The 72,089-nt window shown below is 32.3% G+C and overlaps 1 protein-coding gene across 1 annotated transcript; it reads left to right on the plus strand.

Annotated features, from left to right (window-relative positions):
• The first annotated feature begins 3,940 nt into the window (after window positions 1–3,940).
• On the plus strand, window positions 3,941–41,514 carry LOC123562457 (lateral eye opsin-like). The gene is made up of 2 exons (XM_053527967.1): window positions 3,941–3,989; window positions 40,694–41,514. The coding sequence occupies exons 1-2, from the start codon at window positions 3,941–3,943 to the stop codon at window positions 41,512–41,514; spliced, it is 870 nt and encodes a 289-aa protein (XP_053383942.1).
• The last annotated feature ends 30,575 nt before the right edge of the window (window positions 41,515–72,089 follow it).

Raw genomic sequence — 72,089 nt, forward strand, 5'->3', positions numbered from 1 at the left:
GCTTAAAATGTCATATGTTATTTACAAATTCCGTTCTATTACATAAAGACGTTTAAGCAGTTCAACCATAAAAACATTCTAAAGAGGTAGACTTTCAGTTCTTTTCTGAAGGATTGTTCATTTTTTCATATCTTTAAGGTCACCGGGAAGATTGTTCCACCATTTTGGGCCAACAACAGCAAAGGATCTATCAGCGAGTCTCCTTCTTGTTCTTGAGACAGTTAAGTCATTTGAAGATAGTAGTCTGTAATTTCCTTGAGCATACTTTAACGAAACACTCAAATAAGATGGAGCTTTTCCTTGCATAGCACGAAATACATACAAGATGTCGAACAAGAATTTTGAACATAACTCTAGCTCTCACAGGCAGCCATAAAAAACGAAACTTTAGGACAACGCATATATACATCAACTTAACCATAGCTAATCTGTAAACACTCACGCGCAATAACGTTACATTACTTAAGTCTAAAGAGAATTTAAATGTTACTGAAGTGCGATATATTTTGCTGTCAACCTGCCAGATGTTTTGCTATATATGAAGACAAATGTTTACGACTTTTTTGTTCAAAAGCGACATATCTTACCTTTCCGCCTTATCTGACAAGAAATGTGAATGGCAAAATACAAGAAATGTGAATGGCAAAATAAAAGCTACTAAAAGTTTAATTACATTTGAAAAGTATACTTGAATAAGAACAGAACAGAACAGAAATTTTATTTTTGACTTAAGCATACAGCTCATCGTCATATAGCATAACATTACATGGCAGTCACAGTTTTACAATACATCTGTTACACATCATATATACATATAGCATTCACATACATTTGGTAAAGATTTGAGAGTGATCACCTTTTACAGTCGTTACATATGTAGAAAAAGAGTTAAACCAAGAATTGATGTGCTTGAGGCATGTTGTGAAAATATTGCAATTAAAGCGCGGGGGTAGGGAAGGGTAGGTGTGTGTGTGGGGGGGGGGGGGGGGGGGGGGGGGGTGATATTCAAGCATAAAATTGGCGTATTAAAGTAATAAAACAATAAATTATTTAAAAAATTTAGTAAAAATTGTCTGAAGATTCATATTTGAAGATATGAACTATATCTTTATAGTATCTTTAAGTTAGTAAACACAAAATAACGTAATAACATGTTTATATGTATAAACATTACTGTGCAAAAAGTATCAAATCACACACGCTTGAAACTTGTAAAGCTACGCACAGTTTAAGTGGTTGTACAACTCAATTTTAAAAGATTTTTCTTAAAAATGACTGTTTTAGATATTTAATTGTGTTTATAGCCTTACAAACATTGTTCGTTTATATATTTAGTCAAGTTCAATCCATCTGAAGAGGATTTTTTGCGTTGTGTATCTCAATTCTAAACTATTTCAGCGAACTTAAAGATATGCATAACGTACATTGGTATTCGTTGTATCACTTCTTTTAATGAAATCTGGAAAGTTACAAAGGCTCAAGAAGACAAAAACAAAAATCAATATTACCGCAAGCTTATCATTAAGTCATTTTCTAGGCATATAAAGTAATTCTGTAATGATTAGGTTTAGATTACTTCATTATACTAGATTATTGAACGTACGGTGATATGTTGGACGAGTCTCAGTTTGAAAAACAGAACATAACTCATATTGTACGGGCATAGATGGGTGTGTAGTATTTTTTCGGATTGGCACGAGTTCAAAGAGATCCCTTATTGTACAAAACAATGGTATATGATATTTTTATTCTACACTTATTTTCTCAGTGAAAAGGGAAATACGATTCCCTTTATAAAACGTACACCAGAACATTGTGTCAAATGTTTATTAGCATTGAATTTCATCCGTCAACGGCATTCGAAACAAAGTTATTACATCGTGCAATATTGTATATTAAGTACTCAACACCGAAATATATTGGACGGTCACGTGGTAAAAACGCAAATCGCTAACTGGAAGAGAAAAATAGGTATGGAATGAATTGAATGTTTATAAATGAGCCGCTCCATGTGAAAACCAACATAGTGCGTTTGCGACCAGCATGGATCCCGTCCAGCCTGCGCATCAGCGCAGTCTGGTCAGGATCCATGCTGTTCCGTAACGGTTACTCTAATTGCAGTAGGCTTTGAAAGCGAACAGCTTGGATCCTGACCAGACTGCGCGGATATGCAGGCTGGTCTGGATCCATGCTGGTCGCAAACGCACTAAATGGATTTTCTCATGGCGCGGCACAAATAAACATTTTTGACTGTGACTAAAACAGATCTGGTGCGCCTGTATAAAGAGGATTCAAGCAATTTAAAAGACTAATATCTTTAATGTATAAATTTTGTAATCCTAACCCTAACCTTTAGTCAGTATATTATACATATTATACACTAAATGCGAGCGGACATGCACAAATTTGCGTATTTTTGTCATGCGCTCTGGTGATGATGATTTTGTGCCATGCACAGAACGACTGCACCAGATCTGTAATGAGAAACATCGAACAGTTTTATTTTCATTATACTGTCGAGTTCACTTAGTTTCATCGAAGTTATTATTCCATTACTCACTTTTATAAGTGGGACATACTGCTTTTTTGCGAAAATACTGGTACATAAAACACTCTTTTTATATGTACATTAGGTTCATTTACCTCCCATCTAATATTTTAGATTAAATATCCATGAACCATCGTTTTTCGTTAAGTGTCTACAAAAATAAAAATCTGCTAAGTAATCAGTCTACTCTGTGTTATAGAAGTGAAAAAGTTTTTTCGTCGAGACATAACGTCTCTAGAAAATCGCTCCTGTGTTCTAGAAGTTCAAGGGAGGTTAAAAAACCTTTAAACCGTTTAACTATAATTCTTTATGGTAATTATTGCAAATTTTAATTCTGTTCCATATTTGTAATAACTATTATTAGACGAAATAATGTGGATGAATATTTTCCGACTTTCGGACTTTTTCAGAATCCTGTACTGGAAAGTGTAATCTAGAGGCGAATAAGTGTTAGGTATTAAATGTTTGAAACCGTATCTTTTATTATAAACAGTTTTGCAATATTCAGTTAATATGATACAATAAATAAGAAGATCATTTAAAGGTGGCTAATCAGATTTTGGCTAAGTAACGGATTTGTTTTAAACTTTAACATCTGATCATTTACACTCATTTATGCTCAGTTAGCGCATAATACAAGTTAGGTTTTCACTGGAGATATTTTTAATAATTGGTTTTCCTATTGCAGTTGCCCAACCAAGATCGAGTTATTTTATCATAAGTATAAATGTGATAAACATACTTTACCTAAGAAAATGTATAACTAACCGATATATTGTATTACATTCGTAAAATAATTGCATTAACAATTACATATATAGATTGAATTCACTAGAAATGCAAGTTTGAAAAATTATTATTACCTCCCTTTGCCTATCTTGGTTGCGCAAAAATGAAATTCAGAAGCTACATGCATTTTAAAACCCACCTTTTGATTCAGATTGTTAAATATTTGGTATATCTATCCAATGCGAATGTAAAACTCGGAATTATATGGAAATAAAAAGAAATACCAAGCATTTTAAATATTTTCATATTAAAGGGGAGTAATTACAGATTTTTATGAAAATCAATAAAGTATACATTTCTAACAGGGATCTAACCCTAAGTAATGGGTATTTTTGTTTCTTAAATAAATCTCTAACAGAATATACAAAAAGTAAAAAATGTCACTAAATTTTGCTTAAATGTGATTGACACCTTTAAAGCATTGATGGTGATATGAGTTTTAATGAAACGTGCAATATCCCTCACTCTGAATTATATTATTATAATATTAAAGTTAAATAGACTCTATGATCCCAAAGAACCAGACAGTAGGCCTAATATGAGTATAACAAAACTGAACCATAAGTACATCATCCTCATATCAGCAAGCTAAGCACGTGAGAGATGGTAAAGTCACGTGATCGTGAAATGGCAGCACGCTTGGCCACGCCTGGTAAATCACACGCTTGCTGTCAACTACACACATTGTAATTTATGACAAAGCCTGTACGTTTATGTTTTGTTGTAAGGTAACAGTTGAACCAAAAACAGCAATTTATTTTATGTTTTCCAGTGAATTATAGAGTTTTCTCAGTGAAATAAAAGTGATAATCCACAGTTTTGAAACAGCAGATTATCATTTTTATTTTTCACTGTTTTTGCCGAACTAGTTCCGGTCCTCCGTCGCGATTGATGTCAAATTGTATACCGAGCGTTATGAATACCGGGGAACATAATGACGATGACGTCGTTAAAATGACGTCATGTGTGTTATGCTTTCAGCTGACCTTTCCCGCGATTTTCGACATTTTTATAAATTACACAACAAAAGTAGAGTTTAACACATGAAATAAAAAGAAAATTTGTTTGTGTCAGTGAAATATCAATTTTATTTCACTCGTGAGCACCAAATATCCTCTATTTATTTTATGCTTATTGGTGAAATACTGAAAAATAGCAGTGAGATATAAATTGATATCACTCACAGTGCCGAACTTCTTTTTTTTCCAGATAAATTATCTCCCTTGAAATATATTCTTTAATTACCTCCCTTTGCTGCCTTTAAAATTACTGGATTTTACTAATACTCAAGCCATACACGAGTCATGAACTGCTAGACAATCCTATATAGAACAAGCTAGCTATAAAATTAAATTTGCAAAAGAAATAATGTTACCTTTGTCAGCTTGGTTGCTAGGCCTTGCCATTCATGTAGCTACAGATATATGTGTGTTTCCTCTACTTTTTTCCATTGGATCACTATCGTGTGGTAGATTTTACTGGCGACAGCACATTTAGTTGGTTTTTGTATTAGTTAATTATCACAAGACATCAACTCAACCTTACGTAATATGCCAGCATTTTCGTCGAAGTATTCCCACTCCAAGACCCAACTCCAACTCCAAGCCCAGCCAGTGTTCCAACTTCCATCCATTTTGTTATGCTATGCAGCTCCTAGATCAATATTTCCTAGCTATTTCTATTGAATCCATGATGATATTTAATTCTGCAGCTTGGTTTTCCAAGGACTTACGCATATTCCACAGTTGTTTAGATTTTTCGTGTTGTTTTTTCAATCTGACCTTCAGCGTGTGTGTTTTGGTAAACAAAGCAAGCTTCCGGTTATTCAACGAACTGCCGGATTGACCCGAAAAGTTTTAAATATGCTTCTACTTAATTAACTACCGGCATTTGTCAATGTCTCTGTTAGCCGCGGACTGTGTTTTTACACAAAATATTTAAATGCAGTTTTTGTTTTTAAAAACAAAATGGCGTCGTGTTGATTTAATGAACCTAATCACCAATATTCGATATTAATGTGCCTAAGTGTCCATGGTAATTTAGCGGATGTATCAGATGTAACACGGTAGCTTAAATAAATCCAAATTTAGTCATGAAATATTGGATTTATATGAACATTTATGCACGTAATAAACAGAAAATTCGTTGATCTTCACAAACTAGCATAAAATAAAAAGAAAATTTGTTTGTTTGCAGTGAGATATCAAAATATATCATCACCGATAAGGGAGACAATTCTGATATTTTCACGAAGGCCCTCCGCCTTCGTGAAAATATCAGAATTGTCTCCCTTATCGGTGATGATATATTTTGATATCTCACTGCAAACAAACAAATATCCTCTATATATTTCTTCATTGACGTTAACATTTTTAACAGGTTGCGTTGCGTCATTCTGACGTCTGTTTCAAGTATGTCGTCGCGATTGAAATTTCAGTAACACTATTTTCAATTTTACTCAGCCTGACAACAGAAATACGTAATTCAATTCAAGTAACAATTGTAGTGAATATGCGGATGCAATAAAAATATTATTAGATTACATTTAGGAATACAGCGTTCTTTCCTGATCAATATTGCTTCAAGAATGTTACTCTGTATTTCCGCAACAGAAGTTATTCATATTTCTCGATACATATCTGATTACTTTTTTAATAAATAATTTGGTTTGTGTTTTAGTTTAAATCTGTCACATATTCTCATGTTACGACAAATCAACATCAATATTTTATTTTGTTTGATTTGGTTAACCGTTATCCAGCATTATATCAGTTATGTAATTTTAAAACCTAACTGATGTTCATGAAATATGTTCCAGAAGGGACCGGCAGATTCACTCAATGCTTTAGTACTGAAATGTTCCATGCAAGTAACGTGCAGGTTCACTACATATTTCAGTACTGACTTGTTCCTTCCTAGTAAACAGCAGGCCATTTCACTGACTATTTCAGAACCGATTTGTTCCCGGCAAGTAAATGGCGGTTTCGTTAAACATTTTAAAACAGACTGTTCCCTACACGTAACCGTCAGTTTCCCTATTCTTAAGAATTGACTTGTTTCTTGCAATTAACTGATGGTGTTACTAAATACTCAAGTATTCGCTTGTTTTCTGCCATGTTTCGCCATAAACCATGAAATCCGGGAAATTTGAAATCGTGAAGTATGAAACCATGAACTTTAAAATTCATAAACCGCGAACACACTGGATAACCGGCTGTCGTGACGCCTACTGAAAAAAACACTGGAAAAGTAACCCCACTGTAAATCGGTAGGTAAAGTTTTTCATTTATTTCTATTGATACGAAGCCAATTCTTGCAAATCAACTTGACAGTTCTGTTAAGGATTGGACGTGGCTTACATTTACAACTTATGTGATGAAAACGATCGTCAATAGAAATTCCCTAACAATTTCTTAAGTTTGAAAAATCGAACAAAAATCCAAAGTTTTGCGCAAATGTCTTTTTGTATGAACACTCTTTGAAAACTTTTATCATCCAGTTTAACAGACGTATCCTTTCGGATCACCTGTGTGAAATTTCCGGGTTCTACGTTCTTTCAGAAAAAATATATTAACCGTTAAACAGGCGTTGGTGAAAAATTATGACTGTCGAAATCGGCCGCTAGTGCTGTCGCTGACCTCGGCTGTTAAAATTGATAGACTATCCATTAACTCCGATAATTTTGAATGCCTTTGTATGTAAAAAAAGTATTACTGGCAGTCATTTGAACATAGTACACGTGTTTTTGCAGTTTTCTGGCCATGCGAAAGCCAACTAATATAGTTTTTTTTGATAGTCACACGGACACAATTCAGGACATATTGCTACTTATCCTTTCGAAGGTGAAGGAAAACCCCTGCAGGTGCCCATCCGGGCTACTATAGAAAGTACTTTCACCTCGGTTCTTGTAAGTGGATACGATTGCTTCTGGTTGTCAGTCCATTGAATATCGTTCGAAGAATTCAGGATTTAATCCATATCATTATTGTATTCCTACCTTTAAAATTAATGAATCTCAAATGCCCGTGTGTTCTTAGTGCGGTGCTAAGAAGACTTTGAAAAATAGGTGACACTGTATAAACTTATTTATTTATTCATATTATTTAATTGCTCCTTATTTAAATCTGTTATTTTTCCAGAAATACCTTTTCAACAAATACCATTTTATAGGGGTCTTAAACTGCCAGAATAGAGGTAAAACGGATGCAAACGATTGTTTTCGCATTTAAAATAGCAGAACTTTGCAAAATGTCGCATGACTGTTTTAAAGAATAGTGTTCATTTATCAAATAAGTTATTTCTATATTGCCAGCCACGTTTAGAGTTAATCAACATTTATCAGTGTAGATCGGAACTCTTTTCTGCTTGTTTATACGATCATATGATCCCACAAGAGTAACTCCCCTTTTGTGCAGTGCACATATTTGCTAGATTTGTCAACAATATATTGTAATGTTATTTTGTTCAACGCCTAGGTATACGGCACGTTGTTTCACATATATAATATCTTTTAGTGTAAAACAACTACATGTTTTACGCGAACATGGTATTATTGCATGCTACCATAATACACATACTTTTATAGTGTATTCAGGTATACTAAAATTCGTGTATTAATGTGGCTCAGTGCTAAAGTGATTTCAAGCTGGAGTGTCAATCCGTAGGTCCGTAGTTCAAAACTTGGTAGAGGTTACTGGAATATCCACGTGAATTGTCGGTATCGTACACGCGGGGAAAATCGCTCTATTCATGTAACATGTTTGCTTGTAATGTCCCTGTTACATGATGATTTTAATAAAATAAACATCAAATATTTCGCACAAACTCCAATTTCTACGTTAGCTACACACATGGTCCCTGTAAAACATTTGGGCGAAGTGTATGAAAAAAGTATAAATTAAGAATATCTGGCGAACGCTTTGTGGTATTGCAAGGGATATTCTCATGATCAACACACGAACCTTACATCTGTACATGATCCATAAACAATGCAGCATTGAATTGATTTTGAAATTAGAATTCATGTATTACGCGAACAAGATACTAAACCCATAATATCATTGACTAGCAACTTGTAACCTAACTGCTTAATACTGATTAAAACACGAAAAGGTCATATTAAAACATGAAAAGGTCATATTAAAACAAGTAAAACTGCCATGCAATATAAAGCCAGATATCAAGTAAAACCTTCCAAAGGAGTAGGTATGAAAATAAAGATTCTGTTATACAACACTATATTATAAACATTAATCCAAAATGCAACCTTGATCTTCCTGAGTCTTACTATGGTAACCGTTTGTGTAAGTAATAATACAATTATTTCAATATACCATATTGTGTAGCAATGTTATGCTCCGGACACGAATAGATGCTAAGAGGCCGGAGTCGAAAGTACGACCTTCACGTTCAAGCAAGAGTGCTGGCTCTTGCTGTCCGGGTGGGCTTAATATTCATTTATTCAGGACAAACATTGTAATGTTCACAAGAAACAAGAACATTAATAGCAAACTCAGACTGAGGGTTATATATATCACTGTTTTAAACTCACTCGTTTTCGCACTGACCGTTATAAAGCGTGTTCATGTATATTTGTTTGTCTGTTACATATATTCCTTTATGATTCCATTGGTCTTTTGTTTGTCATGTATACATTATGATGTGTTGTGTAGATAACTACGTTCGTTGAGTGTTTCTTTTCCTGTTTGACTTTTGCCCTTGTTTATAACTATATCCGTCCACTAGGTGTAACAAAAAGCAATGCCCCCCCCCCCCCCCACCCTATACCGGAGCTAACAGGAACTCTATTATACAATGTATTTAATGAACACCATGCACGATTCTAAAGGATCTTCAATGATTATACCACAGTTTCCGAGTAAGGACAACTTTGTACGGCCACAGCTCGTCACAAAATGACGATGACCTGCTAGTAATCAAATATAAGTAACCGAAAGTCAAGCAAGTTTGTTATACATAAGATGACAATATGATTTATTCGAGAAATACAAACGTGCATAAACGAAAAGGAGCACAAACTAATACACTATCGTATTCTTGAATGCAATGAAGGCAAGTAAAAGTGAGCAAAGTATTGGAGAACCAATGATCAGACTCGAGAGCTATCACTGGTATTTTGATTGAACATTATCAAAAGCAGCGTTGTTTGATGTGGAAACTCTGCTAGTAGTTTGTTGTCGTTAGTCTTTTTATACCAATAATGTGTTAATTTGTATGAAGTGGAATAAATAAACGACCATTAAAACAAAACATTTAGATGGTGAAAACGTGGTGATGAATAATACATTAGCGACGAAAACAGGCAACCTGACGGACGACTGGACGGTTAATCAGGGTTTATCAAGTACTGTTTGTATATTACTGGCTGTAATCATGATAGGGACACTTATCATTGGAACCATAGGAAACACGCTTGTCTTGGCCTTGTTCATAAAGTAAGTATACATTTAATTATTTTGTATTAGCAGGTAGAAATGTTATACTAGTATTTATACATCGAAACTCTCTTGCACTTATAAAGTTATTGCAGGACCCTTCTTTTGTGAACTGAAAGTAAAACGACATGTTTGATCTTGTATTGCTCTCTAACTCGGTACAAGAATTTCGCAAGGTATCTTAACTACTGGACTCTATGACTCAGAGTTTCGGTAAAAACAAATGTAGACTAAGTAATAATTTACATAAAATACTTACATTTTGTATTACCTTTTAAAGGTATTGTATGACACAGAGACTAGTAACAAACACTAAAATCCTTACGATGGTACATCTGTGATATACTAACAAAGGAAAACTAGCATAAATCTTGACTAACAACATTCTATAAGAAGGAAAGATTGCTCATAACCACCATCCACGCATGGACATATTAACAATATCATGTTAATTTAGAAAAATGTCTATTTCAAAAAAGTTACCTGCTTATTACAAAGTCAAAATTAATAAATCTAACTGCAGACATCAAAAACAAACATTGTTAAATGATATATTACCCTCCAGTTTCTTATTTGAGAATATAAACAATTACTGTTTCCCGCTTGGGAAGAGCCTGTATGTCAAATGCAAGACCAGCACAGTGTCTAATCCTCGTGGAAAGTATTAGCGAAAGAAAATCATATGACCTTAATTGCATGCATACATAAACATCCAAAATAAACTAGAAAAACATATTATATATTTAAGATTTTTTAATGTAAACAAACATTACGGCCATTTCTAATCAATATTTTGCTATTTATTTTGTGCATAATAGTTATGCTACTTGCCTGGATACGATCGTAAATGAGAGACTGCGACAAAAAAATCTGTTTTAAAGATATCTAGTGACTTTTTTCACTGAAGTACTTGGTCTATAGATTTTTTTACTTTAAATGTAGAAAATCCTCATTACATTTAGTCAGCTTTACTAAATACATGACTTGACTTATTGCACACGTAGAGCTACATTCTTTATTTATGCCACGCAGTTAGAGTCTTTCACCAAAACCTTCAAGAGCTGTAGCGGATGTACACAATTTTGTGTGTTTAGCTAGTCATATACTATATGGATACACATAAACTTGTCAATTGTTTGTTAACTCCTACTTTATATAGTAGTTGTTCATATTTGTAAATGTGAAAATCCATTATACCTTTGAAGTTATGAAAAATGTTATATATGTTGCAAATTGATGTTGACTTTTAAATATCTAGCTGTAAATTACATCGTTTGCAAGAATGAATGTATCTTACAAAAATCTAAATTGTTGAAAATTACAAAATAGCCATGAGAAGTTGAAGAAAATGCTTCAACATAAATAAAGCACCGGAGGCATTGAAATAAAACTGGCATTGCTAATCGCCTCGATAGCCTAGTGGTAGAGCGTCCGCTTCGAGTGCGGGAGGTCGTGGGTTCGATCCCCGGTCGCGTCATACCAAAGATGTAAAAAATGGTACCAGTAGCTCCCTTGCTTGGCGCTCAGCATTAAAAGGGAAACTGGCCTCTTCTCTCATACCCTCATAGCGATGGATTCCATTAGGAATGAGGTGTCGAGGGTGATTAATATAAGTTGTAGAACTTCCTTCACAATCCACCTAAAATAAATTATGTATAAAACATAAACATAAAACGTTTTTTATAAAATGAATAATGAAGCCAACGTAAGTTGTTACAAATCTGTGATACTAATTTTCACTTTTGTTGTAATTTCTTCTTGTAAGATATACATTAGTGTGCCAATGTCTGAGGAAAATATGACTTCTGATGGCATTTTTAATGCTCTGGTATTAGTATAAAAGTGGTCCTTAGGATCACACATGAAATTTAAAAGGGGCTGTCGCCTTTTAGGGTTTCTCATTACAGTATAATGGGGTCAAAGGTAAAATGAGTGCATTTACAAATAAACTATACCGCTGTGCACTCGTCTTATTTTCATGTAACCCTATAAATTTCTTTAAAAATCGTGTTTCTACGCCCTTATGTATTTTGTTAATAAAATTGATAATAATATCATGAAAATATTATAGATCATATATGAATTATATTATAATATACAAAATTTTATATATATCTGGGAAAAGTGGCAAAGTGTGTTATGCTTAACATGTATGCTAATCGTTATATATGTGGATCAACTGCAGAAATATATATATATAAATATATATTCGGTACTGTAGTATCTAAGGGTTATTTTAATGTCATTTTAAGGTCACAGACAGGTCAAAGATCAAAACTGAACTTTTATGTAGCTAAAAGCCAAATGTCATTAATAAGTTAATAAGAAATGGAGTATTTGCATTAACAGTTTTTTTGTTGTTGTATGTGTAGAATGAAATTTAAACAGGCTCCATATTTCTAAAGTTGCTGGTAAAGACATTTAACCGACTTACGGTAAAACTTTTTGTATAAGCGATGAGGAAAGTGTGCATTTTCTATCTTGATAACAAAGAGTTATCATATTGTTTTGTTTGCGCTTTCAGTTGTTGGAAAAAAAGGTTAATTTGGTTTTAGCTTCACTTTGATCATTGTTTTTTATGATAGTGTTAGTTTATTAGTGAATTTAGATCTGCTCCTATTATGTTCTTACCTTCTCCACTCAGAGTGAATTATGTTATGCTTCTACAGAATGGTAGACTTTTTTAAGCAAAAGGCTTCTGCTTTATGACAATTGTGGCAGCAGCTTTAAATGTCCAGAGTTGCAAAATTAAATATGATTGATAAGGACTTACTGAATTTAAACAAATACCGATTGATAAAATATTTAAATGGAATCTTTAAAATAACTAAATCTCGTAACGTGTGGATGCATATGATTTTTTTTCTGTTGAAAGAGCACTTTAACATTTCTAGGCCATGAGGAATCTGTGTTTTCTTTTAAATAAATCTGTTCGATATATATGTGGATCTTTTACAAAATAAGTAGACTGATGCTCTAACTTTAAAGCTGGGCTACAGCGACGTCTCATTGTTATATCATTTTGAAAAATAGTAAATATACTACAAATGTTTCAAATCTGAATTTTCTGCCTTGCATTTTATCTGTTAAGGAGGAACCACACTAATACTTTTTTTCAGAGCCCACGTTATTGACTGGTACCAACAAAAACTGGAAGATATTTCTGATTTAGATATATGTATATTTTTACATTAAATGCATCAGTGACGTTTCCATGACGTCGCAAACATGACCACTTCGCGCACTTTTGACGTCAGATATACGGGGACACAATATGACTTGAAATTATTGTACCGGCAATACTTTTTTAACGTAAACGTAAAAATTATACATGAAATGAAAGCTGACATCAAACTCCAGACGATAATTTAATCGGAATTATTCTACGTTTTCGCTTAATAAAATGAGAGCCACAAAACAAGTTTTCTTTTTACTTAAATTTTCCACAAAAATTAGCTTCGCTCAGCATTAAAAAAAAATCCATCCATAATTTTTTTACCAAAATTGAATATGTTTTACACTAATACGTCCTGTAAATATGTAGTAAAAACAGAAAGTTTTACCGTGCCGTTTTGTGGCTATAAGATCTTTTTAAGCATCACTACAGTAACATTTTTTCGACGCTGAAAAACAAAATGACGTGAATGTGAAGATATGGCCTTTAAGGTTAGGCAAAAAAAGTTTGTTTCTGGTAACATGCTAAACAAATAGGGTAGGTAGCTAAAGTGCCGCCAGTTTTTATTTACACATTTACAATTAACTATAACAGATTTTTATTTAATGATGATTTAATCGGAATTGCTCTACGTTTCGCTTAATAAAATGAGAGCCAAAAAACGAGTTTTCTTTTTTCTTAAAATTTCCACAAAAAATAGCTTCGCTCAGCATTAAAAAAAAATATTCATTCGTATTTTTTTTTATTAAAACTGAATATGTTTTACATTAGTATGCTTTCTGAATAACAGTCAAAGTTCTGCAGTGTCGATTTTAGGTAATCGGCTGTTATTACGTTTTCTCGACGTCACCGTTTCAAATTGTTTTTGAAGAATTGATAAGTTACGCAACATTCGGATAAACGTGAAATTACATTAGTTATCCCATTATTTAGTAATCGTGGTAGCTTTTATGGAATGTGTTATCACACAGACGGTAACACATTCATTTGTTAACATACTGCCAGATCCGAATATCTACCGTTCAGACCCGAAATACGGAAATATTATGTTTCTGCGAGGGTAAGTACTAGTTAGGCTGAGACTATGGCATTCGTTTATAGTGATAAGAATAATTATCACATCAGTGGAAACACTAGAGTAAATTTCCTTTCAGTGACCTCATTATCTGCGTGGTCATGTTCGAAGTTATGCAAGATAATAAACATGCATTATTTGAAACTCTTCTAACATACAAAATTATTGCTAATACATTTTCCGCAAAAGAGTGTTATAGACCTGAGCCTATTTAACAACGCAAATAGTTAACATATTTTATATACTTTGTATAAAGCGTACCATATTTATGTAGTAATTTTACAGAAATGACAGAATTTGTCTATAATAGCATAAAATATTACACATTTGTTCAGAGCAAATTGGCCGATCGCGTGCTTGGTGTGGTCAAAAAGACATGTAGACTCAGATAATAGTGCGTAGTTCTGCACGGATTTCTCGACGCATATTTTACGATTTTTATCGCTTCTTTATTACTAGGTATACGATATATTACTCCAGATATCTTAATGAAAGTTACATTCATTTGTAGAACTATTCAAGAACTATTTCATAAAGGTATAGCGCAAGGCTCAAACCCGACCCCAAGGGTCGTCCGGGCTCGAACATGGGTGCCATTATGTCAAAAAGCAAAAACATTACAATTTTTTTTTACATCAACTAAGGCTCTTAAGTAACACGTTTTGGCGAATATCAATTATTTCTATGGAAATAAATTGTTTGAGGTAAGTTTTGTCCGTCTGTACGATCTGTAGACTTGCTATAGGGACCGTATAACGCTAATCTTGGTCGCATTTTTTCGAAAAATTCATCAATTTCTTTTATTATAAAAAAACGTTAAGAGTAAGATATCAAACTAAAATTTCTTTTAAAAAGTAGTTGGAAATATTGTCTAATCAAATATGAAAAACAATTGTCTTCCCCGATGAGGACGCCGTCGGGAATATTTGCTGAACTTTGCCATTTTTGGCTTAAAATATTTGCCGTAAAATAAGGAAAAAGTTCTTATAAAATATTTACTTTGGCGAAATAACTGCAAATTAAAACTTGTTTTGACAGAAAATGACAAAATTTGAAAGTTTGTGACAAAAAAGGCAACATCTTTTCGTCCGTCTGTACGTAATTTAGGATAAAAGCTGTATTTCCGTACTTTTCCGTACGGTAAAGGTACTGTTTTTCATTTTTTTCATTAACTTCACATAATTGTAGAATGTTCCAAACACAAGATATTTTAATGAAATAACTTTTATGAATTATATCTAAACATTGTCTAAGCAGATATGTAATTTGTATATTTTTAACGCCGACGGTTTCGTCGGAGTACCGTCTCAAAATGTATCATTTTTCGTGAAAATATGCATACTTCTTCATATATTAGAGGGGCTGGCCTTGTCAGAGGAGTCATATCTTCATAACCTGATGTCCGATTTTAATAAATGATATCTTGTTGCGAAGGGCAAGCAAGTACCTAGAGAAAACAGGCCACGTCAGGTTCGAACCCGTCGACTAGGGGTCAAGGTCATTGGTCAAATTCCGGTAATATTCTCAAAATATGAACTTTTCAGAGCAGTCAGGACAGTCCTAAAAGCTCAAGCACTACCTTCACTGAGTCCAATGACACCATCGGAGCAATTCTCACGGCTCCCCGGGGCGGGCCAGCTTAGTCTTGGCCAGCACCCTACGGCAAATAACAAGTTTGGTCATTTTCTGATACCTGTCCTGAGCTCTGATGGCATCATATGAACTTGTAAGTACCTTAAATGTAAAGCCATGACATTTACAAACATATTTATATATGGTATAGGTATGTACCTGGGGTGTAGAGACTCGAACAAGGGTCAAAATCTAACGTAGTGTCATTATCAGCTGAACTTCAGTATGAATTTAATACAATACCGTTCCTCCATGTATTACCTCCCCTGGCACATATGGCTCACCCAGGTTTTCGAACATGGTCTTAATCCATAGCTAGGACCCATACCTAGTCGACCATGTATTAAATGGGTACAAGTTTATGTCAAAAGAGACCCAACTTGGTCGAAAACCTTCCAGATATGGTGAAAAAGCCATTTCGAACCTACTTCGTATCCGTGACATGGCCGTATACCTAATAATAAATATATTACAGTTAATTGTAACTGTGTAAATAAGAACTGGCGGCACCTTAGCTACCTACCCTATTTTGTTTAGCATGTTACCAGAAACTTTTTTTGCCTAACTTTAAAGGCCATATCTTCACATTCACGTCATTTTTTTTCAGCGTCGAAAAATGTTACTGTAGTGATGCTTTAAAAGTTCTTATAGCCACAAAACGGCACGGTAAAACTTTCTGTTTTTACTACATATTTACAGGACGTATTAGTGTAAAACATATTCAATTTTGGTAAAAAAATTACGGATGGATTTTTTTTAAATGCTGAGCGAAGCTATTTTTTTTGTGGAAAATTTAAGTAAAAAGAAGACTCGTTTTTTGGCTCTCATTTTATTAAGCGAAAACGTAGAGCAATTCCGATTAAATTATCGTCTGGAGTTTGATGTCAGCTTTCATTTCATGTATAATTTATAGGATTACGTTAAAAAATATTGCCGGTACAATAATTTCAAGGCATATTTTGTCCCCGTATATCTGACGTCAAAAGTGCGCGAAGTGGTCATGTTTGCGACGTCATGGAAACGTTACTGATGCATTAAACGTAAAAATATACCCAGATCTAAATCAGAAATATCTTCCAGTTTTTGTTGGTACCAGTCAATAACGTGGGCTCTAAAAAAAGTTACAGTGTGGTTCCTCCTTAAAAAGCCATTTAAGTAAGAAGTATGCATACATATATCAGCGACGTTTTTATAACGTCCACTTTGTTTACGATATTTTTGTAATCACTTTTTGTATCTGTAAAAATATACTGAACAATTTCTTTATCAAAAACAGTCTTTCGAAGAAAATTCGTTTTCAATAAGGTATCAGGCTATCAATTTCTGCAAAAATACATTTAATTGAAGTATTTAGACATTTGACATTTGTGTCATTTATTTCCCAGGAAACATTAAAGTAATCTTTCTCTGAAAATTGTAATGTAATTTATAGATGTATTGTGCCAGATCATGTTAAAGATATCAAATTGCCATCTTTCACTAAAATATTTTGTCTTTAAATACGCCAGGGGCCATATTTATAAAGCAACCTAAGTATAAGTTTTAACTTAAGTTGAAGATTTTACTTAAGATGTCACGGCTGAGATAGTTTAGCATTATTACAATACACAGTTGGTATTTAAATTGTGTTTCCAATACATGTGCTCATTAGATAAATCCTCAATATCTATGTGAAAATAAGGGATGTGTTTTGCATGATTGCAACACTGTGAGTTGCTCTAATTACTGACAAATGACTGAAACAATAGGAATTCGTACGAGAGATGGATAGACAAAACGACAGTGAGGTAACAATATATTCTTTTATTGTTTTAATGTACGAGTTGTAAGCTACAATAAAGAATACCCATTTTATGAAAATCAAACTGGAAGTTAGAAATAACAGAAAAAACTTAATAAGGTCATGAGTCATCATATACCTGTCAACATTTGTCATTAGTTTTCACGAGCTGTCAAAATTACTTTTATCTCTCTATTCTGCAAATTCATTGTTTTTGAAAGTATCTTGGACGGATATTGTAGTGTGTAGCTTACTTTACATTCCACATTAATATTTGTGCTTGAAATTGCTTTGTTGAGCTCACCGACGTCACATATGAATGTCTATTGTTTTAGTTTACTGTCTGTTATAAAGGTATCAAATCTCAATATTAAGATATAAGAATTGTTCCTTTCTGGTAGACAATGAAAACTATTTGGTTGAATCATAATATAACAGTTTTTAGAAAGAACTGAATATTCTTTGGTTTTTTGTTATTCACCGGAAATTCAAAAAGTGACACCACCTTAAGTTTGTGGTGATTTCAGCTTAAGTCTAAGTAAAGAACTTAAGTCCTATTCATAAAACAGCTTAAACTTAAGATACGTAAGAAATGACTTAAGTCAGAAAACAAAATGGCGTCGTGAGTACGATTAAAGTGTTGTTTTTCAGATAAAAGCACTTTAAACATAATTGTGCATGTTGTATCTGTCAGAAATTAGTGTTGTTTTTTAATGTTTTCGTCCACAATAAAAGCCAAGAAATGCAGGTGTGCTTAAAACAGTATTTTGGCAACAATGCTCACACTCTATATCTCCACCATATTCCAATGTGATAGAACAGTATACAGAAAATTAAGCCCTCGACTTCTGAATGTCTTATTCACGAAAGGGCACGTTATGTGAAAAACAAAAATGATTGGGTAAATATCTATATGAAAAACCTCTGGTCCTTTAGTTTTATTGAGTTGATTTAATATTATCACAACATAATTCCGCTTAAGCTGGTGCTAAAGGGCGTGAGGTTATTTCACATTTCTAAATCTCTCATAAACAAACGTAGGGAAACCGAGTCTTCTATTACTTTGATTAGTTGATTTCTATACTTTCAAAGGATCATCTTGTGTAAAAACGAAGTAATTTAGCCTTGATAAGACGTGAACGGGTTTAATTGCCACTTTAACTGAGGAAACATCTGTACGTTGCACAAATCTGAGCCGCGCCATGAGAAAACCAACATAGTGGGTTTGCGACCAGCATGGATCAAGACCAGCCTGTGCATCCGCGCAGTCTGGTCAGGATCCATGCTGTTCGCTAACGGTTTTTCTAATTGCAGTATGCTTTGAAAGCGAACAGTATGGATCCTGACCAGACTGCGCGGATGCGCAGGCTGGTCTGGATCCATGCTGGTCGCAAACCCACTATGTTGGTTTTCTCATGACGCGGCTCATTTGTAAAAGCTAAGCATTTTTATTTGAAATTCTAACGCAATGCACTAATTACGTAACAAAAGTTACGTTTAATGGATTTTTTAATGGTCTGTGTAACATGTGTAAAAACATCGGGAAATGTAATATCTTACCCTTTTTTAATGTGAAACTATCAAATCCTTTGTAGATGACATTGAAAAAAACAAAACAATTTCACTTAAACTTTTATAATCGATTATGTACAACTGTACATTTTCTATATCGTATAAGATGTCTCTACTCTAAATACACCTGCACAGTTTACGCATTTTATGTTTGACGTAAAACTGTATTTATACGACCATTTCGAAATTAAGCATTTTTTTCAGGAATAAAACCATAATTCAAAGACATCTTCTATAAATAAAGCAAGATGTAAACGATATTTTAAGTATCAGCACAACGACAACATCAATACAGGTTATGTATTATTCATGCAAGTATTTTTTATATCACTCTCTACAGATTTCACTAATTCATTTTTGTAATTTCGATAAAGCACAGGCTTAGCTTAAAGTGTAAATAGTAGGATTGTGCTGTTATTTACGAATTCAAAATCTCTCTTATGTCTTATATTTTGTTTGATTTTGTTTTGTTTTTGTATAAGGGTTTATTGTTTATCCTGTTATTATTTTCTGTGAGCCGATAAGACGTTGTTGAAAGTTTTAAACATAATGAAATCTGTTATCTACATTGTTTTTTTATCACGTAATTTTATACAAAAATGGAAATGGTAATAAAGATAGTAAAGCCACTGGGTACATTAATGCCTAGTGTTCCTTAACAGAATACAAAGTGTTCGTACCATTTAAACTTAGCAATATATTGACCTTTAGCCTGCTGATGGCAAGTGATTCTGCCTTTGTGACCAGTGCAGACCAAGATTAGCCTGCACATCCGTGTAGCTGATCATGGTCTGCACCGTTCGCTATTCAGTTAGTAAATTTTCAGTGAACACCCCTTCGAATAATAAATGGTATTGCCAAAATTGAATGAAGGACCAACCCATTTTTGAAATTTAGCAGGGAAGTTTTAAAGCAAAATTATTTGTTCCATATGGCAATAAAGGAGGCGCACACCATGTAAGCCAGGGAATGAGAGTGGAATCCAACCCTAGTCCCCCTCCATACACAATTCTAAATATCACAGTGGCGAAATCTTGCACATCAGTTCAATCTAGCATTAAGTTATATTTATTTATTTTGTTTGATTTACAACTAATCTCTTTCAGATACAAGAGTTTAAGAACAGCATCAAATATCTTCATAGCCAGCCTTTCCCATTGCCGATTTGATGAGGTTTTTGTGGTTGCCTGCTTAATCAAATTACCTCTGGTAAAGTGGAACCCAAAAATATGCAGGTTAGTATGATTATTTTTTTGATTTTTGAAAATTGTATCTTCTACAATTATCTTTTTATTCCAATTAGTGATTTATAAGGAAAATTTTTTAACCCTTTTGTACTTATGATTCGTTTAAATCAACAACCGTTCAGAAACGTTTTTTAGTATTTACACTTGGATTTGGGGTTTTTTTTCGTCAAAATTTTAATTTGAAAACCCCTTTTATCAATACATAAATCTTTTTTTTTATAGCTAGAGTTTATATTCCCACCTTTTTGGTTTTTGATTATCCCCCCCTTCGCAGCGAGTTGGTTTTACTTTTGCGTAAAGATTTTTTTGGGCTGGCTGTTGATTGCCTATAGCCCTTTTTACGAATTTTTCTGAATGAATATCTGTAGAACTCAATTTTAAATTATCTTTGTTTATTCATAGCTTCAGTGGATGCAGATGGATAGAAAACGGTACAATTTTCGATTTTTCTGCCATTGTTTGTTTGGGTACGTTGTTTGAAACGTTATTTTAAAGACCCCCCCGCAACCTAGTGACCTATTTTTTCCCTCTCTCTAAATTGGGAAAATTTTCATTTTAAATATGGTTAATACAGCATTATTTATAAGACAGGGGGACAATTTAGCCCTCCTTGAGTTAATGGTTTTCACAACTGCATTTGTAAGCATAGTAGTATGAATAGCGTTTGGGAATTTTTTTCTTTTTTAATTAACCACCCTTTCTAAAAATAAAAAAGTGACCAATTAAAAAAAAAAATTTTAATAAATTATTTTAAAAATTTTTGTTTAACCAAAATGAAAAAACATTACAAAAATAAAGCCCAAAAGGAAAAATTTAAGAGATTCTATATTTAAACTCCACACTTAAAAAGTTTAAAATAATTTAAATTGTTTTTTCATTTACTCTTTATTGTTAATTTTTAGTATTCTATAAAATAAATCATAAATATTTATACCATTTGTAACTTTTAATGAAAAATAAAAAATAAAAACCCACAAGGTACTTGTTTTGTTTTGAATTGATGTTTTATACAATTTGGGGTAATATTCAATTACCCCCTTTTTTTCGGTAGGAATTTTCAAATGATAAAGTAAAAAGTACTTTTCAAAAAAACCTCGGTTTTTAAAAGTCAAAGTTTTTTCCAAAAACCTCTGGGTCGATCAAAATACTATTATTTAAGAAACAACCCAATGTGTTCCGGTCCAACAGAGTGTCAAATTTAAAATTCCACTTATTATTCAATTTTGTTTTTGGTAAATTTTTCTATTAAATACCCCCTAAAATTTTTTTTATTAATTTTTTAACCATTGTTCATTTAAAATTTGAATTGGGTTTTTGTTTTAAATTTTTATTTTTTTTTATATAGGAATTCGTCTTACGACCCCCGTTGGGGACCCATCTGAAATCCTTTTCCACTTAAAAAAAGATGTAATAAAAGGTTTTCCCTAGACAACACCACTCCCCAAAAAGCCGCTATTTTGTCTTTTTTTTTGTTTTAAATTTAATCACCCCCAACCTACTAGTTTGCTTTCTTGATTGGGTTTAAGATATGGTGATATCATTTTCTCTTATCATTAGCTACTGAAATCTACCTTTTCCAAGAACTTACAAAACCCCGGTACTGCTAACCCGAGGGGCCCCGATCCCCTAGAGGGGTAATTATTTTTGGAGCTTTTTTTGTACCGGAAAAATTGCTTTTTTAACAAACCACAAAGCCAAAAATCCCCCATTTGACCTTGACGGACTTTTTTTTTTTTTTGAAATTTTTTTTTCAAACCCCTTCCTATTTGTGGGCTTTTTTTAATTTTGTTTAATCTGTGTCTTTTGTCAAAAGAAAAGGGAAATTTCGCATTTGTTCATATTTTATCAAAATATATGGATTTTTATTTAAGTTTTTTCAAATTTTTTTCTTTGCCCGTCGTTAATTTCTTTATATTAAATATTTTTTTATGCATTAATATTTTAATTTTTTATTTTATTTTTTTTTATTTTAAAACATAACAAGTTCTTTTCCCAAATAGTATTTATTTAAAACTTTTTTCCTTAAAAATAAAATTGCAAAAACACGGACGGGCGCTGCCGGCCGAACTTTTAAATTTAGCGTTAATTAATGTGTTTAGGCTTCTATATATTTCCTTTGATTTCCCAGTTAAAATGAACAAACCCAAAAAAAATTATTAAAGTTTGATCTTTTTACAGATTTCCAGTAGTTTTATTATTTTGTTTATAATAATAATTAATTACATCTCATTTTTTCTTGATATACTTCTGTTTCTGTTTCGGATAAAAAAAAACCATTCAACTTCAAGACGACAAGATCCAATGTACAATCTATCTGCTGCATTAGTTTAAATGTTCTAAAAATGGGGTTTCGTTTTTTGCATTACTTTTATCAGGTCGTTGAAATAATAAATACATGTTGTGGTTTGTTACACCGGGTTTTATTCTAAAATTATGTTCATCTTTGTGTTCATTTGTTTGTGTTATCTTTCCCCGAAGGTTGCCTCTTGCTTTTGTAAATCTTTAAAAATTTAAAATTAAAACCCAAATTCTTTAAAAATTTTAAACGGGAAACCATAAAATTAAATTTTTGTTACAATCCCCTTTTTTCCGCACCAGAGCTTAACTCTAAAAAATTAATTCATCCATCTGTCAGCTGAGTTTTTTTAAATTTTGACTTGGAGGTAAAATTTAGTTTCAAACCCGAAAAAAAAATTAATTATTTGGGGAATTTTAGCATTTACCTCTTTCCCACCGGGATGAAAACTTTCTAGAAAGAAAAAACCTTTATTTATCCAGCTTGGCATCCCTACTTTCGGCAACGCAGTAGTACCCAAATAGATAAATTCTTTTTTTTTGATTCGCATAATCATTAATAATTCAACTAAATTGTTAACATTTTTCCCATTTTTTTTAACCACTAACTGATAATTATGAAGCGCATTATAATTTAAAGAATTTGTCTCTATCACAAAAATAAGCACCTCAGAAACTTTTTGTTTTAAAACTTATTTCAAAAAAACCAAAAAACCAATAAAATTGAGTTTCTATCATTAATTATAAATGATATCCGTTTTTTGTTGCTTAACATTATTTCCCAAGACAATATTAAAGCTGTATCTAATAAATGGGGGTTAGTTCGATTTTCCAAAATTTTGTTTGGGGGGTCAAAATGTTTATATTATAATTTTTTATTTTTTTATAATTAACTGTAATCGTTACGCGTCCCCGACCCTGACAATATTCTATTTTTTTCATTTTAACCCCCTTTTTATTTTTTTTATGTTTCTTTTTTTGTAACCCTTTGGGCCCAATTAAATTCCCAACTCCGGGAGCAGGTTTTTTTTTAAATTTTAAACATTTTTTTAGCAGCAAAATTTTCCCAAATTCCTTCCAACCTTTTTTTTCCATTTCTAGGCGGTTTCCGCTGTTTTCAGAGCTTTTTTTCCGTGTGTAATTGAAGTGCAATCCACTTGTTAAAGGTCAAAGTGTGCCGTGTATGATTTTTTTTCCGTGTGAGCATAAAAAAATAAAATTCCTTTTTTTTATCAAAACTTTTTTGTACATAATAAACTAAATTAATTTAATTTTTTTAATTTTAATTAAAACTTGTTCAACCTCATTAAAATTAAAATATTCTCCCCAAAAGTCTGTAAATATATTCTTATTGAATTTATAATTTTTTATTAATTCAGATATCCAACTCTTTGGGGTTCTTTTGTAACGGAAAAAGCTTTGTTAAATCTGCGTTTTAAAGCAAGATAAACACAAAATTTACAAAACAAGTGAATTTTTCAATAGATCAAAATGAAATAAATTGATCCAAGAGTTAGTTTATTGGGTTTGTATTTCCCCATTCAGATTCTCAGTGTTTTTTTCTCAAATCCAAGAAATTTTTATAAAATTTTGCTTTCTTAAATCCAACAAAATTTTTTAATTTGAAATCAAAATTTTAAAATATTTAAAATAAAATTTCCCAAAACTTATTGGAGCAATGCTGATTTATAAAATTTAAAAAATATTACTTATTAAGTTTCCCTTATGTTTTTTAATATCATGTAACTGAAAGGAACAATTTGAAAATTTAAAATTTCTTTAAATCCTTACCATTTTATAACAATTCTTTTTTTATCATACATCTTTAAATTTATGCCAAGAAAAAAAGTCAAGTGTTAATACAAAAAACCCAACAAAAGTTTTATTTTTATCTAAAATTAAAGAACGGGCCAAACTGTTGAAAAACCCGGAGTTTTTTATTATCTCTTTAACTTTTTCAAAAATTAATACTTTTTTTGTTCCATTTAAATTCAAGAAAAATTTTTTTAAAAAAAATTTCATGTTTGGTTCTGGTAAAATGAATTCATTTTAATAATTTTCAACTACCCTAAACCTTCATTTTTAGTTTTTCATTATTATTTCCAGACAGTGACCAAAAAATAGTTCCAAATCGTTAATTAATTTTTTGGGTTTACTGGACAAACGAAAACCCCGCCCCCTAATTTTTTTTTAAATTTTCATAGATCTTTTTTTGAAGGTAACCCGTTTTTTTCTGTAATTTCTTTAAATTTTTTCTAAATAAATTGAATGTTTTTTATTATTTTTTAATCTTTTAAAAATCAAATCAAAAATCATTATCTACTTTAGTTTTAATTACTTCTTTTCCATTTATTTTTCCCTTTTAGCAATTAATTTTTTTTGACTATAAGTTTTTAAAGATCAATAATTAAATTACCATAATGTCCATTTGATGAAACTTTTTTTGGATGTGATGTTTACCCTTTCCTATGTCTTTTCTTGATTAAAGAAATTTGAGCCATCTCTATTTTTTTGAGATTTTTTATTTTTTGTCTTAAAACGTTGCCTTCTTTTTTCTTCCTTGGGGATCTTTTTATTTCCTTTTGACACCGCCTGAGCATTGAAATTTTTTTTATCCCGTTTTCGTCTTCTATGATATCCTCTACTTCTTCTCTAGTCATTTTTTTTTTGGGGTCTTTTTTTTATTGTGAAAAATCAAAACTTTTTTTGGTGTTTTAAATCATCACCTAAAATTTTTAAATTTAAATGTCTTTTTTAACCTAAGTTTAATTCTTTTGGTCTTGCCCCCAAATTTCTTCTTTTTCTATTTTTGGGTATCGCAGTTGTTTCAGTTTTCCCATTTTCTGCCCCAAAATTTTTTTAAATCTTTAATTCATTTCTTTTCTCAAAATTCTTTTTGGGAACCCATCCAACAGGTTCATCCCCCCAAATCTAGGGTGTAAAAGGGAGTCGATTTTCAAGCTTTTTTTTTTTAGATTCTTCTGCTTTCCCTTTTATTTAAATTCGTATACTTTGGTCAGATCTTCTGTTTTTTTTTTGGAAGAACGCTAATTCTTTTAATTCCCAAGGTAACGTTTTTATGATTTAAAAATTTTTCTTTTTGATTTCTTTCCCTTCAGTATTGGCTTAAAAATTTTCCCGTGTAATATCTCGATTTTATTTTGTTATTTTTTTTCTCATTATTCTTTTCTAAGAGCCCTATCTTTTGCCCGACAAAGTTTTTTCTTTTATTTTTCTTAATTTTTGATTCATTAAAATAATGTCAAAAATTTTAAATAATGAAAGAAATGTAATATTTTATATAAGGGAAAATTCCAAATTATGTACAAAAGTAATAAATCCAATAACTTTAAACAACATTACCCTTTTATCCCGGATTATGTTTTAGAATAAATTTTATGGATTTTTCGGGATCTGGAAAAAAATTGCAAAAAAATTAAAAGTAGACCCAAAATGAAATACTTAAAATTTTCAGCTGTTCCAACCAAAATTAAACCCTTGAGAATTTTGAATCAAAAAAACAAAAAGTAGAAAATTTTTGATGATTTTATTAAAAAAAAAGGTTCAGAATAAAATAAAAAATACTTCATTAAAGGACGCCATAAAAACTGTTGTGTTTTTTATTTAAGTCATCTTTTATAAAACACCAAAAAGATATTCGGATTAACGTTCACTTATATTTTATTTAAAAGTCCAAGTAAAGGGGGAAAATGTTTGATTTGAAATGAACAAATTTAACCCAACTTTTTTACAAATTCAACAAATAAAAATATGTTTTCTTTTTTAATTACAAACCAAGGAAGTTTTTAGAAAAAACTTTCGGGAAATTATAGGGGGGTTTTTTTAAGATGTAAAAACAATTAACAACCTGACTATAAAGGAATTAATTTTTAAATTTTTGTTTTAGTAATTTTGCTACAAAAAAAAATTTAAAAAAAACTTAAAAAAAATCGGAACATATTTCACAAAATAAGGAACTTGTAACACAATGAACAGAGCATTGGATAGGGGGGGGTAAAAACCCTTTTTAACCTGGAAATCCGAAAACCCCAAAGATCTTTTTCGAGACGATTTATTTTAAAAAAAAGTTAAAGGTGTAATAGATGTTAATTTTAAAGATATAAAAAGTATTAAAACACATAGAAAAAAAATAAAAATTTTGAAAAATTTAAAACAAAAGATTTTAAAAAGAATTCATTATAAAATTAAATTTAAAATAAAATTGAAAAAGAAATAAAAAGTATGGGTTGATTCTTTTAAAAAAACTTAAAGGGGGAAATGAGCACCCCAAAAATAAAAAAGATTTCGTGCAATTTAAAATTTTATTCACCAAATTCAAAAATTTAAAAGTATATGATTAAAAAATAAGAACTGAAAGAAAAGATTATTGAAGCGGGGAAAAAGTTAAAAAAATTTTTTCATTTAGAAATCAGAACAGAAAAAAAAAAAAACTAAAACTGAAACTGAAAAAAAAAAACCAAATTACTCTAAAATTTTTTCAAAAAATTTGCGAATAAAAATCTGAATTGGAAAGGCGTTCAAAAAGATGATGACCAGACACACATTAAAAAATTTTAAAAAGAGCTTAATTCTAAAATAATGATTCAAAAAAAAATTCGAATTTGGTTTGTACTGTTGATAACCTATAATTTAAAGTATGCAGATTTAAGTAAACTTACAAAAATTTTACAAGAAGATATAACGCGCTTAATGCTAAAGTTGGAACAAAAAATGAACTGGCCCTTTTTATTGAAAATAGTTAAAAAAGGGAGAAGCAATTAACACAATTAATGATCAGCTAAAAAATTTTAAGAAAAAAACTCCGGATTTTTGATTAGTACTGTTTGAAACCCGCATATTTAAAGTATGCAAAATTAAAAACCTTACAGTTTTTTTACAAGAAGATATTAATAAATTTTAATAAAAAATTAAAAAAATAATAAATATTTTGGGATTTTGCAGTTAAATATCAGCAAACAAGGAGAACAATTATGCTAATCCCAAGAAATTTCTCCTAATGCTGAGAAATAGTAAAAGAAAAAAAGTTTTTTAAAAAAAAGAAACACGTTAGCTAGAAAAAAAAGGTTTTGTTTTTGCAATTTGTCTGTTCTAAGTTGCTACAAAAAACGACTTGATGATTGAGCTGAAGTAATTCTTGAACAATGAAAATTATAAAACAATAGAAGATGAACTAGAAACGTAAGCGTGAAGTTTTTATTTGAACATTACAACAACAGACAAAAATTACTTTTTTGGTAATTTATTTCAATTGAGAAAAATTTGTTACAACAAATGAAAACAAAAGTTTTTTGCATTTTTTGGAATACGAGCTAATAAGTTTCAGATTATAAAAGTTTTTAAAAAGGAAAAAAATAATTTCTAATGAACAAGTGAGGATTATATATTAAAGTTAACATATCGTGGGGTATCGTAGACCCCTTTAAAAAAATTTTTGATTTTATTTTTAGTGGTTGGGGTTGGATGGCCACACAAATGGAATAGAGTTATAAAACCGAGGTTAAAAATACAACATTTTTTTTAAGAAAAAATTAATTTAAGAAAAAAAACAGGGTTTTGCAATTTTCCCAAAAATGAAGACATATGAATTACCTAAAGAGGGGATACTATACAAAAACCCGGGAATTATCTCAAAATATCAGTCAATTATTTATTTCCATTTATTTCTATTTTTATAAGGGAATATTCAATAAAAAACAAAAAAGAAAGTAAAATGAAAGACAAAAAAAAGAAAACCTCCTTTGTTTTAACATGTTATAGAAGATATGATGCGGTTTTTTCAAGGAAAACCCCTGTAATTTAGTCCGGTTTTGTAAAAATGGTAAAAAGTAAAAATTAATTTTTTAAATTTTTTTTAATTTTTCTTTTTGATGGGAAATTTAAAATTTGATAAAGGGGGGAACTAAATTACAACTAAAAAAAAAAAGAAAATGAATTTTCAATTACGATGTAAAAAAAAAAAAAATGAATCTATTTCATTTAAATTTTGCTAAAAATTTAACATAATGATGTTATTTAATATTAATTCTTTGAACTTTTAAAATTTTTCAATTAACAATTTTGGTTTATTATTTAATAGAAACTTATGTTTCTCCTAAAACAATCATAAAACAGAAACTTATGTTTCTCTAAACCGGAGCTTAAAATTTAGAATGATGTCCCAAAGAAAAATTTCATCGTAAAAAAATGTCCTAAAAAAAGAAACTTGTTTTTCTAAATGTAAAAAATTTCTCAAAAAGATGTTAAAAAAAAAGAAACTAGTTTTTTCTAAAGGTGAAAAATTACTGTAAAAAATGTCCTAAAAATAAGAAACTATTTCTTTCTAAAGTGTGAAAGAGTTTTAAATCTTTAATTTTTTTATGTATAAACCAGGGTAGAAACCCCCTCCTCGGGGATATATCTTTTATCACATAAAAGTAATAGTTTATTTATAACATTAAAAAAAACATTATGTTTTTTTGATCTTATAACTTTAAATTTATGCATACTTTTTTGTTGAGGGGAAAAAAAAGTATCTTTGAATCTTTAGAATTTGTCTTTTTAACAAAACCTTTTTTTAAACCTTTACTTTTTTTTAAAATTATAAGTCACTAATTTCAATAAATAGAATCCCTTTTACTCCGTAAACCAACAAAAAATCAACATTGGATGCCCGGCATTTATCTTTAAATTTTTCCTTTACTTTTTTTTTATTACCTAAGTAAATTTTTAATACTTTCGTAATCAATATTATAAAAAATTCTTTATCGTTTTAAAAGTCTTTATACGCATCTTTAGTTTTTAATTCATAACACAATGAGTCTTTTCCGTAAATAATAACTTTGCTGAATCCCTACTTTCTTTTTTGTAATTTATGGAAATCATCCCTTAAAAATTTTAAATCAGAATGCACATTCCCAGGGAACAAAGGTCTATTAAATAAACTTTTTTTTTCCTTTTTGAACCAATAAAATTTTGTTAAACATCGTTGAACTAACAAAAGGGTTTTTCTATTACTTCAATAAAATTTTTTTCATCATGGTCGCTTAATATTTAAACCCCCTTTTGGGAGATTTTCCCCAAATCTTACCGGGAATAAGAGTTTCATCAAATAAAAAAGTCCTTTCAAATGAATTTTTTTCTTCAGATCTTTTCTGTGTATTTTTAAAATCAATATATTCTTTTTTAAACAAGGACTTTCGCAAAAGTTAATATTTTATGTTTTTTGTTACTTTTTTCCAAATTGACATAAAATTTAAGATTTTTAAAAAGAAAAAATATTTTTCCTTTTAATTAAAATTTGGGAACCCAAATTTTTTACATTGCTCTTTCCTTTTAAAATTTTTTTTAATATTTTTCTGTAATAAAACCTTATTGGTATTTTAATTTTTTTCTGGGGCTAAAAGGGAAAACGCTTGAAAACTGTAAATTTTTTTGGATATCCAAATCCTTCAATTATAAAATTAGTTTTACCCTTTTTTAATTAATTTCTATATTGTTTTCGGGACCCATTTAAAATTCCCCGAGGGCAAAAGTGCGACTGGCCCAACCGTAAAGGTTATTGGCGTCAAGAAATAATGTATTTTCTTTTTTTTTTTGGATTGTAATCTTTATAATTTATTTTTGTTTGCTTATCTGTTTTGAAAATTAGCTAATTCCCCCTCTAAGACCCCTTTTTAATAAAAAAAAAAATATATCGAATCGTTATTAAAACTAAATGATTCCCGGGCTTTTTAAACTTTCAACCCCCTAACCCCGGACTACAAAATAATGGCACAGATTAATTTATAATATGATAAACACAACCCCTTCTAAATTTCAAAAAAGTTGCTAGAAGATAGTCAGTTTTTTTGGAAAAGTCAAGGGTAATCTCCCATTGTTTTTTTTTTAATTTTTTTCCAGATATTTTTTGCATGTTCGATTCATTATCAGAAAAATTAGTTTCATTTAAAACTGAATAAAATTCTTCTTTTGTTGGTAATTTAGTTTCTTTTAATTTTTTAATGAATCCATGTAAATCAATGGTAAAAAACCTTTTTTTTTTTAATAAATTTAAATTTTTTTTTAGGAAAATTTTTGGGATAATTTTAAAATCTGGGGTGTTTTTTTCAAGCATCCAAAGACTGCACATAATTTTGGGAAACGTCAATAAAAATTAATCAAAACATAACGCCCTGTATTTTTCCCCATTGGTTTTGGGAAAGACGTTTAATTTTTTTTTGATTTTCCTATTTTCTGCATAAAAAATGGGTTCATACCCCTAAAATTTTGAAAAAAACGGGAAATTTTTTTGCGTTAAACTAAAATAAAATTACACTCTGAGTAGGCCTTTCCCTAAATTTTCCAGTTTGACAATGATCCGGGCCTTTTGGGCCTTTGGAAAACTTTGTTTTTCACTCTTACTGGTTTTCATTTTTCTGTATTTTTTTCCACAGATATCAAGTTTTGCTTTTAAATAAAACTTTTCTTTTTTTTGACATTTTCAAAACTTTTTTTAAAGTTTCATTAAATATTCCCTTTCAATGCCTTCTCCTCGAGCATTTTTTTTAAAATTATAAAAAATGCGTGGGGTCCCTTGTAAACCCCCCCGGGGGTTAAATTATTTTTTGTCATAAAACAAAAAATTGTAACCCTCACCCCAATCTATGTGTTTTTGATATTCTTCGGTAAAGAAGATTCTAGATTTGGCTGGGGATTTAACTTTCTTTGTTACTGATTCAAATCAGCATAGATAACAAAGGGGACTTCTAATTGTTTGTGGTAGTTTTTAATTCACTTTACTTTTCCCTTTGGTGGGTTTTAAAACCCCGAACACCTTTATAGAAAATTTTTAACATGTTTTTTTTTATTTTTTTTTTAAAAATTTTGTAAGCATGATTTACAAAAATGTTTTTTTGTTGATGTTTTGTTTTTTTTTAAAATTTAAATTTTTAAAAACTTTTTTTCCAACATAATGATGGACCGGGGGTTCCTGGGACGTTCCATTTTCTATCTTTATGATTAAAAACAATCCAGTGTTTTCGTATTTTATTTTGATTTAAATGGTAAAATTTCCCTAGGGTTTTTAAACCCAAAAATATTAAATAAAAAATTCATTTAAAAAATTCTATTTTAGGTATTTTTTTTAAGTAAAAGGAAAATTAATTCCTTAAACAAGACGGTTTTTTTTTTTTTAATTTTAAACTCTTTTTAGAAGTTTTTTGCAGGAAATTTTGTAAACTAAATGACCCATTAAAAAATTGTTTTCATCTTCTTAATTTATTTAACCCTTTTTTTGGATTTTGTAATAATTTTGGTAAAATTTTAAATAACTTTAAGCAGCCAGGGTGTATATTTATATCATTTATATAAGAGCATCAATGACTCTATTTCTTTAAAAACTTCTTTCTGAAACCAATTTCAAAATTTTTATTTTTTTATCTAAACTTGACGTTAAATTTTTTTTTTTCGTTTGTTTTAAAAGTCTAAAGCCTTGATTTAAATAAGCTGATTTTTTTGTAACAGTTTATTTATTTTTTTTCAAAAATTTTTTTTTAAAAAAACGTTTTTTTATAAACCTTTTTCATTTTAAATTGGATTTAAAATACCAAAAGATGTTTTTTAGTTAAATATAATTTATTTTTTGGATTTGCTTTTCAATCTTAATTCAAAATTTTTTTAATTTGTTTTGTAGATCTCTCGATTTCCCTTATATATTAATTTTGAAAATAAATTTCAAGCAAAAAGGATTAAAAAAAAATAAATAAAAGTTTTAAAAAGAAAAAAAAATATTTAAATTTATATATTTTCCCTTAACTTTTTATTATTCCACATTTTACTCGGTTTGTCCCTCACAACACTTTTTATTAACCCACATTAAACCAAATTCTTTGGTGCTTTGTAAGTGCTTTTTGTGTTTTCTTCATTTGTTAAAATCGGTTACAATAAAATTTTTAGATTGTTTCGATAATTTTTGGTCTGGGACAATCACATAACCTTTTATATTTCTTCTTCATTTTTAGACAACCACATTCCTTCAAAAAATTTCTTTTAATAGATAAGGTCTAAACCTTTGTAATTTTCAATGACGATTTTTTTTTTCACGCTAACTATTTTTTAGTTTTGATTTAAAAACATTTTTTTTAAAACTTTTTTAATAAATTTTTCGGTTTTTTATTTCTCCAAAGTGCTAGAAACTTTGGTATAATCATTTTATTACCTTTCTATTAACCATTATATATAATATACTATGAAAAAAATCTTTAAAAAAACATCTAAAGAAAATTTAAAAAATAGGTAAAATTTTTTATATCTTTTGAATAAAATTTAAAGTTATTTGCGAAAATTTTACAACTGTTAAAATTTTAAACCTTTGAGACATTCGTTTTTAAAAAAATTTTCGTGTAATCTGTGTAGTTTTTTTTAAATAAATTTAAAACCAACTTGTTTTTTTCAGTTGGTTTCTTTTTTGAAGTCTTTTTAAAAATATTTTAGGATCGGTTTTAAAAAAAAAAAACATCAATTGGGGTTTTTTCCCCGTATTTTATAACTGTCAATTTAAAAAAAGATTGTATACTGCCCCCTTTGGGTCATTTTAAACCTTGGGGTGATATTGTTTTGTAAAAAAAGTTTTTGTTATTTAAAAAAATCGTTCAAAGAAAGAAACACATCAAGTTTTTTTGCAGAATTTTAAAATTTTTATGTGATGTTTAAAAATTTCTAATTGAAAAGGAAATGAATTTTTAGAGGGTTTTTGAGCAGCAAGTTTAAAAAAATTTTTTGAATTTCGCTTGGGTCCATAAAATTTTTCCCTTATGATTTGGTTCTGGATTATATTTAAAAAATTTGGGTTTTATTCTTTTAATAAAACAAAAAAAGACTTTTTCCCGGGGGCAATATTACCTTTAAGATTCTTTTCTCATTTTTATAAAATATTATAAAAAAATCTTAATTGGGGTTTCAACAGCTAAAGCGCAATCCGGCTTTTTGTTATTTTTGTTTTTTTTTTTGTGATGTGCTTTTAAAATAAATTTCTTGTCGCCAACTTTTTGTCTATTTAAAAAATATGTAATTATTTATGGAAAAGCACCAGCAACTGTACAAATTGGAATAGCTTGGAACAAGGCTAAACAGGACAACCAAAAATACCTGTGTAATCTGTAACCCCTTTTTTTTTCTTTCCCCAAAAATTTATAACTTTTCTGAAGCGCAGCTAGTTTTTTTAGGTGAAAAATTTAAATTTTCTTTGTTTTATTCCCTTATTTAAAAAATTGATTTTTTTGACCTTTTTTTAATTATTTTTTAATTTAAATTTTTTCATTCGTAAAGGGGACCCAACTATTAAATTTTTTATTTTAACCTTCCTTTTACTAAAATTTTTTTTTTTTTAGTCTCGTCTGATAACTTTTTCTTCTAAAAAATCTGTGTAAGGTAAAAGTTCTTTTTCATAAAAAACCTGAAATTTTTTATCATTTAATCTTTTATAGTTATGTTCGGGGTTTTTATTATTTAATTCCCTGAATTTAAAAATCTCCCCTTTTCCATTTTTGGTGTTATCCTTTTTTAAAAGTCTTCAGTTTTCTTAAGCGAACACGATCACCAAATTTTTAAATTTTTCTTTTCTCTTTTGGGATCTTTAAATTACCTATAAAGTTAAAATAAACTTTCCTTTTTTTTAAGTTTTTTCGGCGGGTTTGGTGTCTTTTATACTAGAGTTTTTGTTTGTTTTTATTTATAACCATATCTGCAAAATTATCAAATAATATAAGTTTATTTGCTGTAAAAATTTTCCCATTATTCTTTTTTAAAATTCTTTAAATCTTTCGATTTTACGACATTTCCCTTTATTAAAAGTTTTAAAAGTTAATCTTTTTTTTTTCAAAAATGATTCAAACTTTTATTTAAAATCTTTTTCCCTTTTCACCCCTAAAATTTTTTTGGGGTCCCTTTCAGTCTTCGGGGGGTTTTGTCCCGAATTCACCTTTTAAAATTATTTTTTCAAATGCTTTATAACGTTTTCCGGTTTTTATTCTTTAAAGGAATAAAACCAAGCATTTTGATGAATATTAAAACGGTAACGTACTTTATCCTTTTTTATATTTTGAAAAAGCTTCATGTAACTAAATCACTGACCAAGTATCAAATCATTAACAAACATTTTTCGTTTCCCAAATTTTCTTTGATTGGTTTGTGTAATTCTTTGCAATTTACACTCCACGGGAGCTCAAGTTCCGGCTCGCATTATTCCGGGGGGATACTCTACCCCCTTTCCCTTTTTTTTCTTTTGACCCAGCCCAAGTTTGTATTTCGTTTTAATTATAGGTTTCCAACTAAAAAGTTTTACAATCTTTTCCCCCCAAAAATTTTTTATTTTTATTTAAGTGGAAAGCATTTGTTTTCCATGTACTTTTTTTTTCAAGTTTCAAACAAAAATCATGGTCCTAATACGCGTCGTTCGTTGATAGGAGGGGCCATTATCAAAGGATTTTCCCGGCCCCAAAGTTTTTCCTGGAAGTGTTAAATTTTTGGTTTTTTTTTTTTTTTTGTTTTTTTTTTTTTTTTTTTTAACCTTTTTTTATTTTAAAAAGGAACGGAGATTTAAATTTTCTCCCGTTTTTTTTGTTATAACATAATGAATTTTTATTATAGTAAATCTTTTTTTTTTTTAAACTATATTTTATTTTTAAAAATCATCTATATTTTGTTTTTTTTTTAAAACACACAATACAACCAAAAAAAAGTTACTTGTGGTTTTTGTTTATTTTCATTAAAATGTTACAAAAGTATAAATATTTTTGATTTATTTTATAGAATACTAAAAGTTAACAAACAAAGAGTAATAACAAAAAAATTAAAATTATTTTAAACTTTTTAAATGGGAGTTTAAAATTTTGAATCTCTTAAAAATTTTTGTTTGGATTTTTTTTTTAAAAAAAAAGGGGTTTTCTTCATTTGGTTAAAAAAAAGATTTTAATAAATATTTATTAATTTTTGTTTTTTTAAAGGGTCCCCATTTGGGTTTTTTAGAAGAGGGTGGTTAATTAAAAATTGAAAAAATGCCCAGAAGCGCCATTTTTTAACTACGCATATTCAGTCAATCTGGTCTCGTATAAATTTACTTTTATCTACCCCGTAGAAACAAAACTTTAATAACCAAAAGTTTGTTTAATAATTTATTTAGCCGAGTTTTGGATGAAAAGCTTAAACTTTTTGAACCCTCCCGATTTCCGAAAAACCCCCGGGTTTTGGTGTCATATGAGAAGGTTGGTCGTGACCCCCCAGGGCACCTTAACCATAAACCGCTCCCCTTAGGAATATTTTTTACAAAAACAACCCATGAGTTTAAAATCCTTTTAATAACCTTTAATTGTTCAAGTAATGCAATACTGGGAGTTTAAGTAAATACAGAATCTTTGATGCGTTTTTTAAAGGCAATGTGAAAATAGTCTTTATGAAGTAAAGGCTCCCGTATTTTCCGTACGTAATAATGTTTTTGAAATCGGTTAAAATTCTTTGGTTGATAAAAACACAGTATATCCACGGCCTTTTCCGGCGAAATATTGCGGAAGGTAATTATCCATGGGTAATGCTTGTGTCTCTTAGTGTAGATTTGGGATAATGAATTAAAGACCAACCACAGCAAAACAGTTTTCTTTCGTGTTTCCGTGATGGTAATTATATATGAATTGCATAAAAATATAAATAAAAGAATTTCGTCACAAACTGACAGTGATATATATTAGACCAAGACAATCCCTTTTCAGTATAGTTCTAAAAACTTAGATAAATAGATTTATTACATGCTTTTCAGTGAATTATCAAAATATAAATATTAGAGTGAGATATACTTTACATTTTAACAGTATAAAATAGCACATATATTGTCCACAGGATAGAAACTATAAAATTGGCACATTTGGTTAGAATAAAAAAAGAAAATTTATTGGTTTACATATAAGATCTTTCCCTCATGAAGTCCAATCTTATATCTGGTGTTCATGAATTCATCACTCGTGAAAGATATTTAGTCTTACACTGAAACAAATAAATATCCTCTCTATATTACCGTATAAAACACAGTGTGGTCTAAATTCATTATCGCATAGTGGGGCAATTTTCCTTTGATCTTTACAGTATGTTAAACATGGTAACACACATTATTACTACAGAATCTGTGCAGATATTTTACAAAACTGTTACGATATATATCAACACGGAAGTCTCTATGGAGTTTCATTATAATTAGAAAACAAGAAATATCTTTAAAAATGAAAGTCGGCGAATTGTAATAAGGAAAGAAGTTTATGAATTTTTCATCTAACATTCATCTTTCATCTAACATTTTTCAAATTGCAAAACTAAACACCGCACTTTAATAATTTAAATGGCTCTCTTTTAATTTTTCGCAAAGATTTCGTAGGGTTGCAATTTTGTTTCGTTTATCCTTAGACGAATAATTACAGCAGTACTTTGATGAAGATTCATGAAGCGGTTTATGAGAAGAGGTCATTAAACGTGTTTATATTTTAGCTAAATTGGTCCCTATCCCCATTTGTAACAAAATAGCAGGAGACCTTACGATATTGTTACACATCGAGTTTGATAAAAATCCATTACATTTTAGTGGTTAATGCGAAGAAAGGCATATCTACTTTTGGCTATAGTGGTCCCTAATAGGGCACAAGTTCCTATATAAATAAATTTGGAAGAGGACCTTATAATGATGCTCCAGACCAAGTATGACAAAGATCCACCAAGCTGTTCATGAGACGCTGTATAAAGGCATTTCTTGTTTTAGCTCTAGTAGCCCCTAAAAGGGGTCAAATGTCCCAGCTGAACAAAGTTGGCTGCGGGCCTAATAAAAATGCTACAAATCAAGTTTGATTAGAATACATGAGAAAAAATCAAAGGATTTTTTTATTTATTATTTTTATTTATTCCTAAAATAGGCCAACTGATCCCGCTTTAACAAATGCATCTTCGCTATTCATGAATCTTTGGACATTGACTTCACACCTATAAAAAAGTGAAGGTCAAGCAAAACATACAATTGTAATTATTTAAATATTTCAGTTTCATAATAAGCAAAGTTTGACCGTAGTCATATCACTGTATGCAGCGTACCTTCATTTCAGTGTAATGAGATTCAGTCATTATATAGCATATATATAATGAAACAGATTTCAACTGAGTTCAATATTTGCATAGTTTTTACCATACTAAAGAAAAATATTCATATATAATAAATCAGTTAAATAATTTATAACAAATATATCAAAGCAAACAAGTACTCATTTTAATATGCAATCTGAATAAGTCACAAAAGCAAGAAACCTTTTCATATACAGACGACAATTGTAACAAGAAAACATCTTTTAAAAAGCACTTCTCTACATAAAAGACTCTTATCACACCCTTATTCATGTGATACGCAGACCGTATTCAGCTTTAATTTGATATATGTTGGTATTTGAACGGGTTTTTATCATATTTATTAAACTTACTTATCATTTTGAGATATATCAATATTCTTGCTAAATATACTGAGCCAAAGTTAGCTTTAAAACTGTGAACAGCGTCGTTTAGGATAAACGCTTTGTCTACATTTCACTCAGCGTAGCACAATCAACAGAGTGGAAGAAATTGACACTCTCGTCCAATCAGGCAGAGTGTTGCATAAATCTTCCATTTTGATAAATTATCTATAATGCGTTATCAAGTAGTTTGATTTGCAAACTGAAGTCACGTGGCATAGGTAACGAAAACGAATTTAGACGGCGTCGCCGAAAAACTGTTGTGATATATATCAGCACAGTAAAACTGTTCCGATATATATCGCAACACTTTTTCTCTTACCGCGGCCAGGTCCTATCGAGGGAGTATAGTTTTTTCCTTTCAATTTACAGTTCACAGAGAATTATCACAAACACCTACATTCATAAAGTAAAAGCATAAATAAACTAGAATATTTCAAAGACTCGATAATTATTGCCAAATTCAGAAATACATCAAATATATGAAATTCTGAGTCTTCTCAAATGTTTCTTTTTCTTTGTTTCTTTTACAAACAAAACAACAAGTTTTACAATATTCGGCCAATGAAATGCAAAGATTTAAAACCGATGCAGAAATCTGTTTGATACTTTTATCTGGGGAACACATTTTCTAAAACAGAAGTTTCAGTCAGCGAGGCACAGAAAGGGAATCAAAAGTGTAAAAATAATAATAAACAAATTTAAATGAAAATAATATATAATTATTATAAATTTAAATGATAAAACTATGCGATAAAACAGTTATAATATGTAATGCTCGTGTGTTACGAGGATATATTAGAGCTAGGGGTACATCTCGGTATTTTTCTCTGCACATATCTGTCTCGGCCTACCGACGTGCAGAGAAAAAGACCCTCGATGTACCCCTAGCTCTGATATATCCTGGTAACACACTCTCACACATACTATAACTATTACATATAATACACAAATACTGTGTATTCTGTTACCTTCATGCAATAAAACTGTTTAGACATTAAACACATTGTCTTGGCCTAATGTCAGTTTGTAACTCTCATTTTTTTAAAATGCAAATCATGTATAATTACTATCATGTAAATACAAAAGGCTACAGGTATTCTGTGGCGCGTTTTTATTTATCTTCATTTATTGTTATAATTAGACGTATCTTTTCTTTGACATTTTCATGAACTGATAACCGTCTCATTACCATCCTATATTTATAATTAATTGTATTACTGTAAATATGTAAATGCATTATCAAGAATAGTAATTTAAATATTACACTGACCATCCTAGTCAATAAGAATTTTCAATTTTCAGTATAATAAGAGATACAAAAAGAAATTTCATTTTGTGATTTTGAATTTTGAAAATAGGCTAATAATTTTAGTGACGACACATTGCATAATAGATCTGACCATGAAAATGTTTAGCTGTATGAGTAAAAGATACACTCAGACATGAGCTTGGAGGCCTCCTTGGCCGGGTGAGCAAGGCCGCTGACTTCAAATCACTTGCTCCTTACCGATGTGGGATTTAACCTCGATTGCGTCGTAGAATTTCTTCTGTTGCTTACGGAAGGTCAGTTGTTCTACCTAGGTACCAGCCTGTGCTAAAATAATGCCAGGAGGGGCACCTGGTGTATTCTCCACCACCAAATGCTAAAAGGTCGTCGTAACACCTTTAATCGTGTCGACGGGACGTTAAACCCAACCCAAACAAAACAAACAATTATGAACTTGTGTACTAAGTATGGTTAAGAAATAATATATCTCATTTAGTGATTTGTCGCTGAATAAACCATTGTTTGGAGTTCAGATGCGAAGGAATTATATCACGAGGGCGCAGCCCGAGTGATATAATAATACGTATCTGAACGACAAACAATGATTTTATTCAAGAGCGATATATTATTTCGATTCTAACACGTAACAAGGACTTAAACATCCTTGACGGCATTCATTAAACATTTGCCCGTTTTCAATTGGTTTCTTTTCCAGAGCGCCGCTATGCCGTTTGGCGCTATGACGTAATAATTGTGACGTCAGAATAGTGAATTGTTGTATAATAATTCACTGTTTTCAGCCTTCTTTGTTTAATAGGAAAATGAATCGGATCGTGTTAGAATAAGAAATAACTCGCTCAAAAACCTCTTTTTGTGAAATAACTGACTCAAAAATTATCAAATGATCAAACGTGTCATCATATTTTTGTCATTTGATTCGAAATGTAGACGGTTACAGTTTCTATGACTTTAATTACTATCGATAAAACGTTAAAACAGTCTGTTTCAAATAATGATTTAATAGTTGAGTGATATAAATCTAGAGGCATGCCCTCTTAAATAACATCTGTGACAGACAATGTATAAATCTACATGTATACATATCCATAAATACAGTGCAGAAGGGTTGCCTATAATTGGTCTGTGTTCTTATGAGCATTATCATCATTGAATTATAACGAAACTCCTGACAACAGTTACATATTCAAAACTCTTAAAATGCAGTTACAGATTGTGTCTGCAGTTTACAACATTACAGAACCTGCAAAGCATTAATTATTTCTTATTGACAGTATAATATCAATAGATCAAAAACTGATTTTTATAGTCTTCATTTATACCTTCAGTTTGCTACTCCGACACATTTATAGGTGCATTCACAGGGTTCGGAGCTATATGGTCACTGATGGCATTGGCCGTGGATCGATGTGTTGTTATTACAAGGAGCATGCCAGTTCAACATCCGACGGATAAAATGATCGCATATTTTGTCACAGCTACCATATGGATAGTGGCGTTGGCCTTTGCAATAATGCCTTTTCTTGGCTTTGGACGTTATTCCATCGAAGGATCTAAAATTGCATGCAGTGTTATTAACTTTACAAAATCATTTTCGAATATGCTGTACAATATTTTAATTCAGGTGTTATACTTCTTCATACCAATTATTTGTATGATATGCTGTTACAGTATAATTTTTATAAAGGTACGAACTCATGAACGGCAGTATTTCAATGTTAAACAATCTGGCCAGGTGGATGATTCTTCATTTAGACGCATGCGCAAAAGTAGGAAACTGGAACGAAATGAAATGAAAACGGCTAGAGCAGGGTTAATTCTTATATCTGTGTTTTGCCTATCCTGGACCCCCTACAGTATTGTCTCGTGGATTGGATTGCTAGGAAACAGATATACACTGACACCGTTAGCAGTTGCTTTGCCCGCAGTTTTTGCGAAAATGTCTACAATTTTGAACCCACTTCTTTATGCTTTGTTACTACGTAGTTTCAAGCTAAAACTAAGACTATTATACAAGCAGCACTTTCAACTAACACGCACTTTTAATGTCGCGTCGGAAAGGACAAACGTTGAAATTATTTCTAATTTAGACAGGCATAGAAGACAAGCTGCAGACACGACAAGAAGGAAAAATTTAAACTCTCTTTAAACATTTTGTAATGAGAAATGTTTGAAAGTTCTTGGCATAAAATAAAATGTAGAAACTCCTCTGTTCGCCCAACACGACAAAAAATGAAAATGCTATAGGCTTGGTTCAACTGAGCCTGTTCGCTGACGGTAGCGGAAATGTAAATTTAAACACCCCTTAATATTATATTAAAGGCATTAAAATCAAACTTGTATTAGAAGAAGGCCTTGCAATGATGATCTTTGACTATGATGTTATCAAATAATGTTACAGAGTTGTCGTTTTATACATGTATATATTGTTTTGGTGTAAATTGGTATATCGCCGTTTTTCAACATGTTTTCAGTTATACAATGTTAAAAACAGATGAAACAGCTGTCTATATAGATGATATGCCTACTAATATGGTTAGAAAAGTTAGAGCCATCAAGGAAGGTAATCAAAAATAATAGATTCAATAAAACTTTCTACTATGCTTATCAATATTCAAATCTTTGACAAGTATTAGAGAAAACAATTACTGGAAATGGGATTTAAAAAGACATTAATATATTTTTTGTTCATAACGAAAAATGTGGCAGCCGCATTTTAAACAAAGGCATTTAATATAAATAGTGTTCCTTGATTCTGTATCAGTTCCCACCTGATCTCCACCAGAAATGAAAACTTTCAAATATAAATGAGAGTAAGGACGATTAACTTAAGTAATTTTCTAAAATCATGAAGAAAAACAGGTGGGACAAACTCGCGACGTATCTTTTTTCATGGTTGTGAGCTATGTCACCTTAGATGGCTGGTTTTATTTATGTGTGGTGGGTGGGGCACGATAGGTATTTCACCTATTCGATCATCAGTCATATACAAAAACTGTTTATGTTTGAAATTGCCTGGATATCTCAAGTTTGTTTCACATGTAAATAACTATATATATTAAAGTTTTCGTACAATTTTATACTGTTGAGAACATAGAAAATTATGAGTATAATGAAATAGTTATCATGCGGAAGGTAAATGAGTAAACACAAACAAGGGAAAGTAAATGGTTCACTGAATATAGCTTTTACAGCTTAATAGCTTTGACAAATTGTTACGCTTTGCAACTAAATAAAAGGGTCATTCTATATATTATGTCAATCGTGAAGGACTATTGTACACAGTCTGTGTACAGACTTAAAATTTAGTTTATCCCTTCAAAGTATTCGCCCTTGCTTTCCACGCACTTCCGTAGTTGTGAAATCCAAGAAATGAATGCTGCAGAGTAGTCTCCCCTTGGTATTGTCTTTAGTAACTGAAAATACCACTCCAAAGTGCTTTATTCGATTAATATTTGTGCCCAGCTAGCATCTTTTTCAGCCCTTGAAAGAAGAAAACGTCACAAGGATTTAGATCTGGTAAACAGACAGAATGAATGATTTGTACCACTTTTTCTTCTCTCAGAAACTTTTGAACGATGACACTGTTTTGAGCCGCAGCGTTGTCATGTCACGAAGACCAGTCCAATATTCGGACGCATTTTTTGTACTTTTGTTTATCAGCTATCGGTGCTTTGTCTCTATAAAACTTTCCAGTGACTGACTTTCCTTACGGTTTAGGAAGCAGTGCCTCTTGTGTTAAAAAGATTAAATGTCATTTTTAGTTCTTTTTGTAATTACTGGTCTACGGTAACCTTTTCGCAATTACTGTCTGTTGTCAACCTGACACTGCGGCTCATAAAGTATATCCAGGTCTCATCTCCTGTTAGGAGCTGTGACAGTGTGCGATTATCTAAATTTGAGATTATTTTTTTCAGCATTTCTTTAGCGCGTTTGACCCTATTGGACAGTTGCCTTTCAGTTACCTTATGATGCACAACCCGTGCACAAACCTTATCGTACGTCTTCATCAATCAGACGTTTTACAGCAGCAATGTTTTTTTACATCACTGCTGTTTTTGGCCTTAAAGGACGAGCTCTTGACATTAAGGACTGTCTGACCATATTTGAATTTATGTACCCACCTGTTAACAGTTGTTTTCGAATACTGCAGACTTCCCGTTCATTTAGTATCTGCCTTTGGAGGTATTTCTATAGAGCACCGTACATTAATGTACGCTCTAATTTCAAATTTCTAATCGCTTTTCATGTATTTTGCTTAGTATATATGACTTCACTTACAAAAGTAAAGTAAGTATCCCCAAAGCGGTATGATAACTTTTAATAAAAATTATACAGATTTATAAAAGTCTCTTTGGAGTCATTTATGTACCATCTATGTAAAACACGAGTTTCTGGCTTGTCATATCTCTATGGAAGCGAGCGATTGTCGTTACTTTTAGAATTGCCCTCATAATCACACTCTGTCATCTATTAAATATCAAAATAAACAATAAAGTAGAGCTGCTTTTAAGAAAAACGCATGTCTCCCACATCTGCCTTATCAGACTTTCAGTACTTTGATCATCTAAAACTAGAGGGCCAAGATGGCCCTAGGTCGCTCACCTGAGAAAAACACCATAACGGTGTAAACATGTTTGACCTAGTGATTGCATGAAATATTCTGACCAATTTTCATCAAAATTGGAACAAAAATCTCGAGTACAAACAAGTATCTTCTTTGATTTGACCTAGTGACCTACTTTTTGACCCAGATGATCAATATTCGAACTTGACCTAGATTTTAGTTAGGCTATCATTCTGACCAAATTTCATGAAGATCAATTGAGCCTCTATCCCATACACAAGGTTTTTCTTTGATTTGACCTAGTGACCTAGTTTTTAACCCCAGACTAACCATATTCAAACTTGACCTAGATTTCATCAAGGCAACCAATCTGACAAAATTTCGTGAAAATAGTTTGAAAAGTACAGTCTCTATTGCATACACAAGTATTTTTCCTTGATTTGACCTAGTGACCTATTTTTTGACCCCAGATGACCCATATTCAAACTTGACCTAGATTTCCTCAAGGCTATCATACTAACATAATTTCATGAAATCAGTTGAAAAATACAGCCTCTATCGTATACACGAGGTTTTTATTTGATTTGACCTAGAGATCTACTTTTTGACCCCAGATGACCTTTAATCAAACACAACCTAGATCTTATCATGACAATCATTCTGACCAAATTTCATGAAGATTAATTGAAAAATACTGTCTCTATCACATACAAAAGGTTTTTCTTTGATTTGACCTAGTGACCTAGTTTTAGACCCAAGATGATACATATTCAAACTTGACCTAGATTTCATCAAGGCAATCATTCTGACTTAATATTAGGAAGATAAATTTAAAAATACAGCCTCGATCGTATAACACAAAGTTTTTCTTTGATCGGACCTAGTGACCTACTTTTTAAACCAAGATGACCCATATTCAAACTTGACTTAAATCTCATCAAGGCAATCATTCTGACTAAATTTCATAAAGATCAATTGAAAATTACAGCCTCTATTGCTTACACAAGGTTTTTCTTTGATTTGACCTAGTGTCCTACTTTTTGATTTCAGATGACCCATTCTCAAACTCAGCCTAGATTTTATTAAGTTTATCATTCTGACTTAATTTCATGAAGATCAATTGAAAAATACAGCCTCTATCGCATACACAAGGTTTTCCTTTTTTACCCCAGAAGACCCATATTCGAACTTGACCTAGATTTCATCAAGGCAATCATTCTGTCCAAAATTCATGACCTAATGACCTAGTTTTTGACCCCAGATGACCCATTTTAAAACTAGTCCTAGATTTCATCAAGGCAATTATTCTGACTAAATTCCATAAAGATCAGTTGAAAAATACAACCTCTATCGCATACACAAGCTAAATGTTGACAGACGACAGACAGACGACAGACAGACGCCGGACATCGAGCGATCACAAAAACTCACCTGCGCATTGCTCAGGTGAGCTAACAAGTTTCAAGGGCCATAATTTCGAAGTGCCTACGCCGATATGGCTAGTTATCGAACCTGGCCGAGGACTTATTGGCAAACACATTTTGTTCAAGTTTGGTGAAGATCGGATGAGAAATATTCGACTTGGAGTGCGGACAAGATTTGTGACAGACAGACACACAGACACACAGACCGGAGTAAATTAATATGTCTCCCACATAATTACTACTGTGTTTAATTTTGATCAGGAGACATATCCTTTGAAACATTCAAGTGTGTGTGGCAAGTTCTGCGCATTCTTGACAGCTGGACGGTAAGGTTAATTGTTAAGATGTACATCTTCCATATTTACATAATTATAAAAAAAAGTAGTAGAACGGCAGTTGAGTATTCTACCGGACAATGGCTATATCAATAATTTGTGGCTCTAGTCAAATTAACATTTCACAAAATAGTTTAATCAAATCTAATCATCTTCATTAAGTATTTAGTAAAGATTAGGAAACTATGAATATAAAAGCCTCCATGACAAGAGTGGATTAGGTCGCTGACTTTGAATTACATGTACTTGTCCCCAACCGCTTTGGACAAAAACACATTAACATATTTTGAACATATATATATATAAATATTCTAACTGAAAATACTATTAAACATTTCCTATTTTACACAAATGCCCAGTAAACTGAATTAAATTATACAATGTACGGTATCGCTTTTTTTTTTTTGTTGAAAAAAGAGTGATTTGAGCCAACGATTTTATCAAAACCTGAGGCTAAAATGACTCCTGCAAAATCTATAAAAACGTCCTCATTGTAATGCAAATAACGAATGTTGTAGGGCTATTTTCAAATCGGTTAATCAGCGAAATGTCAGCGACACAGGTCGTCACCAGTTTGCAGAAATGTATGATGTCAATGGAACATTGTTGTGCATGGATAATGGTTTTCCATAAAGATGTCCGACGAGGGGTACTGCTGTAAGCATATTAAGCTTTGAATTTTCTTTAAATAAATGCAAATAACACGAACATTTTACTTACTTTAGAAATAAAATGTTTTGCAAATAATTCTATATTATATTTTTTTATATACGAAATTACGATAAAAAGCAAGATAAGATATTTTAAACATCCCTGTTGCCAGGGTTACTTTAAACGCTAAGAAAAATAGAGTACCATGTAAGTGTTTGGTATTCTGCTAATAATATTACCCTAATATTCCATGTTGGTCATTAACAGAATGACGCCGAAGCCGTCAAAAATCCCGTTATCGTATATACCTGTTTAAAACTGAGAGAACAATACGTTACCATGGAAACACAAGCCCCGAGATGTCTACACTTTAAGCTTATATTTGAAAGCTAACGCGCATACTAGTAAAATCATCAACTATACAGACGTCTACGTGTAACAGTGAAACCGAAATGCACTGAAAAGTGTTAAAAATCTATGTTTTCCTTCTTCTTTCAATATAAAATACCTTTGGAGGGTCATTTACATCAAACCTGGATAAATATCATACTTAACTTGAAGGGACAGCGATAAACGAACTTGATACTGTAGCAGGTAAAACATGAAATTACAAGAAATGCAATAAATTATTACGGTTAAACTAATTTGAATTTACCCCGGTAACAAGGTATACTATATGCCTCCTTTAAGCGTCCTTAATATACAAAGTCACAATAGTCAGTTTCAGCAATTTAAACACTTAACATAAGCATTGCATTGGTGACTGTCAATAACAGTATACAAAAATGATAGCAATAACAGCTTCCTGTTTCAGTAATTTCTCTGAATAAACAACATGCCAAGAACATTATTCTGAACATGAATACATCTGCGGATGTCTCTAAATTGCTTTTTGTACTTTTAGCATGTGTAAATGTTGAGTTCTGCTCAACCCGGGGCTAGAGGGCGTGGACGGTAGCATGCATTTCCACTACCGTCCATGAACAGGCTCAATCAAACCGAACCTGCAACATTTTCGTTTTTGTCGTGTTGAGCGACCTGTGAAGTTTCCACTTTTTCTATTTTATGGGGGTGTGAGGAAGCAGCTTATTTCATTTACCCACAAGAACGGACTAAATCAAACCACGTCCGCTACTATATTTTGCTTGTGCATGCTCTTCATTTCCAAAGAGTATTCTTACTGATTTTGTATACTTGTTATCTTTTAAGTCCTGAAAAATATTACAACATTTTCTTCGTCTTCACACTTACATATCTGAGTGCATATAAGGTTGTATAAATGTCTGCATCTGTACTTGTTACCAAGTTGACCTGTTCAGCATTATTCGCTGTAGGAGACACTTACTGAAGAAGGACAAACGAAAAGTCTTCTTCTGTCTTTTTGTGGATCATACTGCCCATATTGTTACTGCCCAAACACTTTTTTACAAAAACGGAGTTTCTTAACAGTTCTGTTTTACACTTTTTAGCTATAAGTAAGATTCTATAAGGTTTGAGGTACAACAGTCTTTTTTTTTTCTTGCTTTACTATATCTCTTATATTTTGCCTCTTTTAAGTACTCAGAAGGTGGAAGTGCTAGTACTTCACTACTTTGTATATAAAGTTTAATCTGTTGGTTTAGTATGGGCGGCGGTTACCGCCAAAATTAGCAAATATACAATCCATCCATTAACAAGTCAGTCAGCGCAGTGTATTTCAACGCCGTCTAGTCTAAAACTCCATCCCGTCCAATATGTTTGCATTCAATGCATTGTATTTTGAAACCATTTAAAACAAGACTTAATGCCGCCCAACTTGACGCCGTCTAGTGCATATTGAAACCGCTTTTTGTAATTCAGAGCGGTGCATATAAACTTGATAGTGAAAACTTTTAACGCAGCATGAATTAGTGCAGTGTAAAATTGAACGAATCATTAAAACTTGGTGCCATCTAATGCGTATTGAAACAGTTTTGTGTAACTTGGAACGGCTTATAAAATTTGATGCCATGCAGCCCAATGTGAAGCCATTTTACAAAACATGAGTACGTGCATTGTAAAATGAAACGATTCGTTACAACTTGACGCCGTCTAATGCATCCTGAAACCGTTGTGTAATTTGGAGCGACGTAAAAAGCTTGATGTCATGCAGCTCGTGAAACCGTTCGACACACCGTTAGTACAAGCAAGTCAGCAAAAGGTTGGAAATATGAACCTACGCATTTCTTATTAAAACAAGAGCTGTCGGAGGAGAGCAAAGCTCGACTATTCAACAACCTTGTCAATTAAATAAAAAAATAATAAAAGTCGAAAAAGTGGCATAGTTTAGTAAAATTGCAAAACAGGTTATGGAATCAGCTCATGACAGTGGACAAGTGTGTGAAGCTTCCTTTCCCATTAGTAGGTACTGAGATATCTGCCTCAAACAAAAACTTAACCCAAAAATGCTGTCAAAAAAGGGGCATAATTTGAAAAAAGCTATGCAGTGAATTCGTACACATAATTACTTACATCACGTTGTAATATTCCATGTAATGCAGGAAACCGCCGAAAAAATGTATATCTGTCTAACGTCGAACAGTCTACTGCGGGAGTGGAAGAACGCTGTGACATGTCCTCTTATTATGGCAATTATTTTGCCACGTTATTTCAAAACCCGACAATGCACAGACAACCGTACACAGCGTACTCGTAGACTCACGCCCACAAGTAACACTATATACCCTGTTCTTCTCTCCATCACTATTTAAATGGTGGAGGCATAAAAATACAGCTTGTTCAAGAATATTCATAATCATCAATGGCCATGTCAGACCAAAATTCAAAAAGGACAGATGAAACATCGCATTTCATCTAAATGTCCTCTATAATCATGATAATTGAAAGAAATGTCAACTGAATCCCTTGAATACTTCTTCAGTTATGCCCTTGACAACAACAATAAACCTTCAGTACTTTCTGAGTTTTCAGTATGTCTAGAAAAGTGCTAATATCTACATTTTAAGAAAACAAAGCTAAATGTGAGATTTTCCTTTGTGATAAACTATAATCCGTGCGATATACCTGGGTTCATAATAGAGTCTTTCTTCTTCATGTCATCAGTCCAACATATCAAAGATAATAAGAGTTATTTTTTTCTTTGTTTTCTTTGTGTTATCTTTCGTGTTTATATGCAGATTATATGCTGATGTTATAATTAGATTATAGTCTGAATTTGCCGTGTATCTCGTATTTTTTACTAGTAATATAAATCTCTCTATCTCTTTAGATCTACAGTTGAACTTATCAAGATATTCTGTATAAATACCGTGCAACTCCCTAATATTCTTACAGATAATAGTTCCTGCTCTCACTCACTCACTTACTTCTTCAATCAGCAAATGACATCTTGTTAAACTTTATATAAATTTGTGACATTTTAAAGAAATGTAGGTCGCACGCAGTGACCAAATAAATGTAAATTGGCTTATAGAGGCTAACTTACATAAACTAATTGCTGTAAATTATCATGTTGAAGACTGAGATTAAAAATCGCGAAGGACACTGAAGGTTAATTGTTTTCTCTATGTCGTTTAGAACTCTTGGAGAGAAAATTATAATTTCCAAAATACAAATGCATCTTGTGCTGAGGTTTTTACCTCAAGAAGAGAAATATATCTGTCTATGGAAGCGTTAATTGACCCCCGAGTTGACGTGAAAATGACAGACATGTCGTGTAATATCGTGGCATCTCGGATATTATTAAGACGTCACGGCAGAACTGATTCTGTTCTTGTTGACAAAGTTTCTACCACAGGTCATAATTAACGCTTCCATATCTGTCTAATCAAAAAATCAATTTATCTTTCTAACGTATCAATCATTCCGGTGACCGGTGACTGGAGACGTGGAGACGGTAATTACCTTCTAGTTCAACTAAATAGGACACATGTTTACGCCAATGTGAGTTTAAAAACAGATACAATATAGTTTAATTCAAGGAACATCCAAGGGCACAGAATATTTCAGTCAGCTTACGTTGACTTATCAAATTTAAGGTACATGCACATCAAACATTTATGGTAAGTTAACTTGTGACGAGAACCATTTCGCTCAAAACACAACAGAAAAAAACAAACACTTCCATAGCATGTTAACTTGTGACATTTTTTTCGCTCAAAGAAAAGGAAGAAACACAAAGACCGCAGACTTTCCGTAGTGCCAAGTTATTTAGATTTATTTTTTCATGTACAGTCTACTTTCAGATTAAAGCATTTCAATGTATTGAAACAAATTTTTTACAGGTTTGAACTTATTCAGTTATCAGAAACTACTATAGTGGAAAGTTTGGGTATTCGCCGTAACTCCACGTTGCATTTCTGAATCAATTTGTGTCTGCAAGATATTTCTTGCGTTAAAAATGTCACATACTTATCTATTGATTACAAGTCTTTTCATCTTGACACTTTTCATATTTTGAAGAACATGCTTGAAGAATATCTATCCTAAACCTGAGCCAGCTAAATCCTTAAACAGGTTGTTCAAAATGCAGCGATAAATACAATGAAAGAAAAAAATACAGGTGTGAGTGACTGCATGCTCTTCTGTAACAGATGATATCCCTCGAACCAGTTGCTATGCTGCTAAACGACCAGAGGTAATTTTAAACTTCTGTACCTTTTTAAAAAAAATATGTATGGTTTTGTGTGGTTTGTTTAACTGTATTATCTCTCCTTATCTTGCATAGTAAGGTCAGTTTAAAGGAACATGAATCATGGATTTTATTTCCTACAATCACAACAACAAAAGCGTTGTTGTGAACAGAAGGCATAGGCATCAGGCAGCGTTTTTAAATTCCATCTACGCTAATAATGTTTGCTTACCTTTTAATTTCAGCTGCATACCAATTTTTTTCTTATTTAAAACAAACGCTCTTCAACGGCTGTAATGCCATAAAACTATAATTGCTGTTTCGTTTGATGGAATAAAAAATAGTAATAATAAATCGCTGAGAAAGCATTTCACAAGAATTATTCAGTAAATTCTGCCACTGTTCTTTGGAAGGCCAATATTTTCAATGTGATCAAAACAATTTTCCCGTCATCCTTTCAAAGTATCTACCCTGCACAGAATCATACTTTTGGAGGCTTGCTATCCATGACCTAAATGCTGCAAGATTGTCTCCTTTTGGTATACCGTTGAGACACTGAAAAATTGCAGAACAGAGGGCGCTTCTAGTGGCACGGCGTTTATTTGCGAGCATTTCTCTAGGAATGGAAAAATGAGAAAAAGTCACAGGGACTTAGGATAGGATAATAAGGAGGGTGCACAACCTGAATAACATTTTTTTTAATAGGAAAAGATGTACAATTTGACTTTGTGGGCGGACGCATTGTCATGAATAAGCTTTATGCCTTTGAAACCTTAACTTGGGCGTTTATTTTGATAGACTTTTTTGAAGTTGTCTTCGATGATTTAACCCATATTGCAAGAAAATTGTACAAATACCAATTATGTGATATATCACCTAAAGGATAGAATTGAACAGGATAACATCATTAAAAATAAAATCTTTAAAAAGTGTAAAATAATCAGTTAGGTTAGACAGTACACCAGCTACACTCCTGTCAAGTTGATATATTGTTGGTGCATTATGTAATTGTTTATTATATCAAACCCACACGTTTTATACGTCAAATTGTCAACTGATCTTAGAGAATTACTATATATTGATGTTTAGAAGTGGTCAGAAGGGCTTAGGAGTCCGGAAGGACTTAGACCTAGGAATGGGTCTCGCGGATATTAAGTTAGGCTTTAGATATGACATTTGTTAAGGCTTAAGAAGTTACGAAATAAATTATGAAAGTATGTACGAAATATTCCATTGTGCAAATAAACATTAAAAATGTATAGACTCGTGTCGTGTTGTGTCGTGTGTACGCTACAAAAGCCACTTAAAACAAGAGAAGATAATGCGATAATTTTGCCATCATAAAGAATTTTCGTTTTACAATCAATATACGTACATATTTTTTCAGCAGAATTCCAAAGAATGTCGAAGATAAATTATTTAAGATAAACAAATTCGGAGTAACACTAATGTAAAGCTTAAAGTGCAACGAGTATTCACGTGTTTTGTTAATTAAAGCCGGAAACCAAACTTTTCTTCTTACAAAAAGCAGGAAAGTGAAATTCAGATTGACATAATAACCATCTAGTATATAAGTGTTTTATATGGAAAACACGGGTTTCTATTTTTGGTTTTAGAATTGTTTCCATTAATGCATTAGCCACAGGTGAACACTTTGTGGTCTAATAATGGTTCTGTAGAGTTTCCCGAACAAGTTCATCTGTTACATTAAAATTAATGAGCTGTTCAAAGTAATGTTTATAAAACATACTGTTGAGTGTATACGTTATTTGTGGAGCCAATGGCAACCGATCTATTCAACTGAGTGTGATATGTTTTGTCTCGTTTAATGGCCCCAAAACAGGCTAGTTTGATCATTAGAATGTTAAAAAACGGCAAGAAACGACGCAATTGAAATATCAAAACATGGACATGACCATTTTATAACTTCAATAACTTCGAGAATTCGAAATCTACAACGCTAAAACGCAAAACCGAGTGTGACGTAAACATAGAGCTGATGCATGCACATATCCATAGAGTTCAAAATACCATAGAAATCCACTTACCTGATAAGAAAACAAGCGAACACGCGATGATTTCAGAAAATATCCGCCATTTTGTAAGTTTGCAACCACTTCGCTCGCTTGAACCAAGTGTGCAACCACTTCACGTCCTGCTCCTTGGTGATCTGGCATGCTGAATTCGGCTTGAGTGGATTTTTGCCAGATCTGATCTTGCGCGCCCTGGCAAAATCCATGACAGCCGAATACAAAATCCAAAATCTAGCTACTGTTATAATGACCCTTCAATTATATACCTCCACCTTTTTGTTTGTTGTTTTGTTATCGAACACAGTTTTCAATGTTTATCCATGTTGATATAGAGAGTTTTTGTGTGCTCTGTTAATTGAGATGCATACAGAATTTATTAAATCCATTCTTCGGGAGTTATGAAATTGATTTATTTAGATTTTTAAGAAGTCACATGTCTGAGCAGCCAGATGCGATGCTTTGATATAATAATAATATTAATACTGCTACTACTACTACTACTACTACTAATAATATATGTAATAATAATAAGCGAAGTATGAACAGATCATGCACATTCTTGCCAAGTATTATCCGAAAAGGGTTAAACCGTTTTTAAAACCCGTTTTTGTTAAGCAACTAGAGTTCATCTTAGTTCATTTCCTGACAATCTGATTCTCAGTATTGCCTTGAAAAAGATGGATGAATATCCGAGCCAACTTCAAAAAAAGAAAAGACAAAAAAAAAGAAGAAGAAGGAAAGAAACGCAGCCTCTCTAAAGTGCAACTCACATCACTAGGATTGTCTTATAAACTGACGACATTTTCTCGTAAAATTCATTATTTCACGATCGGATAGGATCAAATTTGTTGATGTTGTAATATAATTTCCAAAAGTAATCAGTCATGCACGGTAATGCGATTGTTGAATAGTTTAATTAGTTTAAGAAATGATGAAAAAAAACAACATAAAAATGCGATGGAATATTTTATCATGATGAAGGAAACTACTTAAGGACGCTCGCTACAGTTTCGTATTTTTTTTCTCAATAATAGATTTTGATGAAATGTTTTGTATTAAAAGATCATGTTATGATGTATTGAAAAATGAAATAGAAATATTAGGTCACCAGCTTTGTTTCAATTTAATTTGCCCCTAGATATGGTGCTATTTTAAACATTTTTCAAAATTTCTGTAATCCTAAAATATATTTCAGTAAAGTACAATAATCAGCATAAATTTGATTATCTAAGCATTTTTATAACGGAAAACAATATATCTATTTGAAACATGCTCAGAGAAATCAAAAGAACATGATTTTGTAAAGAAAGGAATACTTGTTCAGCAGAACCATGAGCTATTTTTGCATATTTTTGTCAGTTTTAAGTCGGTACTTCTGCTATTTTATCTAGTTTCACATAATAGAATTTAATCAAACTCTTCTATTTTATCTAGTTTCACATAATAGAATTTAATCAAACTCTTCTATTTTATCTAGAATTTAATCAAACTCTGCACATACCTTTGGTTATGTCTACCTAATCTAAAACAAAAAGAAAATTGATAGGTCACCATATAAGATTTCGCTTAAATCAAATTACAACGAGGTGGGGTGTGGCGGGCATTTATACAACGCAGGTTGGCACGAAATACTCTTTCAGTGTTTGAGCAAATGATTTAGAAATGTATATATAAAATTATCAAACGGCAGATTTCTTAATAATCGGATTTTAAGGTGTTTCTGAAGCATTTTGATGGCATAGAACGATGAAAGTTTCCGCCTTATTTTTTTTTTTTTTGACAAAACCTATAGTTTACAAATGTACGGTACGGGTACGGTACGGGATTAGAAACAGCTGTGACTCAATGCAGTGTTGGAGCGTTGGTATAAATATCAGACTCCAGTATATGTCGGATTGAAGCAATTTGAACTAAAAGTACTTTAAATGTATATATTTTGTAACCATGGTGATACTTACCCTAACCTTTAGTCAGTATATTATACATTTTGTACATTAAATGCATGCGAACATACAATAATTTGCGAATGTTGCCGTACGCGACATAAGATAATCACTTCCGGGCATGCGCAGAAGACCGCACCAACACTGCAGTGAGCTACATCAAAACCAAATTGGCACGGTGTTGGGGTAAATATCGACCCGTCCGGAAAAACTTAGCTAGTGGCTTTAAAAAAGATCAAATGCATGCTTTTGGAGATACATTTGTATGGTTTCAATGATTTATTTCGAGGAAGTTGATATCAGGGTAAATCAAAGCCTATATATCTCCACCTCTGCAGGATAATCTTATACATTGCTAGTAAACAAATGTTGCCTATCAATGCCGTATTAAGATAGCTATAATTACATCTGGGTATTGCATGTGACACATTGTCTTGCTATGGTGACTGATGTATATTTATCGGCGGATAGTTAAATTATTGAACAGTAAAAACAAACGACCCGAAAATATTTACCTCTAAATGTAACCAAGACTTTTGAGAAAGGGTGCGCTGTCTTTGGTGAGACAAATCATTTCATTATAGGAAACATTTGTGCCATTATATACTGAAGTCCCTTAGTGATTGGCAGAATTATGGAGAACAGAAACAAATCATGGGAACCTTTCATCTTCACATGTAGTCTTTACATTGGACCTACTAGTCTTGTTCTTGCGCCCGACACGCCGTGTCATTATAAAAAGTATCGGTGCAAAGTAATTTAAAATCCCACAAGTGTGGCAGGGTGATGAACCGGACACGAAATAGACAAAATATCTTTTAATGTGACCGTGAACTTTGAGCTAGTGGTCTCGGTCTTGCATGTGATGCATAGTTTTGTTATGGAGACTGTGTCAAGTAACTCAAATATTCGTCCATGCATAATGACACAAATGACCAGACTAGAATAATGACCAAATGTCTGATCTCTATCTGTGACAATGAATATTAGCATAGGGATCAGGATCTGAAGAGCGGCACAAACTATTATAATGTAGAAATTTGTGAAAAATTATACTGAAATCTCTTTAAGGTAGGCATATGTGTGGACACGACATGAAGTAGACTGTTAACCTTTGACCTCCAAGTGTGACCAAGGAGCTACGGGTCTGGTTTTTGTGCAAGTTGCGTCTCTTTACGCGGACTATTTGTCCCAGTAAATTTGAAACTCCCGTGATAATTGAAATTATAGATAGGACACGAAAAAGACAGTGTATATATTCGATCTCCAAGTGTTACCTTGACCTCAGTGTTAGTGAGTCTTGCGCAGGACACGTAGTATAATTAGGGATAGAATTTGTTTCTATGCCCCAAAGGTAGGCATATAGTTTTTGAACCGTCTGTCGGTCTGTCAATTTTCGTGTCCGGTCCATATGTATTGTCATCCATGGATGGATTTTCAAATAACTTGGCATGAATGTGTACCACAGTAAGACGACGTGTCGCGCCCAAGACCCACGTTCGTAGCTCAAAGGTCAAGGTCACACTTAGACGTTAAAGGCCATTTTTCATGATAGTGCATTCGTGTCCGGTCCATATCTTTGTCATCCATGGATGGATTTTCAAATAACTTGGCATGAATGTGTACCACAGTAAGACGACGTGTCGCGCCCAAGACCCATGTCCGTAGCTCAAAGGTCAAGGTCACACTTAGACGTTAAAGGTCATTTTTCATGATAGTGCATTCGTGTCCGGTCCATATCTTTGTCATCCATGGATGGATTTTCAAATAACTTGGCATGAATGTGTACCACAGTAAGACGACGTGTCGCGCGCAAGACCCAGGTCCGTTGCTCAAAGATCAAGGTCACACTTAGACGTTAAAGATCATATTTCATGATAGTGCATTGATGGGCGTGTCCGGTCCATATCTTTGTCATTCATGCATGGATTTTAAAATTATTGGGCATGAATGTGTACCACAGTAAGACGACGTGTCGCGCGCAAGACCCAGGTCCGTAGGTCATAGGTCCTAAACTCTAACATCGGCCATAACTATTCATTCAAAGTGCCATCGGGGGCACGTGTCATCCTTTGGAGACAGCTTTTGTTTTAAAATCTTTTGTTAAGTCCAAGAGTTTGGATCGGGCACAAGTGTGACGGACGGACGGACGGACGCATCCAGTTTCTATGTGTATATGTTTTTGGGAAAATTAAGGGTGAAAAAAGTTTTTAATCAGGGAAGTGTAACGTTAAATCCGATCAAAAATTTTGACAAAATCTAATCTCTTGCGAGGGTGATGTTTCAAATTTTTATGAAGCTTAGAATCATTTCTGTACTGCACCGTGGTACTTTCGCGTTACATACAATCTTCAAATTATTCTTGCACACACTCAAGAGAGAAAGCTACATTTTTCAATGACTTAAGGAAGTAGAAAAGTTATACAAGTAAGAGTTTTAAAATGTGTGTGTGTTCGGGTTTAACGTCTTTTTCAACAAGTTTTCACTCATATTAACGACGGTGCTACTTGTAGCAGTGAGCACAATTCCCAACTATTGTGCAGCCTCACTGGAATATCACGCCGTAGATACGTAATATGATGCCCCACCCAGTCACATTATACTGACACCGGGCTGACCAGTCCAAGCACTATCCTCTTAATGCTGAGCGCTAAGCGGGGAAGCTACTAGTACCATTTATTACGACTTTGGCCCGGCATCGAACAAAAGACCTCCCGCACTCAAAGCGGGCGCTCTACCACTAGGATACCGAGGCGGTCAGTTTTAAAAATGTATTGGCAATTAAAAGCACGTTTCACCTATTCAGTAATTGTATGTACCTGTTTCTTCCTAATTTAGTATCAGGTTGATTCACCTTTAAAGAAAGAACTTTAGCCTTAATAAAAAGAAATTCACGCATATTTTACAGTATTTTTACATGTCTTTGGTATGCCCAAAGAAGTCTTAAAATTGATCAAAATTGGGCTAACACGAGTTCATCTCAAAGACGGCGATCAACATCAAGGTCAAGGTAAATCAAGTAACGCATATTTTATCATAAAAACACAAATCTTGTTGCCAAATAATTCTAAAATAGAAATTATCCATTATTTAAATGCTTCAAACAATTTTGAAAAAGAGTAAAGAAAATCCACGCAAAATTGTTGCGCAATGGTACTTATAATAATAACGAAATATGCATAAAAGAACAAATAAATAAAGTAAAAGCCCAATTTGAAAATAACAGTGATATTTTAAATTTGTACCTGATCTTTTAGCACTAAAAAACTTGTGACAATTTTTTCTGAAAAGAAAAATTAATATAAAAGAGATATTCTAGTGCTAACTGACTTATATTCCTATCAAACAAACGTGACTGAAACTTGCCTGTTATTGAGCAACAATTCGTTGTACGGTACAGCTATTATGGCATGGCGTCGAACGTCATTGCGGCATGCTTCAAAATAAAACTCGCACAGAAACAGGCAAATATTTGGTGGACGTCGTCATGGATGTACTTACTAATTCTTGATAACGCGTTAGAATCGAAATGATATATCTCAGACAGTGATTGCTCTTGAATAAAAACATTCTCATTTACATGCGTATTATTATATCACTCGGGCTTTACCATTGTTATATAATTCCTTCGCATCTAAACTCCAAACAATGATTTTATTCAACGATAAATCACTGATTAGGATATATTATTTCTTAAACAAATACAATATAGATTTTTTTTTTCTAAATGCTGCTGTAAATTGTCAACTTCTGTTTCCGGTTGGACATGTGCATACATAAATTAGAAAATATACCACTTCCTTAAATGACATGCATTGTAATATTATTGCTTAAACACTTTATTGAAAGCTGCAACATATTTCAATTTATAAAACATTTAACACTTATATTTCAAACTTTCCTGACTTCTACTATTAATAAAATAATTATGTATAATTAGGTTTTGATCAAGTATTGGATTTTTTTTAAACTTTGACAGCTGATTTGTTACGCTTACTTGTGTTCACAGAGTGCTAAATATCTCTTACATTTTCGATGGAGATCTTTTCAAACATTTCTTTTCCTATCTGGTCGCCCTACCAAGATATAATAACATGATCATGATAATAAATTTGAGAAACGATTGATACAAATGTAAGACCTATAGTCCGATCAATTCGTAACAGAAAATGCCAAAATACTTCAGAAACTGGGAAAAGCACCAAAATTGACACAGCTTTTCATTAAAGCATATAAAATATTTTTTATGGGACCAATTTGATATCTGTCAAGACGGCAGATACGGCGGCCATTTTCCAAAATGGCTGCCAAAACTCAATATTTACCTTAAAAGATTCTAATGAAGGGTCATTACATTACATTCATAACCAAAATGCACCAAATATAAATGTATATGATAAAATATTTCCTAAATTTGCATCAGATGCAAAAATAACAATTCAAATGATGTTAATTTCTTTCTGTTTCCATAGTAACGGCTAAAATCTAGCCTTTAAAACTCAGTTTAATATTATCATTGTGTTTTTCATATTTTAAAGGATGTTTTGTTTTACTATATGTAATTTACATTATTTTACTTGCATTCCCACCACAGCAACATATTGAAACATTATTGTTATTCCGCCACCGGTGTTTAGCCAGAGGGGGTTTATGGGTTGTCTCCATATGCATTTCAATACGTCAGCCATGCAAAATGTGATACTGCAATAACTTTAAAACTACAGCAGATATTTTCATGATACGTAGTACATGGATAGATGGCAGTGTGGAGCATGCCAATGTAATTTAAAATTGTTCCTATGGCTACAAATGTAGTTGCTATGGCAACAAAAAGGGTAAAATATGACAAAAAGTGTCATCCTGCATTTCTTCAAAACTAGGAGAGATTGTTTCTTGAGAAATTGAACAAGATAGGAGGAAAAATTGAAAACGTGCTTGTTATCTTAATTTCTCCTTTTGTACATCACTTTGTCCGTCTGTATGTCCGTCCATCAATCGCAAATGGCGGATTCTTCAATAACTTTAAAAATGCAAATTTTAAATAAAATCTGAAAAGACTTCTTTATGAAGCCTTGTTTATAGATGGTAGGTAATATGGAGAATGTGAAGGTCAATGAACTTAGTTTCTATATAAAATTGTAGTTCCTATGACACGAAGTACGACAACTACCCCTTGGTTTGGGACTTAGAAATGCAAGAATAGAATTTAGCGACGGGATAGTAGGATCAAAAGAAACAACGTTCCTTATTATGCACCCGCAGTCACAGTATCTGCATAATAAATTAATCACATAATAATTGATTATGTAATGCTAACTGTGTAACAAAGAAGAGTAAGGCTAAAAATATTAAAGTTGCTGTCACAAACAACACTTAGTAACTATTCTGTGAAATATATTACGCAGCTCAGCACAGTGAACTGAAATCTGAAATAAGGTACATGTCAGATACTCGTGTCAGTACACACAAGCACGAGATTGTTGACAACTTCAGTTAACTTGCATAAAGCAGTGCAGAGCATTTCACACTTTTGACAAATTACATCTTCCTCGACAGCCTTTATCTAGGTTGCAAATACATTTGAGGAGCTATTGGTATGAGGCTCAGGTACTTGAGGCAAAAACTACAAGAAAGGTTTCCAGTTGATCAAAGGTCAGTCTTATTTATCTTGACTTGGAATTTTAGGAAAGAGATAGAACACCTGACCCCCCATATGTGTCCGACCTTATGGGCAACCTTTTTTTAGTACGTTCAAGAGGTGTAGCAGACGAAGCAGGAATGCAAACTATAGCCCTAATCTTTGTGTGAACAGATGGTTGATCAGCTACTTGACATGTTTTGTTGTCGAGAAGAGTATCGAGGGCCTCCATCTACACCACAGAAATATTATAATTGTGAACAGTTTGTTTGTGGGAAGGTGTAGGAAATGCATTTAAAAGCTTGATTCACCGGTAAGCGCGAGCTGTACTGGTTAGTTTTGTTTGACAAGATATTGTTATTCTTACATTGGACTGCTTAACTGGTAGTGGCATAGCCTTAAAAATGGTTAATAGATAATATTTGTTGTCTTAAAACTAGTAAATTGGTATTGAAATTGTGTTTCAAATACATGTGCTCATTAGGTAATCCTCAAGTACTCACATTTAGTATGTCCTTGTCTAATATATTTTAATTTCAGAAAAAAATGTCCAGAAAAAGATATAAGCGCACATTTTTCTAGAAATGATAGATTCTGCTCCTAATTTATACCCCCACCGCCATCAAACCCGGCAATGTTAACACTACGTCTTAAAAATGTTAAGGACGCGGTAATAACTTATACAATGTAGAAGGAGTACAGTAGATAATAAAATCTACAAAAAAGATCCTTTGAAAGCATATAATGCAACCAAGAAGAATAAGCAGACTCGGTTTAATTGAGTCTGTTCATGAGAGGTAATGAAATGTGCAACACCCCTCGCGCCCCCTAGCACCAAACACCGATAAGAACATGATAATTATGGTGTCCGCGAGTGTGGAGGATGCGGTCGAACTTTGGACATGTTGAAAACAAAAGTAGTGAGGACGTGGTCAAATCAGGAAGCAGGAAGAACTTAATAAGGACGTAGTAATGATGTAACTAAAACCTAGTAATACATAGCACAAGCGTGGCGCGGATGGGAAAGCCTGCATGGAGTGCTCATTGCACTGTCACTAGGTTGTTACGACTTATCTACGCTTGTGTGCTATGATCATGCTACGTCCATGCAACGTTGTAGAATACCCCATTAGGTTATCAATACGTTCTTTTGGTGCTTAACATGTCTATGTCACATTTGCAGCAGGTTCTCGCCGTGTCTGTTTCAGATTCTGAGAATTGAGTATGAATACTGGATCCAATTCCCCATTACTTCATTTTCAACCAGCAATGGGTATGATCGTACATCATCAGGAGTTACAACATAATCACGGACTCAGCAGCACAGGTAGCTTGTAGTGGACTCCTGGACCTTTGTATACCCTTCATGCTGCCTTTGCTTTTTCCACCACGGCCTCTCTATAAGACTGCTCAGATTTTTTCGGGTGTGTGTTTGGGGGGGGGGGGGGGAAAGCTTGTCGTAGATGAGAACACAATATAACTTGCAGAAGAAATGAAATGGCATAGTATTTATAATTGGCTGTCAAACGCAGATAGAAGGTGATAACCGCATGGTTAAAGCATGGTAAGCGAGAGGTGCAATCTGACTGGTCGTACTAAGAATGTAGTGAATGTGTTAGACGCCGTGAGAACCTGGCAAGGATGTTGTAAGGGTGCAGTATGAACTGCACATTTTTTTAGTTTGACCTCTGTCCAAACCGCATCAAAATTTTCAGGACGCAGTGTGATCTTCATGGTCTTTGTCTGAGAGTGATAAGGGCATTAGTGACTGTACATTATATGCTTATGACATTAAACTATAAAACTATTGTTATGGCACAATGTGCTACAATTTGACAAAAACAGAACATTACACGAACATGCAAATGTAAATTTGATTACGCTGATCGAACGGCAATGACTTCTTCCCCAAAGAAATCATGATGGTCTGACAGGCTAGGGATGTTTACATGGTCTATCGCACTAACATAGTTAATGAATTATATAGTTTTACTATGTGACATTAGTTCTCTTAGTGTAAATAAACTGAAATGAATACAGCAACATTAACAAATTCTGAGTCGCGAACACTAATGACAAAGTGAAATACATGCCATTTATTCACTAATACACACTACAGAAAAACTTCATTCGCTCAAACTCTGATAATGCGAACACCATCCTTCACTTGAACCTATCGTTAGGTCCCAACCGAATTCTTTTCTAATATATTCTTCGATCACTGAAACTACCGATAGCTCGAATACATTTTGTCGGTCCTGACGGGTTTCAGTTAACAAAGTTCGAATGTATTTATAATAATTTACAATTGTTGTAAAGTTCTGCACAGGACTGTTACCATTTTAAACATTCTTGATATGCCAGTTACCATTATATACTTAATTTTGACTCAGATAAATGCATTCTGACTTTTCTTCTGCTTAATAGCAAATTTTATCCAAGGGAGACAACTTTTTTATTTTTTTGTTATTCGGTATTTTTATTAATATTATGTGTTTGAATTTATTCAAAGATGTGATTTAAGCTAATTTTACTGATGACTGTAAGTATCTACAGAAGTTTTATATATAATATTAGGTATTTCTGAAAATATATACATGCATGGCGGCCATCATGGATTTTTCAGCCGTATTGGAATTTTTGGAGTGGGTCTCATGCTCATTTTTAGTGTTTTGCCCTAAAGTAGTTATGTACCAAGTTTTGTGCTTTTTCCATTTTCTGAAGTATTTTTACACCATTTTACTGGACTACTAAATTATATTTGTCAAATGCAAGTTGGTAAAAGAAATTAAACTCTCTCTCTCTTTCTCTTTCTCTCATGGATCATTTTGTTCCTTAAATATATCGTTTAATATGTATTAAGTACAAATATCGTCATGAAACATTGTTTAACTATGATTGGCTACATCTAAAACAACATTCTGTATTTTAAACTTGTTTGTTAAATTAAAATTACACGTTGTTGTCTGGTATCAAATATAAATGTTAACGTTGTTTTAAGTAACTGATTATTAAGTATTTTTTAATTTTATACCCTGACTTTGCGTGACATTTTGTAATGTGAAACCAAGACTTAAATACACGAGAAGGACGGTCAAATTCGATATCTCACAAGACACGAGAAGGACGGTCAAATTCGATATCTCACAAGACACAACATTAGCTAAAGGTAGTTTTATCTGAAAAGTAAGGCATGTTTACAAGCAAGATGACTACTAAATCATTTTAATACGTATCGTTGATCTACGAAAAGCTCGTTACGTTTTTCTTGAGAAAGAAAATTAATGCAAACCAAATATATATATATATAATTTTCAAGATGACCGAAATTGTGTGATATTTGTATTAGATACAATAAATTCCATAGTGAACATTCCAAACTTCGGTATGATCTCGAAGTATTTACATGGAATTCTATATTAGTAAACACTTGACATTGTTCTACTTGTACTACATACGTTTCCTTTAATATAAATGGCTGATTGAAATGGAGAAAAGTGTAGATTATATAAAATACAGTTCAAAGCAATAAAAGAAAATTCAGTGAATTTGTGTCCCGAGATAGCATTACCTGCCAGCCAAAACACACTTACATTTTCAAAACGGATGTTAATTTGGTCCCAATGTCTCATCCTTGATTCGAGTTATTTTGATGTCCAAGAAATTGAAGGTCGTAAGTGAAAAGCAGTTCTTTTGAGACACTACAATAAAACTGTATAGTATATTTTATTACAGATTTCTCACCAAAACTACTCCAGAATTGCTGTATCCTGAACCATATGATATGTAATCTTGTAAGACTCAGGCCCCTAGCTCCAAGAATAAGGTCAAACGTTAACAGGGTCTGTTTCGTGACCGGTCCATAACTCTGCAATCCATGACGGGAAATGTTGACCATAATAAGACGATGTGTCATGCGCAAGATTCAGACACCTAGCTTAGGTAAAGGTCACACTTAGAAGTCAAAGGTTAACAGGGTCTGTTTCGTGTCCGGTTGATAACTCTGTCATTCATCAACAGGTTTTGAAATTACTTGGCATAAATGTTCACCATAATGCGACAACGTGTCATGCGCATGATTCAGAACACTAGGTTCAAGGTCAATGTCACACTTAGAAGTCAAAGGTTAACATTGTTCGTTTCTTGTCTGGTCCATAACTCTGCCATCGATGAAAGGATTTTGAAATTACTTGGCATAAATGTTTCTTAAAATGAGATGACGTGTCATGCGCAAGATCAAGCCCCTATCTCCAAGGTCAAGGCCACACTCAGAAGTCAAAGGTTAACAGGTCTGTTTCTTGTCTGGTCCATAACTCTGCCATTTAGGAAGGGATTTGAAAATAATTTAACACAAATGTTAACCATATTAAGAAGGTGTGTCGCGTTTATTACCAGGTTCTCTGAGGTCAAGGTCAAGGTCACGAAATGGTTCATACCTAAACTATTCTGGCATATCTTGCGCAGACAACTGTAGCATCGAGGGCATTTGTCACTAATAGTGAAAGCTCATGTTGGTTTTGGTTCAGATTATGGCACTTTTACCTGCAGTTTCTGAAAATATATAGGCCGCAAAAGTTCGTAAGTATCAGATAAAACCTTATCTTTCTGGGACATTTATTGAGCTGAAACAACTTACATATCTTTCATTTTCTAGCGAATGTTTCATAGAGTTATAAAAAGTCCATATGAAGATCCTTCGGAAGCACAGAATGCAACCAAGCAAAATAATAGCAGCCTCGGTTTAATTGAGTCTGTTCATGAAAAGTAGTGGAAATATAACACCTTTCACGCCCACATTTTATATTTTTAAAAAGATGTGACCATCACACAAGCAAATCAAAGTGCAAATAAACCTTGGTTTCAGTGTTACACGCATAAATATCAAGTTTAGTGCACAGTTTAATGTTTCAGTTCCTAACTCAAATTACACGCAAAAAATATTTTGGTCTATTTTATCCATTATACAACCAAAATATTGGTCTTTCAGAAAGCTACCTATAAGCAAATTTGGTCTACTGATCTCATTCCTGACAGAAATTATTGTGAGTAAACCAGTTAAGTAACTATGATATTGACCTTGACAAAGCAACCTAAAATACGACTAAAACCATAGCCTCCATGCAAACTTTCAAAGTTTGCTTGCAATACTTTATTCCTCACTGAAGTTATTGAGCAGGAACAATTTTCTATTTTTAATAACAGCGACATTGACCTCGACCAAAGTGACATGAACGCATACGTTGCCTCGGTCTGTCTTTAAGAAAGGTACAAATGTACTAAGCTCGGTCGCAATATCCCATAGCAAAATTGGACCCGTGCCGTTTGCCATGAAATATCCAATATAGCACACTTGATTTGCTAATAAGTACTAAGGGCCATACCTTTTGTGTTCCTCAAGCAATTTCATAATAGACAACATTTTTATCCCCTTTTAATTGAATATCTTCAAACCATGTCTAAGATATGACTTTTGTACAGAATATTTTTTCAGCAATGACAGACCATCGCCAAAACTATTAACCATTTTATAGACACTGTAAAAGTGCAATTTTCGAAAGGTGGTTACAAATACACAAAATATTCTTTTTAGACACACGATAAAATCAAAACACCCTTTGTTTAGAATTATAGAATCTCAAGGCCTTGTTGTTGCTGCTGTTGGAATCGACGTCACACCGACACAATTCTGGGTTTTGATTGGAGAAAGACCCCAGGTCACCCTCTGGGCATTATTATATCACGGGCGTGCAACCAGGTAGAACTACCGACTTTTTGTAAGTCAGCTGATGACCTTCTCACATGAAAGAATTCTACACCTCTAGCGAGGTTTTCAAATCCACAGCTGTGAGGGACAAATGTTTCGAAGTCAGCGACTAACGACTCGGTCCCCACGGAGGGAAAAACCATGCAATGCATAACACTGTGACTTTGACGTGTACATTTGTTTAAATTTATAGTAGCACTACTCTGTTCTTTTGTTACTGAAGTCATTATAAAAAACTATACCTGTGCTGTTGGTTTTGCTTACTCCCCGATTGTTAATAATACCAATTGTCATTCTACATACAATCTTACACGGTCCAGCCTTACCCGTTGCTAGGTGGCGAGAGAGGTGTTGCACTTTCCATTACTTCTCATGAACAGACTCAATTTAACCGAGTCGAGTGCTATTATTTTGCTTAGTTGTATTCTATGCTTCCAAAGGATCTTCTTACAGATTTTAGTTACGAAACAAATGTAGGAAAGGGTTACCAGTCTTAACTGGTGTTTGGTAGTTTATGTTAATTTGGTCCCACAATAGTAGATCAAAATATTTGAGTGACCACCAAAGGCATTCCATCTTACTGTATTATTTAAGAGTAACGCCGCCCAAATTATACATTTATGCTTGCCACCTCGTACAAAATATCATTCCAAAGATAACAATCACGATTCAGTTTAAAATGAACCATGATCAAAGCGCACTGCCTATTAACAGCCACCAAGATATCTTTGCCAAACCAGGGTTTTGGCAAACTTCACTACCATTTCTAAATGACTTAGAAACATCTACTTTAGTTTGGATGCTAGTTTAGGGTTCAAGGAGAAGTAAATGGTACAATTTTGCAATATTTCAAAAATATTTTTATATAAAAAGAACAATTAAAAAATGTGTCAAATCGGACTTCTCCGAAATTCGATTGGATATGCGCCGTCCAATCGGACATTTTGAAAATCCAGTCAGACATCTGTCCCATATTTTTGCGAACTAGAAATTTTTCTGGGCGGACATGATGAAATTTTAAAAGTTGTGTCAAATGCTAGGAAAATGTTAAAATGCTATATATTACCATTTACATCATCAGACAGCCGTCTTCTGAGATATCTTTGAAAATCCAATCGAATTTTGTCAAGCTTTTTATACTCCGATCGGAATATTTTCCAGTTTGACATTTTTCCTGTATTAATAACTGGAAAATCTATGATAGGAATTTATTTTTATTTTCGTATGTGTACATAAACATAACTGTTATCGAGAATATTTGTATGCTTTAAATGAGTATACAGTATATCTGACTGGAAATTGAGACAACTTAAAAATTAGTTTCTATTCTTGGCATGTATTTGTTTCGAGTTTGTATTTATAAGTAATTTTATCCAGATATTAAAAATAGTCCAAACTACGAAATTGTATAAGTCACTTTTATTTATCACCAACACTTCGTCTGCATTAGCCTTCCCCAGAGTACGAAATAAACATGCTAAAGTAAATGACGTAGGTAGTTTTTAAGGCTCCCAAAGTAACTGGAGTCATATAGATTTTGATTGAGAGTACTTAACGAATGCTTAGATGTATATTGAGACTGCAAACACTTGCAGAGCGAAGTGTCTGTCATCTTCGATGTTTTAGTCGCAAAAGCAACTCAAATACACTTCTGACGCTTTGCTGTAGAAAACGCACTGCTACATTGAATATGGTTCCAAAATCAAGACATAAAGCATATGATTCAAGGTGCAGCGAAGAATTTGCATTTGTTCTTTAAATTGCATATTTTAAGAATTATTTCAGTAAGTTAGACATTCATATTAATACACTTTGAATAAGGGTACCGTAAATATTTAAACAAACTCGTCCGGTGTCAAAATTCTGAACTGCCCCCTTGCCAACATACAGCGTGTTAACACTACGTATATCAAAATATACAATCCTATTAAGTGTTCTTACTTTTGCATTTGAATGATTGTTTCAGTATATGGAAAAAATGGACATCCATTGGTCAATAGGTTGAAGGTCAGTAATTCAAATCCTTCTTTGTTTCATATAAAAACGACAACTTAAGGTCGTCTTTGCATACATTTATTGAAGACTTTTTCCTACACCTATTTCTCATGAAAGTTCTATAATTAATTAACGAAAAACTTAAAAGAAAATAGGATTGAATAGTTCCTAGTGAAATGCCCAAAGCTGTGGTCTTCTTCCCTACAAATGGCGCATATTTGCTCTTGCCCAACAATTAATCCCTACTTCTGTTTTCGACCTGCAAAACTTGCCACATGGGATATATAAACATGAACACCGTCTCATTTCATGCAGAATGTATACTAGCAGTAAAATCTTTCTTCATGAATTTGCGCAAAAATTGGAAAATTAGGATTTATTTGCTTTGGACTTCTTTCGACTACCCCATGGAAACAGATTTTCGAACGAATCCTCAATAGGCAAATAAGTCAGCATAAGACTTATTAGTTTGTAAAGCAGTGACAGTGTTATTATCAAAACATGTGCTTCCTATATCTCAAGTGTTATATTCTGAATTCTTGATATTCTAATGCAGCGTGTTAATAACATAATAGAAATGCAATATAAACCACCGATCTTGTAGTCTATGTCTTTAAAATTAAGTGACAAAATTATTTATAATACTCATTGTATGATAAAGTTTAGATATCTATTGTATGATTACATATGTATTTTTTTCGGTGTATAAAGTGTACACTAAATGTCATCTGTAGCATTTTTTATGAATGTCATTTAATGTCACTGATGAAAATGAAGTCCGTAAACAGACGAGAAAATGTTCTCTTCTACTAAGATAGCATTTATATTTATTTTTACTGCTATATAAATGGTGTGTGTAGACGGAATCCATCTATTTGCAGTTCATACAGATACCATCTAATGGATAATATGATAAATGGTCTACTTAATATGTTCAGTGTAGAGTACAATGCTCTTAAGAAATGTGAGTAAAGAATGAAATACTGAATGCCTTTTGCAAAGTTGACATTTTACAGTTATCTTCTTGTATTTAAAGAAGTATAGGTACATAAGAAAATAGAGAAAAGTAGGAACTTCACAGGTCACTCAACAGGACAAAAACGAAAATGTTGCAGGCTCGGTTTGATTAAGCCTGTTCATGGCTCAAATTACAAACTTGTAAATATGCTTATATATTTGACCGACACTTCTCATACGTACCACAATGAAATGGTTTTGAACTAATTTTCTGTTACGAACTAGATAAATATGATATATAAATTTTCAGATTTATGTCCTTTTTCTGGAAACTTTGGTTTATATCAGTTCGCTTGATTAATGGATCTTAATTTAAAAAATGTCTTATTCAGAATCAATCTAAATATTATATGTATCCGAAAGAACGTACCAAAATATAACTTTTTCTCATACGTAAATAGGTAGAAAAAGTGGAAAACCACAGGTCTCCCTGGCAGATGTTGAAGGCGCGGTTTGATTGAGCATGTTCGTGGACGGTAGTAAAAATGCAAGCGTCCGTCCACGCCCTCTAGCCTCGGGTTGAGCAGAACTCAACATTTACACATGTTACAAGTACCGATGAGACACCCGCAGGTGGATTTATATGGCAATGTACATGGAACCTTCAATTATTTCCATGAACAGCGGCGTATGGTTCCCAGTTAAAATAATGGGTTTGCCCTAAACGTAAAAAGAATGGGAAGAACTTAACAGAGGGAGCTGAGGTTATATGGAGCCTGCATATTACAGAAACTGCCAAAAGACAACATTTAAAAGCAGGCATTACAGACAAAAGGTGATTAAACTACTTCCAACGCTATTAAATCTTTACCTAATAGTGAGAAAATCATTATTTCATGGCACGTTTTCACCAAGTATTAACTGATTTATTAGCCAGTTCTATAAGAGCAATGCAGCCAAAAATTGTGATTTTCACACGTGATTATCTGTAAAATTACTGTAACACAATTGGACTTCGTTTAAATGTCAGTAAAACAAGTTAAATGATTTTTAAAATGACCTGCAGTATTATTTTTTCATTTACAACACCCTAAACTTAGTCTAGTAGTTGAATCAAAGTTCACCTCGTCAAAATAGCACAAAACCCGTCCCTGGTTTACAATCAATTAGTTTTGCCTATAGGTTAGAAAATAAAGCTGTTCGAATCGCTCCTAACTATGGGGCCGTGGTTTTTGGTTTTCGTGCCGTTAACATCAGTTTTTTTTCTCTGTCTGTTTTACTTGTGAAAATAAGACAGTAGAGAAACACACGTTGACCCTACCCTGAATATTGGAAATATCGGTTAGTACAGAGATTTTCTCAGACTTCACTCAGTTGCTATCTGTACATGAAGCAATGATATAAATTCAAGCCATTTAATCGCATACCATTTTATCCTGTTTGAAATACATATGACTGTAGCAATCTTACTGAAGAATAAAACCCTTAATTCATTGAATATATTTCAGTCTAAGTGATAGATCACCAAGTCTTGTATTATTAGTAAATCACCGCACTAAAATAATTTTATAGGAAAGACGTGCAATATTTTGAGATAATTTGGACAAATATGAAAATAAACAAAAAATATGTTGTTTTTTTCTGAATAAAATGTGTTTTTCTACTCTTAAAATTATAGTATTTAAACAACTGGCCAACACTTTTTATTCTTTCTATTTTCAGCCGAAAGTATGTAAGATGTATGTGCTGTGAAGTTTGTATAAACTAATTGACTTTCGATTTTTGCAAGATATCCTTATCAATTACCAAAGATAGTTATCTGATGTAACGCTTTTGGAACAATGGAAAAAACAACACATTTTTTTTACTTATATCTAACACTTAATTGCATTCACCTCATTATTTTCGACATTGTCACATATAGATTTTTGCCAAGAGAAGATGTTGAAAAATATCACCCAATCGTTAGGCGTGTAGATTTAAGTATACTTAACAAGCATATTCGAAGTAGCACATGAATAGCTATTTTTATTAGTTTATTAAAAGTATTAGTTTGAATGTATGGACGTTTATCCTATTAACTCCTAGAAACATACTCAAGTTTACTAATTACCAGTTATAAATACTGTAATGGACTTTAAAAACGCCTCATCCATGTATGACACTATTGCATTCGTGCAACTTGTATGTAGGTAATTTGATATCCATTTATTGCAGTCATTAAATCTGGTGATGGTTTCTTTTGTGATACTTGAAACGTTACCATTGTCGCTTTAGCACGTGTGAAGTCCGTGCCGAATTGTCCGAAAATAAGAGTTTGTGTATTTTTGCTATACTTTACGAAGTTGTGTTCTTTTGAAAGTTTAAACACCCAACCTTTCAAAATCCATTTGTAACATTTTTTATCATCCTCATTTTGGCGGCCATCTTGATTTTAAAATGGCCGCCTCAAATTATGCTATTTTCCATTTTTTTACCAATTAAATTTCTCTAAAATGTACTGTATGCACCTTATCTTACATAAATGCTAGAGTGTATTAAACAAGTTTAAATGGAACATTTAATTCTATCTTGTGTATTTAAAGTGGAGTAATTTGTGCTTAAAGGGAGATAATTTGCTTGTAATGTTATAAATTTAGTATAAATTGCAATAATTTCAAAATACAGATATGACATAAATACATTTTTTATACAAAATTTGTCTAAGCAACCACACTGTATGTCTTTTAAGCTAATCTTTACAATTTAAATCATAGCGATAACATGATAAAAACAAAGTAAAGGGAGGGAAAAAGCAAAAATGTGTAT

This window comes from Mercenaria mercenaria, chromosome 2 (genome assembly GCF_021730395.1).
Source record: "Mercenaria mercenaria strain notata chromosome 2, MADL_Memer_1, whole genome shotgun sequence".
NCBI classification, from domain to species: domain Eukaryota; kingdom Metazoa; phylum Mollusca; class Bivalvia; order Venerida; family Veneridae; genus Mercenaria; species Mercenaria mercenaria.

Coding starts and splice junctions, on each gene's coding strand:
- LOC123562457 (XM_053527967.1), top strand. CDS start 3,941: ATGGTAAAGTCACGTGATCGTGAAATGGCAGCACGCTTGGCCACGCCT. Junction 3,990..40,693: donor AGCACGCTTGGCCACGCCTG/GTAAATCACACG, acceptor TTATACCTTCAG/TTTGCTACTCCGACACATTT.